This window comes from Microcaecilia unicolor, chromosome 3 (assembly GCF_901765095.1).
Source record: "Microcaecilia unicolor chromosome 3, aMicUni1.1, whole genome shotgun sequence".
Classification (NCBI taxonomy): domain Eukaryota; kingdom Metazoa; phylum Chordata; class Amphibia; order Gymnophiona; family Siphonopidae; genus Microcaecilia; species Microcaecilia unicolor.
This window is the reverse complement of record NC_044033.1, coordinates 247,809,634-247,868,446: the sequence shown is the minus strand read 5'-3', so window position 1 is coordinate 247,868,446 and position 58,813 is coordinate 247,809,634. Positions and strand designations below refer to the sequence as shown.

General features: G+C 41.6%; 2 protein-coding genes and 1 pseudogene across 2 annotated transcripts; 1 reads left to right on the top strand and 2 right to left on the bottom strand.

The window, feature by feature from the left end:
* Positions 1-12,836: 12,836 nt before the first annotated feature.
* Positions 12,837-13,781, top strand: LOC115465001 (olfactory receptor 13C8-like). Its single transcript, XM_030195398.1, has one exon. The coding sequence runs from the start codon at positions 12,837-12,839 to the stop codon at positions 13,779-13,781; it is 945 nt and encodes a 314-aa protein (XP_030051258.1).
* A 1,797-nt stretch (positions 13,782-15,578) lies between these two features.
* Positions 15,579-18,468, bottom strand: LOC115464565 (annotated as a pseudogene).
* Positions 18,469-49,017: 30,549 nt separating this feature from the next.
* On the bottom strand, positions 49,018-49,965 carry LOC115464564 (olfactory receptor 2D2-like). The gene has a single exon (XM_030194931.1). The coding sequence runs from the start codon at positions 49,963-49,965 to the stop codon at positions 49,018-49,020; it is 948 nt and encodes a 315-aa protein (XP_030050791.1).
* Positions 49,966-58,813: the final 8,848 nt, after the last annotated feature.

Genomic DNA, 58,813 nt, shown 5'->3' with positions numbered 1-58,813 from the left:
TTAAGCAGGTTGAGCTTTTTTAATGAGTACAACTTTTAGATGTCTAACACTGCAGCAAATAAGAGGAAGCCCATAGGAATTGAATGGGCGTCCTCTCATTTGCTGCACTGAGAATCGGTAGCGCGGCTTTGTAAAAGAGGCCCTCAATGTGGGCCTAACACAGCTTAAAATGGCAAGACATGCTAAGGCATCCTGCGTAACTGTCAAATTTGTGCACGCTAACCGCAAATTTAAAAGTTTTTTTGAAAGCGGGTGTGTTAGGGGGAGACTTTAATCAATAGTAGACAGTTTATTGGTGCAGACTCGACACAGTACAGTGTTTCGGCTGTTAGCCTACTTCAAGAGTCTTTGTATAAAATATGAAAAAACATCAATTGGTCAATGTATGTTGGTACAATGAGATGGAGAAATGTGGTCTTTAAAAAGACCTTTTTATAAGAAATCCGTAGGTCCTGAGTGAGGTGAGCTGATGCGGCTTTTGGAGCAGGCTACTATCAACTGAAGTCTCCTCGTTTGTTTCTGGTTTTCCTGGTCTATTTTCCACTCCCTTTGTTCTGCTAACATAAGTGTGTAGCCATTAATACAAAAAACAGGAAATTGGCCACTTAGGAGATTCTACATATGGCGCCTAAAAAATAAAATTGGCGCTGAAATCGGTGCCGACAAAGCGTATTCTATAATCGGCACCTACATTTAGGAGCTGATTATGGAATAAGCTTAGTTGATATTTCAGCACCTAAATCTGCATGCATTCATTTATACTCACTAAAACATGGCCTGCGCACTTTAGAAGTTCGGCATACATCATTACAGAATACGCTTAGCGAGTTGTGCGCCTAAATTCTAATCAGTGCCCATTACTGCTTGTTAAGTGCTGATATCAAAGTAAATGGGCTGAGTCGGCATTAGTGCACAGCAATTTTTTTTGTAAAAAGAAAACCCTTTTTAACAGGCGGTGCTAAAAGGGGGCCTCAGTGCACGGCAAACCCACGCCGATGGCACTGCAGGGTCCCTTTTATCGCCACTTAGTATAAGGGCAATAAAGTTTCAACCAAATATTCATCTCAGTTTTGGAACTTAAAAGTTATGTTTATAAATTTAGGCATAGCAAAAAACGAAAAGGATCGTGCCATAATTCAAGCAATATCTGCACAGTGGAGATGGATTTGGTAAAAAATAATTGGTTATTATTATTCCCCTCTACATACCATATTCATTTTGGATAAAATAGTGTGATTGCTGTGTTAGTCCACATTACAGGTAATACACAGAAAAGAAAACCAGAAGATAAGATGTTACCTTTTTATCGGTTTAACTTACTAGGGGTCCTTTTATCAAGCTGCAAGAAAAAGAGACCTGCTGTAGCATCAGGGGGTGTTTTTCCCACACGCCAGGGCCCTTTTTATCACAGTGGGTAAAAAGCCCCAAAAACAAAATGGCCATGCAGTAAGAAAACTCTTACTTTGTGGCCATGCGGCAGGGAGCCCTTACCGCCACCCACTGAGGTGGCAGTAAGGGCTCCCGTGGTAACTCAGCTGAAACCAGGCTGGGTTCCCGCCATGCTAACCATTTCCAGGGGGCTTTTTCCCCCAGAAATGGTGCGCTCGACCCGGAACTACACAGTCATCAAGAATTGGATCATGTGTATGAAATTAGCCATCAGTACATTGATAACTGGCTTCTTGCTCTCAAGTTGGGGCATAGCTTTGGTGTTGACATTGCGCTTCTGTGGACACAACAGAATTGACCACTGTCCTTCTGTGGAAACAGAATTGACCACTATATGTGTGAGATTACTGCAGGAGCAGAGGAGTGACCTAGTGGTTAGAGCACCAGTCTTGCAATCCAGATGTGGCCAGTTCAAATCCTGCTGCTGCTCCTTGTGATCTTGGGCAAGTCACTTAACCCTCCATTGCCTCAGGTACAACCTTAGATTGTGAGCCCTCCTGCAACAGAGAAATATCCAGTGTACCTGAATGTAACTCACCTTGAGCTACTACTGAAAAAGGTATGAGCAAAATCTAAATAATAATGTATAGATTGACATGCATCAATATCTACCCAATTGAGGTAGCAATTTTTGTCTCAAATGTGTTAGTCGTAATCTTCCCCTTTCTGTAATTGTCTTTTTATACATCCATATCATCAACAGCGTCTTGAAAATTCACTCAATGGACAGAAGATGCAAAGCCTTCTCTACTTGCACCTCACACACCTGACAATCATCCTTCTATTGTATGGCAATGGTTTGGGAGTATAAATGAAGCCTCGCTCCATAGTGTCTGAGAAAGACAAAATCATTTCCCTGGCCTATGTTGTCCTCACTCCTGTGTTGAACCCTCTGATCTACACATTATAAAACAAAGAAGTGAAAGGGGCCCTGAAAAAGGCAATAGGAAGGAACCAAATGTCAATGAGCATGTAATTTCAATTACATTTCTGTTTAAACAATATTCCTTTATGTAGCCTACATTTTTTTTTATCAAAAAGAAGCCATAAAAATAACAGTATAGAACCTACTATACAATAAGGGTATCTCTTGTTTGAACTTAATATTTTTCTAGACACCCATTTTTTTAATGTACTAAAATGTACATGTTTATATTTTCCATCACAAAACAAGGGAAAGTTTATATTTTCAGCAATGTTACAACCTGAGATTTTCAGCTGGGATTTAGGATCTATTATTTGAAAAACACATTTAAAAATACAACTTGGACATTTATGATACAGTGGAAAATCTTCAAACCAATTTATGAAAGGAAACAGCATTCCCCCTATGTAAATAGCTGCCTAAATATTGGCCATCCTGTGTGGTTAAAATCTGCACATTTTGTTCCAAAATGTATACACATTAAGGACTAAATTCTATAAACAGCACTGAAAACGTATCACCACAAAAATAATGAAGTTATTCGAGAAACGACACTGAAAGTTAGGCACCGTCTACATGCTATACGCTCAGGCATATTCTATAAAGTACGCCTAAATTTAGGTGCAATTTATAGAATACGTTGAGCGCCTGTCCATGCAACCAAATTTAGTCACGGGTGGTTACACTTGGCATAAATTCAGATACCTAAATTAGGTGCAGATCAGATGTATTCTATAACAACATGCATAGTTTTTTGAAAAGCCCACGAACCGCCCATTCCACACCCCCTTTTCAGCTATGCACATTAGAATTTACACACATCACTTTACAGAATACGCATAGACAGTTGTGCGCACAAATTCTGATTAATGCCAATTAGTCCAAGAAAGCACAAAGGCAGACGGTCTGCAAACTCCAAGGTGGAAGATAAAAAAAGCAGATCGTGTAAAAAGATAAATATAGTTTATTTCAAACAATATACTGGTATTTGTATATCAGTGTACATATATAAATCTAAAATGATACATACCAAAACATGCTCTATATAAAAACCATATAGAAAAAATCTTTTAAAATTATATTAAATATTAATAACAAATTTGGTATGTATCATTTTAGATTTATATATGTACACTGATATAGACATTATATTTGTTGTATGTGCATATACATGTATGTATATATATATATATATATATATATATATATTTATATTATATATGTTTTTTATGTGTGTAGTTTAATATTATAACTGATCATTCATATGTTTTTTATAGCCCCTGAAGCAGCCCAGTTGGGCGAAACACGGCCTGTGTCGGGCTGTCTATACTTATACAAATACCAGTATATTGTTTGAAATAAACTATATTTATCTTTTTACACGATCTGCTTTTTTTATCTAATGCCAATTAGTGTCAATAATTGCTTAATTGGCAATTATCAGCGCTGATTGGTTTGTTAGCTTAGTTGCTTGCGCAAATCGAGAATATGACCAGATCTGCATGTGTACGTTGCACTACATAGAATCTGGGGGCTAGTGCCTAACTTTAGATGTAAGGATTTACTCCAAGTAAACCCTGGTGTACATCTTTTGTGTCTAAATTTGGCGTAGATCCTCCTTATTCTATAAGAGTGCACATACATTTTAGGAAGTCCCCTGATCCTCCCAAAACCCTCCCTCGGCCATGCCCCCTTTTTGGAGTTGTACATTTCAATTAAGGCCAATTGGTGCTGATAATTGATTATTAGTACTAATTATTAGCAAGACTTTTTACAGTGTGTCATACATAATTGGAGGAATAGATTCTTATTCTTCCATGAAAGGATAGACAATTCCTTGCTGTTATCATTTAGAAGAACAATGTGAAACTGGAGTTTTAAAATCCAAATTATTTTCTGTATGGTCCCCCATTCCCCCCTGTGTAATGGAATTCAAACATGCATGGGATAAACATAAAGGAATCCTGTTCCGAGGGAATGGATCCTCAGAAGCTTAGCTGAGATTGGGTGGCAGAGCCGGTGGTGGGAGGCGGGGCTGGTGGTTGGGAGGCGGGGATAGTGCTGGGCAGACTTATACGGTCTGTGCCCTGAAAATGACAGCTACAAATCAAGGTAAGGTATACACAAAAAATAGCACATATGAGTTTATCTTGTTGGGCAGACTGGATGGACTGTGCAGGTCTTTTTCTGCCGTCATCTACTTTGTTACTATGTTACTATTAGTACTAATTACCAGCACTAATTGGCTTGTTATTCAATATGGGTGTGCACTTCAATTTGTGTGCGTAATTTTAAGCGCCATTTATAGAATTTGGGGGTAAATATATTAAGAGGTAATGTTCTTCCAGGGAGGGAGAAGGAAAGAAACATGCATACTTTACAAGGAAAATTTATGTCTTACCTGATAATTTTCTTTCCTTTAGTCTTACAAGATCAGTCCAGATAAGCAGGTGTTGTATTTATCAACCAGCGAATAAGGACAGAGAACAAAAGTAGTTCCAGGTGCTTTGCCCCTAAAAGGGATTTTGCAGCCATAAAATGCTCTGTATTATGAATAGCCAAGAAATGGTGCTCAAGTCCATAGTGTTGGCCAAAAATGAATAGTTGAGGCAAAACTCCACAGTGTTCCAATACAGATACAAACCAGGTACACATAGACTCTACTAACATGCAGTACTTCCATGACAGATAATACATAGAAACATAAAAACATATAAAAATAAAGGCAGATAAATACCACATGGCTTATCCAATTTGTTCATCCATGCCATCTACTTTTCCCATCACTCCCATAGAGATCCTATGTACTTTTCCCCAGCTCTCTTGAATTCAGGTACTGTTTTCATCACCACTTCCATCGGGAGGTCGTTCCATGAATTCACCACCCTTTCCGTGAAGAAGTACTTCCTCAGGTTACTTCTGAGTCTTTCACCTTCATCGTCTAACCCCTTCGTTCCAGAGCTTCCTTGCAATTGAAAGAGACTTGCCTTCTGTGCATTAATGCTGCATAGGTATTTAAACGTCTCTACCATATCTCCCCTCTCTCGTCTTTCTTCCAAAGCATACATAGAGGGGCATAATCGAACGTGAACGCCCATCTCCATGGGCACCTATCTCCGAGGACGGGTACATGAAGGGGCGGGACAGACCGTATTTTCGAAAAAGATGGCCGTCCATCTTTTGTTTCGATAATACAGTTGGTGCTGGGCAAATGCATCGGATTTGTGCGGTTTTGAGCGGGGCGGTATCGGTTTTCAGTGATAATGGAAACCGAAGGCGCCCAGTTCAAAAACGAACAATTCCAAGGCATTTGGTCGGGGGAGGGGCCAGGATTCATAGTGCACTGGTCCCCCTCACATGCCAGGACACCAACCGGGCACCCTAGGGGGCACTTGTAAAAAGTAACAAAAGAAATTAAAATACCTCCCAAGTCCATAGCTCCCTTACCTTGGGTGCTGAGCCTGGGACTGTCCTTACGTTCCAACCAATGGAGCTGCCATCAAAGCCCACTCCAGCCCATCCCAAACTGTCTTGCCATATACGGGACACAGACTGTACAAGTTTGCCTGGCACTGTCCTTAGTTCTTCACAGTTGGAGCTGCCATCAAAATCAACATCAACTAGTGGACATAGATTCCGCTAGTATGCCCTCCCCTCCTCCGTCTCCATCCTGTTTATATCTTTTTGAAGGTGTGGTCTCCAGAATTGTACACAATATTCTAAATGAGGTCTCACCAGAGTCTTATTACAGGGGTATCATCACCTCCTTTTTCCTACTGGTCATTCCTTTCCCTTTGCACCCAAGCATCCTTCTTTCGCCATCGCCTTTTCTACCTGTTTGGCCACCTTAAGATCAACACATAAGATCACATTCAAGTTACGCTCCTCTTTCATGCACAAAAGTTCCTCACCCCCTAAACTGTACCATTCCCTCAGGTTTTTGCAGCCCAAATGCATGACCCTGCATTTTTTACCATACTTTTTATTAATAGTTAAGGGCCCGCTACTCAATTAATTTGCACATGCATCTTCAGCGCACTCTCAAATCTAGGTGCCATATATGGAATCTGGAGGATGCTATGTAAATACCAATATTCTGCTCATTTACATGTGTTCTTGGCACCTAACTATTGCCATCTTCTTTACAGAATTACCAGGAGTCAATTCTACATAGGTCACTAAAGGTTAGGTATCAAAAAAATGAGCACTAAGCTGGTATTTTAAAATGAGAAATCTATACGCCAAATCCATTGCACAACAGTAGCATAAGTTGACTGAAACATACCACAGTTTAGGAGCAACCACTAATGCCATGTCTATGGCAGGTGTAAATGGGTAAACTTAAACTGCACGATACAATAGTCGAAAGGCCAAAGGAAAAGAATTTCTTTGGTTATGGTCTGAAGGTCTGTCCGTTGATAGGCAGTTCTTTCTAATATTTCCTGCTAAGTGTTGATCAAGTACGATGGTCATATGTATGTTTTCCGGGACCCAAAGCAATTGATAAGTTTTCTAGATATGAAAAAAATGATATATAGATGCTATGTTGCCTTGTTAATTCCATCAGTTTGTACGGTCTAAATTGAGTTAATAAACTATTTTGTCTTTTTTTCCTTTGAATATCTGAATTACCATCTCCTTTATTAGATTTATATTTATATTGAGGGCTTGATAGAAAAGACATGAGGGTTTATTTTCTATATATTTCATTTCCTTATATGTCGGTTTCTTCCATGATATTTTCTGTTATTTCTGGACAAAGAATCTCTTTGTTTGTATATAAAATGTATATCTATATATATAAAAGGCACCTCCAACATTCCAATGAAGCCTCAAGCTGGAAACTTGAGGCGCCAGAGATATCCGGTTTGGCCTGCAGTCAGTGTAGCTCCGCCCTCACGTCAAAACGCGATGACGTAGAGGGCGGGGCGGAGAAGGCACAATGCACGAGTTCCACAGATTCTGTGACAGCAGCGGGGAGAGCGCTGTGAACTTTAATCACAAACTCGCAACCAAGTGACTGAGGGACGGAGGGAGGGAGAGGGGTGTGTGGAAATCGGAAGGGAGGGACGGAGGGGGGGTCTGGAATTCTGGAGGGAGGGAGGATGGTGGGGGGGGGGGGTTACCTTGCTAGAGTCCGTTTCATTTTTATCCGAAACGGGCATTTCTCACTAGTAATAATAATAATAGTTGAATCGCCCATGCCCCTCTCATATTGTTTTATTTCTGCTTTTTCTACTGGATTACGATTATGGCTTGCACACTGCTTTGGGTGACTCTAGAGATTCTGGGAGATGGTTCAGATACATTTTCAATAAATAAATATGACAACCCCCCCAAAAGGTATTTAATTGCATTTCCTACCTAGCCCAGCTGTTATGAATTACCCTTTAGAACTGTAAGTTGCCTCTGTCCTATTGCACTCACTGTAAACCACCTTTGGTGAATTACTTCAAAGAAATTGGTAAACAAATCTTGATAAATAAATAAACTTCTATTGCTTCCTGCATGACATCTCTGGAGAAATCAACTTACTGCTTTCAAAGTCTTAAACGTTCAAAGAGGTTTATAAAACTAACAATTTTTCTATGAAATGTTCCTAATGTTCATTGAGTGATGTGAAACTTCTCCAGAGTCCTTCAAACCCTAATTTTTCTACTGCTCTGGAACCTGGGACACAACAAATAAGTAACTAATAAAAAAATAACAGGAGCGCAAACTTCTTTCCTTGTGGGAGAGGGTGTGTGGAGAGATGCTGGATGCACACAGCCCCTCTCCAGAGATTTCATCAACCACCTGCTGCAGCCCTGTTTTCCCTCATGCAGGTCAAAGTAGTCTCTACAAAACTAACTTAATGAACCAGCTGATCTATGGGGGATAGAAATGTCCCCAGAAGATTTTTTAAACAAGCACTGTCCTGTGAATCTACTTCTAAGACAGTTTTGGTATTTGTTGGGCTGAAATCTATTCTGTTCTGTTCTTCCAATATTTACTTTAATTCTGTTAAAGTTGTTGACGGCTTCAAGTATAATTTTCCTGATTATTCTGATGAAAGACTCTGGAAATGTACTTGTATTATCTGACCTTCTTCAACGTGCAAGATACTGTTGGCTTTCTCATATCTGTTTCAACAAAACCATCATTTGCTCACCAAAGTTTGAGGGAGGCAGGGCATAAATTGCTGAGGTGGTTTGACCAGTTTTGTGGCACAGAAATAAAATATAAAAAGCAATGTGAAATTGGTTCAAACGTGTAGTTTAAAGATTGTTGCAAATTCAGAGATAAAGCTGGACAGGGATCTAATAACAGACATGTAAATGTGCAACAGAAGGGGTGGTGTTACCAGTGGGAAATTTTAATCTACAATATATTTTATTTTAGTTACATTTGTACCCTGCGCTTTCCCACTCATGGCAGGCTCAATGCGGCTTACATGGGGCAATGGAGGGTTAAGTGACTTGCCCAGAGTCACAAGGAGCTGCCTGTGCCTGCAGTGGGAATCGAACCCAGTTCCCCAGGACCAAAGTCCACCACTCTAACCACTAGGCCGCTCCTCCACTCCTGGGTTGGATCATCCCACCTATGAAATCATTAAGAACTAAAGGTGTGGTTTACTATGCTGCGGTAACCGCTATCACGCACTTAACACAGGATGTGCTTAGGCGTCCTGCAGTAAGTTCACAATTGGCTCATGCTAAAATATTTGCGTGGAGGGGTCATGCCTGGGCCAGAAAGTGGGCATTCCAGCACTAATCAGTTAGCACGTCCACATTATTTATTTATTTATAACATTTGTATCCCACATTTTCCCACCTATTTGCAGGCTCAATGTGGCTTACATAGTTCCATAAGTGGTGATTACCAGTTCCGGATAGGAGAAATACATAGTTGAGGTAGAGGGACAGAGTGAGTTAGGTTACAGGAGGAAAGTTAGTATGTGGTAACTGATTAGCACAGGATTACCGCATGAGCCCTTACTGCTTACAAAAACCGGTGTCGGTAAGTGCTCCCATGATGATTTTTTAATTTCGTGTGCTAACAGCAACCTTGGTATATACCCATTAAAGCAAAAAAGGGAAAATCTGCCATTATACTGCTGCAGTAAAAACAGCCTTATTGTATGGTAAAAACCCGCCTACAGGTGCGCTAAGACCACTTTCTACCGCAGCTCGGTAAAAGGACCGCAAAGAGACGCTGGACTCACTTCAAAGGGTGCCGGTCAGAACAATGGTAATGGAACCACACAGAGATGGGGCAAGGGCAGTGGACGCCCTACATGAACGTTTAGCCTTACATCCCCCAACCCTCAATTAACGTTCAGGCCCCACTCCCCCCACCAACACTTTGATCATTAAATTCAACAATCATGACCATCATACAAATATTCTATAAAAATTCTGATTAAAGTATGTGTGCATGCACATACCCAATTTGCATGAGCAATTTGAGTAACGAGACATATAGCGTCAATAATTTGAATTTATTCATATCTTGCTAGGCGCTATTTTATAAAGATGTGTGCATAAATCTTTTAGCATGTAACTGAAGAGGGCATGGCCACGGGAGGAGCATGGGTGAGTCAGAGGTATTCACTCAAGATGTGTGCAATATTATAGAATACGAGAGACCTGTGTTTAATTTAGGTGTGAAGACTTACACCAGATTTCAGTTGGTGTAAATCCTTGCATCCACAATTGGGCGCAAATCCTGGTGCTAAACGTTATTTTATAAATGGCATCCAATTTGGAGCGCTATTTAAAGAATAGCACTCTTTTTTTTTTGGTGTCCAAATTTGGGCGGATCATCACAGGAAAATAGAGATTGAATAGCTAAACTACCATGCAAAAACAAGGTCTCTATCAAACACCAATCAACTCATGAGAAGTGGTATATTGAAAGGAGGGAAAAGGATCTCAGAAGCCACGCACAGAAATTTGAATTCAAGACTCATTGAATCTGTGCAAAATCGATTCCAGATATCATTCACTGATCCTTAAAAAAAACCTCCATGTGAAATGCACCTTCAATAAATACTCAAAGTGACCATAATAACTTATTGTGACAAATTTACAGGTGTCTCTGTATCGATATTTGCAATTTACACACAATACTCAATAAACATCATTGAGCAAATCAAAAGCAGCTAGTAACTAAGTTTTAGACAGCAAGTACCTTTCAAAAGTCCGAACCCGATGGGACCCGTTTCACAGGAAAACAAAACAGCTTCTTCAGGGTCATTTATTCTGGACTAATCGCATGCATATTAAATTTAGTGTTCACTGAGTGCTATTCTATAAAAAAGAGTGTACAAATCTTTTAGCGTGCAATTGAAAAGGGGACATGGCCACGGGGGAGGGGGGGGTTATTCACTAAAGATGTGCACAGAACTATAGAATTTGGGGTGTAAATCCTAGCATCCAAAATTGGATGTAGAATTTGATGACATTGCAATACACGAAGCCACTGACATAGCTACAGCTGGGCCTGGGCGGAAACAGGCTCATCCATTCTTGGCTCAAGCCCACCCAGCAGAGACACCTCATTCCTTCTCCTTCGCCAGCAGCACAGTAACTGCCCTTCTCTCTGAACTCCCTTCCTGGTGTACTCCATCCCCAGCGGACTCTGTGATTCATTTTTGCTGCCTGTGACGGCCCCTCTGCCTTGTTCCGCCAGTGAGGAAACATGAAGTGACAACAGTGAGGGCAGGATGCGGCAGAAGGAACATGCGGGGCTGGCGCAGGCATATTAGCCCTCTCCTCAAGTCACTTCACTGGCTCCCTATCCGTTTCCGCATACAGTTCAAACTCCTCTTATTGACCTATAAGTGCATTCACTCTGCAGCTCCTCAGTACCTCTCCACTCTCATCTCTCCCTACATTCCTCCCCGGGAACTCTGTTCACTGGGTAAATTTATTTATTTATTTATTTATTGCATTTGTATCCCACATTTTCCCACCTTTTTGCGGGTTCAGTGTGGCTTACAATATGAGCTCAAAGTTGGAAATACAATTTGTTACAGATTGGTTAAGGATTACATTGTGCAGAGTTATGCGAGACAATTGAGGAGTCGTTAGGGAATGGGACAATGGGATGCAAACATTGAAACATTGGAAGGGAACAATGGGAGGTTAGAGGGCGATAAAAAGGCATGAAGACATATGGTATATGTTTTTCTGTGAATAGAGGTACAAAAATCTCTCTCATCTGCACCCTTCTCCTCCACCGCTAACTCCAGACTCCATTCCTTTTATCTTGCTGCACCATATGCCTGGAATAAACTTCCTGAGCCGGTCCGTCAAGTTCCATCTCTGGCCGTCTTCAAATCTAAGCTAAAAGCCCACTTTTTTGATGCTGCTTTTAACTCCTAACCCTTACTCACTTGTTCAGTACCCTTATTTTATCATCCCCACCTTAGTAATTCCCTTATCTCTTATTTGTCCTGTTTGTCTGTCCTAATTAAATTATAAGCTCCATCGAGCACGGACTGTCTCTTCATGTTCAAGTGTACAGCACTGCGTACATCTAGTAGCGCTATAGAAATGATAAGTAGTAGTAGAAAATGAATTATTACAGTCACCAGGGACACTTCATAGGTACTCTGGGAAGGAGGTTCAGATAGAGGGGCAGGGACCAGACCAAAGGTGGGGGAGGGGGGTGGAGGGAGCGATGTTGAATGTAGGGGTGCTAAGGGGCAGCTTTAAAAAACCTGTATTTTTTATATCTACTGTGAGGAGAGGGAAGGGAAGGGCCAACCCAAGTTAACTCTGGGCTCATCTAAAACATCAGGTCTGGCTATGCACTACCTGAAGGTTCAACTGTCTTACTGATGTTGAACGGGACCTTTAAATGTTTACCTCTCCCTTCAGTTACTATTTTCATTCTGCAAACGTGATAACTACATGGATTCACAGACTGAATGATCTTTGACATTATTATGTTATTTATCTCCATCAAAGTAAAGCAAGCTCCTGAGAAATAACTAGCCAGGATGCAGAAGTTGAGTTATTCGCCATTACTGGAGCTGGAGAGAGCTCATCTATGTCACCGTATCAAGCACTGAACTTGACTGGCAGAAACGTGGCAATGTATACTATGGGCCTTAAATATCCTTACGCATTTACAAATGACTTAGTAGGTTTGATGCATTCACAGCATTCCTGCTATGCATGTACTTTTAAAAATTAAGATGTATATATGCAGTTTTCGAACATGCTTCTGAAATACTGCCTTCCCTCTGGAAAACCTCTTATCTACATGGCCACAAGTATGCATTCAGGCAGCTAGAAGTCCACTCACTGGGGAATATGGCTTTCTTAGGTGATTCATGGTGTCAATCATCTAGAAAGCACCTGTATCCTTGGAAGCAAATACCAAAATCTCCTAGTTGTATTATTGTTTTTTGTTTTATTGGAGAAGAATAATGCATTCTTTATTTTAACTTTCTCCCCCTCTCAGATATCACATGGATAGTGAAAACCAAACAAAAGTGACTGAATTCATTCTACTAGGAATCTCAAATAGGACAGAAATGGAGTTAACCCTCTTTGCAGTGTTCCTACCAGTCTACCTGATCACACTGTCTGCCAATACACTCATCATCATGGCTGTCCTGGTGGACCAGCATCTCCATAACCCCATGTACTTCTTCCTTTGCAACTTATCCTTCCTGGATATCTGCTATTCCTCCACCAGCCTCCCCATTCCATTGAAGAACTTCCTTAAAGAGAGGAAAACAATTTCCTTTAGTGGATGTGTGGCCCAAATGTACATCTCTCTTTCTTTGGGGGTGGTGGAATGCTTCCTTCTTGTAATCATGGCATGTGATCGTTACATAGCAATATGTCATCCCTTGAACTACACAATCATCATGACCTGGCCAGTGTGTATGAAGACTGCCATCAGTGCATGGATAACTGGTTTCCTACTGTCTGTGGTATCTGTGGTTTTCACAATAAAGTTGCCTTTCTGCGGACACAACAGAATCAACCACCTAGTATGTGAAGTCGGGGCTGTGGTGAGATTAGCATGCACTGATATTCACCTCAATGAACTTCTAGGTTTTGTATCATCTATAATTGTCCTTGTTGTTCCCCTCTCTGTTATCATATTCACTTATGTCCAAATTATTGTTGCCATTTTGAAAATCAGTTCTACTGATGGGAGATTCAAAGCCTTCTCTACCTGCACCTCCCATCTGACAGTTGTTGCACTCTTCTACGGGACTGCCATGGTAGGGTACCTCAGGCCTCGGTCAATGGTATCAGCACAGAAAGACAAAATTATTTCCCTTGTCTATGGAGTTTTCACTCCCATGCTGAACCCCCTCATTTATACGTTACGGAACAATGACATGAAGGGAGCCCTGAAAAAGTCCGTAAGAGGGAGAGTGTTGTCTCTGCATAAGTAGGTTCTCTTCATTCTGTTTAGTATTTGAACAACATGCCTTAATATAGACAATTCTTATTAATGAGGGAGTAAATATTCATCCGGCAGTGATAAGCATTTTGCTGACTGCTGCTGGCGTTATTCCTAGATATTCAATGCCAGGCCATGTCCAGGCTTTGGCACTGAATATCCTTAGTAACATAGTAGATGACAGCAGAAAATGACCTGTATGGTCCATCCAGTCTGCCCAACAAGATAAACTCAATATAAGGTACTAGTAAAAAAGGCCCGTTTCTGTAACAAATGAAACGGGAGCTAGCATATGGTTTAGGTTATTATTTTTTTGTTTTTCCTGTTTGATATTAAGGGATATAAGTGTTTTCAAAAAAGACAACGTTTTTTTAAAGTTGTATTGTAATTGTTTCTAACATATTGAACATTTCATTGTAAACAATATGTTTTGTATAATGTTTGTTACAATCAGATAAATAGTTTATTTGTTGAGGTGCATAAATCTGTTTAACAAATGCATTAGAAGAGATTTTTACTCTTGAAAAGATAACATACAGATGTCCATGTGTAAATATCAGTTTTGTAAGGAGCATGCCAAGTTTGTAAAATGTTTTTGTAATTATTTCTTACATTTGTAACATTTCCTTGTAAACAATATTTTTGTATAAATTTTGTTACAATCAGGCAAAAGGTGTCCTTGTTGAGGTCCCTCAATCACTTTTACAATTGCATCACAAGAGCTCTTTACGCTTGAAAAGGCAACATACAGTTGTCCATGTGTAAATACTGGTTCTGGAAGGAAAATCCCAACTTTGTCAAAAGTTTGTCCTTGTGACTTGTTAATAGTCATTGCAAAGGCCAATTTGACAGGGAATTGTCTTCTACATAGTGTAAACGGTAGGTCTGTGTTTGATGGTGCAAGGTCAATACGTGGTATGAAAACAGTACTCCCAGCACTTGATCCAGTGAGTACTTGACTAATGATAAGGTTGTTTTTCAAGTCTTTGACTATTAGGCGAGTTCCATTACACAATCCTTTTTTGGTGTTTAAATTTTTGAGTAGTATAATTATTGCACCAATTTTCAAATGTAGTTTATGTGGTGGCATCCCAGTAGGAGTTTGTTGATGAAGAAATTCCACAGGATATAAGTGTTGTTCTTCTTCTGTTGAGTCATTTATGGAATCCGTACTTAAGTAAGTTTTTGTGTTTCCTTTTAAAATATTTAAAACGTCGTCATTTATTTTGTCTGCATATGTATTTTTTGGGCAAAGAATAGTCTTTTGAGCAAAGTTTACAACTGTGTCTGCAGTAATTTTGTTTCCAAAAACAGCTTCAACTATATCTGTGTAACAAATGTGCTGATCAGATATTTCAATCATATCTTGGAAACCATGTGGACATGGCAGATTCCCATTAGCTAAATCCATTAGCCAGTTGTTGTACTGTGGATCTGTACAGCGTACATTGTTGTGTAATTTAAGTATGTTAAATTGTTTCCATAGTTTATTACATTTAATGCTTGATTCAATTATGTGTACTTGAGTAGCATGTGGTATGACTGGTAGAGTTTGTCTGAAATCTCCACCTAGCAGAAGAACTTTTCCCCCAAATGGTTTGTCATTTTTCATGATGTCTTTGAGTAGTGTATCTACAGCAGAAAGTGCCATAGTGGGAGCCATAGTTGATTCATCCCAAATTATGATGTGTGCATCTCTAAGGATTGAAGCATTATTGGAGTTTAATCTGATAGTTGATGTTGAGTTTTCAAGTAGAGGAACTGGTAATTTAAATTGTGAATGATAAGTTCATCCTCCAGGTAGTAGGTTTGCTGCAATTCCTGTTGATGCAACAGGAAGTGCAATTTTACCTTCTCCTCGGATGGTACTGAGGATAGTTTTATATGTATAAGTTTTGCCACTTCCTGCTGGGCCATCTAAGAAAAAGCAGTTGTTGGTTTGTTGTTTGTCATTGCATGCAGAAAGTATAGTTTTTAAAACTTCTTGTTGGTCATGGTTTAAGTTTTGTTGCATTATTTCTGCGTTATGCTTTTCTTCTGCAGCTTTGAATGCAAGGGTAGGATCTTCTATCTTGTGTGTTGTTTTTGGTAAGCCGAAGTGTTGTAGGGGTTTTGCCATGTGTTTGAAAAATAGTTTGAATTTTGAGAAGGCATAATTGTTCACAAACACTGCATTCTTGTGTGCATCCATGCATATGTGTAAAATCTTCTTGCATAACAGTTTTATATTTTTGATAAATTTGTAAAGCATTACATGGTGCTGCAAAAACACAAATGTATGCAAAAACTTCACGTATTTGCTGGGGCATGCTGCATGTGACTGCGTCGTCTAATGTGTTTTCCCACAATGCTTCATCATGAATGAGTCCCATTTTTTTTTGCTGCATCTTGGAATGTATTGTAAACAGTATTTTGAACTGTTTTTAAGTCTTGAAAACACTTTGCACCAGGTTGGTGTAGTAGAATAAGTTTTAGGCAATAACGTTCGGGATCTGTTGCTAAATTAACTGCATACATCCTGCCAATTGTTTTATTATTTTCATTTTTTCTCTGTTTCCACTTTCGTTCTGCTTGTTGAAGGTATAGTACATAGGAATACCAATGTATAAAATGCTGTTTGCAGGAGGATGTTCAGCATTAAGTTTAAACCATGCTGTTAAAGTAGTGTCCTTTGTTTTAGCTGTTTCCACTGCAATGTCAATGTTTTTTGGATGGAAAACAATGCTTTGTTCATCTGGCAAGTGTACTTCTAATCTCTGGATAGTGTGTGATTGGTGATGCATTTCAAATGCGTTAAGTCGCCATGCAGCTTCAGGAGCAGTAACATATCTTGAGTCTGTGAAGGTTTTAATTTCATCGTGTTGTAAAGTTTTGTGCTCTGTGATGACGACATTAGCACAATCATGTCCTTAATACACATATTTGAAAAGGTATTTCACACTTTTAATAGATGCGCAGACTTCAACATTTATATGTGAGTTGTATTTCAGTAGTAAGAAAGGGTTGTAGGGGACTGCCCAAGTGCTATTAATGAATTTTCCATGTAAAACTGTACGAACACCATTATCTCTTTGACGGTATTTTGGGTATTGTGAAAATGATGAGGCTATTGTGAACAGGGTTGCCAGGTGGAAAATTTTTTTCCCACCCAATCCAGCCTAAAAACAGCCCAAAACCCGCCCAAACTCAAACCCCGCCCCTGACACCCCCACACCCCACGTCATCAACCCCACCCCCGCCATCACCGGCCCCACCTCCCCCATCACCAGCCCCGCCCAGAACATCAGTAACCCCACCCAAAATGTCACTAACCCCGCCCCCCGCAGCCGAAAAAACCACCAGAAAACCGCCCAAAAAAAAAAAAGCCCAAAAATTTCCCGCGGTGGGTCGCGGTAAAACCGCCCACCTGGCAACACTGATTGTGAAGATGAAGCGCCCACCTCAGGATCCCAGGTCCCTCTTTCACTCAGGGTGAGCTGGTTCTCAGTATGCAGATTTTATGCAAATTAGTCTACTACCCCTTTCTACTCGGGGTGACCTGGTTCTCAAAAAGGCAAACATAGTCAGGTCTCATCAATAGGATTTTTTTATACAAATCTTTATTCCAGCCCTCTGGGGCACACTTCTTCCAGCTTAAAACACTTTTACAAGCTTCAACAGTTCTTCCAGCTTAAACATTTCTTCCTACTCAGTTCAATCTTCCAGCTTAAGCACCTGGACACACAGTCCTTCCTTGTAACCTGGACACCCAGTCCTTCCTTGTAACACACAGTTCTTATACCTGACACTCTAGGGCCTTCTTACCCCAGCCAGCTTCCTTGCTTTGCACACAGTTCACCACCAGTCCAAAGGGCTCAGCCAGTACTTCTCATGGGGATCCTCCTGCTTCAGCTACCAGCTCTCTTCTTCAGATGCTAGCTCTCCTTTCTCCCTCACAACTCAGGTGGGGTATTAAGTGGTTAATGGCCAAACAGGACCCAGCCCATAACCTGCTGCACCTGTTTCTATCCCCAGGACTCTCCTCGGTCCTAGCGACCTCCTGCTATACACCCCTTACTGGCTCCCTTTAGTGACTCACCCAGCCCTTCTCCCTGGACATTTTAGGGGAACAGCGCCCTCTAGGGGCCTAACCAGGGTAGGACAGCCTCTTCCTTCTCACAGTATCCATCACAGTTTTGAATAGTTTCATTTTGAAAGGATTTGGGGAATTCTTTTGAACACTTCCCAGAAACCATGCATGGTAAATGTAAGGTGGTGTCATTGCAAGGGCCATGTATCATATGTTTAGCAACAATAGCATGGAGACGTGGGAATTTTTGTATGTCAGGTATTTCTGCACATACGATTTTATCAATTAACTCTGTATTTTTTGGCTTGTGCTCTTCTTTTAAGATGAGTAAAATATGTGCATGAGGTAATCCAAGTTTTTGAAATTCTATTACATCTATTTTTGCAAGAGGGATACCAAGTATGTGTTCTTTGCATATGTCTTGTAGTAATTGTTTTAGTTTTAAATGAAAGACCCTTGCCAATAAGTCAGGTCAAAATTCTGATGTCTGTCCTTTTTGTAGGTTTTCAGTAATTTTTTCCCATCTAGGGTTGCAGGTCATAGTAATAAATAGATCCGGTTTTCCATATTTCCGAACTATGGCCATTGCATCTTGATAATTTTGGTGCATATTTCTTGGGCTTCCTGAAAATGTTGATGGTAAAATGAATGGCTGTCCAGGTGTAAATTGTGGATCTGTAATTTCACTGGCAAGGTGGTCCATTAATCCTTTGTATTTTTCTACTCGTAAAAGTTTTTGGTTTTGTCTAATATAATTTAGTCTGTTTGCTTCAGTTTTAATATAGGCATTCACAAAGTACTGTTGGGTTAGTTTTCCAGCTGAAAGGAAAGGATTAAAATCATCTCTTACAGCAAAACGGTATCCATAGTACTGCATTTGTGTAACTCTAATTCTGCTTTTTTTTTGTTGGTTGCACATGTTCCTGAGACATTCAGGTTGTTCAGACAAAGGAATATTTATCCCCCAGCTCTGATCTCCATATGGGAATAGTAATGGATATACCATAGGTTCAAGGTTTGGATCCAACACACTTATTATTTCAGTTCTATTTGTTTCATTTTCTGTGTTTCGGCAGTGTATTATGAGATCTCGATGTAAAGGAGGTTCACCTTCACTATTTTGAAAAATGAAAGCAACCTCATTGGCTCTTGGTGCATTGTATCGCCTGGGATCATGTTTCCGATCTTGGACAATGGCCATAGAAATTTTTGGTGGTTCTATTGTTAGTCTTTGTGCTTCTGCTATAATTTCATTCTCTACTTCACACAGCATTTTACAGGCATCTACAAAAAGGTTTTCAGATGCCATAAAGTTGCTTAATTGTGTCATCAATGTCTCATGGATGTGTTTATTTGGTAAGATTTGTAGTCTCTGAACAGCTGCTTCATCTGGATCTAGAATATACAATTGAGCAAACTGTCTTTGTTTGTCTTTGTCCGGATGGAGTGATGCTGTTCTATGGTAAATAGTGCCATTGATTCTAAAGCAGTAAGGCCCATATCCAGGTGGAGGTGAAATATTAGCTCCCATAGATGCAAATGCTAAAGAACTATTAATGGAGCGAATGTTTTCAAAGAAATTTTTTGAATATTGATGTTCTCCGGACAGAAGCTGTTGTATAAATTCATTAGATCTAATAGGTGGAAGATGTACTTTTCCCTTACTACAGCACTTTGTAAATAAGTTGTCAGAAGGTGTTTCATTCTTAAATTGTTTAGCTTTGCAAAATATACATGTAGCATTCATTGGGCCACAACTGTAGTATAGAGTGTTGTTCTCATTTACACAGTCTGTTATTGCAATTCCTGTGTTTGAAGTTGTAGAATATGTTGTGACTGTTTTCTCTGGTAATGTTCTAGTGTGTTTGTCATGTAGAGCAGGGATTTTCCATGTTTTTAAAGCTGCGCGTATTTTTTGTTGTGCTTCTGTTTTTTTTTTTGGTCTACGTTTAGCTTGTTCATCAGTTTGTGTTGTAGTATTTGTTGTCATTGACCTTTTGCTTGTAGTGGGTTGTTCAGTTGGAGATGCATTTTTGTCCTTGTCATGTACAGCTGCGTTTTTTCTGGTTTTTAAAGCTGCGCATCTTTTTCGTTGTGTTTCTGTTTTTTTTTTTTCTATAATTAGCCTGTTTCTCCTCATTTTGTGTTGTAGTATTTCTTGTCGTGGACCTTTTGCTTGTAGTGGGTTGTTCAGTTGGACATGCATTTTTTTCCTCAGTGATAGTAGCACGTTTTTTTCTTTGTTGTTTTCTTCTTTGATGTTTACATTGTGCAACGTGTTCAGTAAGTAGTGTTTTATTTTTTGTTGTTGAGTTTTTTGTTGTAGTTGGTTGTTTTCTTGTTTTTTGTTTTTCTTGCTGCCTCATAATGGCATGCCTTTTCCTTTGAGCTTCTGCTATCTTAGCTCTATGTTGTGCCAGCTGTTCAGTAGTTAGTGGTGTTAGATTTTGTAATCTTAACCTTTTCCTTGCAGTTGCTTGTTCACTTAGATGTACCTTTTGCTCCTTGCTCATAGAGGCACGTCTTTTTCTTTGAGATTCTGCTTTTTTTCTTTACGTTGTGCCTGCTTTTCAGTAGTTAGTGGTGCTTGATTTTGTAATCTTGATCTTTTCCTTGCACTTGCTTGTTCACTTAGTTGTGCCTTTTTTTACTGGCTCATAGAAGCACGTCTTTTTTTTTTCATTTGCTGCTGTTTTTTGTTTACGTTCTGCCAGTTGTTCAGCAGTCAGTGTTTTTATATTTTTTATTCTGTAACATTTCCTTGCAGTGGCTTTAAGTATTTTCTCATCCTGAGTTAGAGCTGCACGCCTTTTTTTTTGTGCTTCAATTTTTTTGCCTTTACGTGCTGCCACTTCCTCTGGTTTTTGCTCTTTATTCTTTAGTTTTCTGCACCTTTTCCTTGTAGTGTCTTGTTTGTTTTGTTGTATGTGTTCATCCTCATTCCGTGCTGCATGGGTTTTGCATTGTAGTTCAGCTGTGTCTTGATCTTGTGGCTGCTGTTCATCAGTTGCTATGGTTATATTTTGTTGATGTTGAGGTGTATTTTCGTTGTCATTTTTTTTCTTCTTTTTCTATTCTTTGTGCTTGCTTTGATTTATGTTCTGCATCCTGTTGAGTAGGTAGTGTTTTGTTTTGATAGTTGTGATCTGTTGGTAGAGTACAACTGGTAGTGTCTGTGTTTTTTGTATCCATATCTTGTGACTGTGTTGTATGGTAGCATGTGAGTCACAGAGTGTGTGTGAGAGAGAACTGTAAGAGTGATAGGCACACTTTTTGTATGAGAGATAGAAACTGTCTGTGTGTCAGAGACTGAGTGACTGAGACAGTGAGTGAGAAAGAGACAGTGATCAATCCGTCCGGCAGGTTACGGCTTTTCTGGTACTCTGTTTTGTAAACGCTGTCTGTTATCTGTGAGCTATATTTCTGCTTGACATAACAACTGAAAGTATAGATCAATGGCTCAGTGTTATTCTGTTTTTTTCAGTATCCTGTTAGCTATCTGTGTGTCCAGTGTTCTGAAAGGAATGAAAGGGGAAACATGTAAGTTATCATATGAAGGCAATGATATTTTAAAGTGAATTTGTAGGACACAGTATATATATGAGTGATAGGAAATATGTGTGAGAGTGAGTGATTGTGTAACAGTGAGTGAATATGTGTGATACAGTGAGTATGTGTGAGAGAGACTGATAATATGTAATACAGAGAGGATGTGTCAAAGATACTGAGTATGTGTGAGATAGACTGTGAGTGTTTGAGATAGACAGAAAGACATTGTGTTTGAGAGAGAGTGTAAAGATTAGCAATTAGCAGGTCACAGTTTCTGTAATTGTTTTAATTTTCCAAAGGCATCAATATGTGTGTTCCGTTTTGTGTCTTGCAGCTGCCACCATCAAGTTCCATACCTGCTACTGTATTGTGTAAGGCCAGTTGATCTCCGTATTCCGGTTCAGCACGTTAGTGTAGTAAGGTGTTGGACGTCTTTCCTGTGAACTTGCACATTTGGTGGATCCCTGGTTTGTTCTCTATCTGCTGTTCTGCAAGAAAAGAAGCATGGATTTTTGTAATTATCATGCAATCACAGTTATATATGAAATGTAAAGGTTATTAAACAAAAGTATGACAGTGACAGAATGTGAGTTTGTGTGTCACAGATAGTGAGTGTGTGTGTGTGTGTGTGTGTGTGTGTGAGATGGGGAAGAGGTGGTTTTGGTCTTAGAGAGTGCTCTGTGTTTGGGGGGGGGGGGTCGGGTGTTTGTAAGAGTAGTATTATTAGTTTATTTCTTTGGTGTAGTTTGTGGGGTAAGGTGAGTTGTAATGAGTGTATCAAAAGTAGCGGGGGCACAGCATTGGTGGTGGGGTTATGGAGTCACTACTTAAGTTTGTGATACAGAGAGAGAGAGAGAGAGTCCATTTATATAGGTCCTGCATTAGTGTGTTTGTGTGAGATTTACAGAGGATTTAGAATCGGAATAAGTGTGTGTGTGACACAGAGAGTGTGATAGTGTTGATAGTTACTTAGGGGAAAGTTTTTTTTTTTCAAAAATTTGTAGGTTATCATATCATGGCAATTATGTATTGTAGTAAAATGTTATTACAAAGTATGTGTGTGAGTGATAGAAAGTAAGTGTGAGACAGTTAGTTTATCTCATAGAGAGAGTATGTGACAGACATAGTATCTGAGAGAGACAGTTTGTGTCAGAGAGAGTGTAAAGATTGTGAATTTGCACGTTACATTTGTATTGATAAGTTTTATTTCCCCCCACACATCTGTTTGCATCAATCTTTCTATCCCCTTTTGTCCCCTCCAGCTCCCACTACCAAGCTCCATACCTGGTGGTAGAATTTTTAAGGCCAGTTGATGTCCGTACTGTGCTTCACAGTGTCAGTGTAGTGAGGTGTGTTTTGTGTTTCTTGTGGCCTTCCACATTTGTTGGATCCGTGGTTGTCTTCTCTATCTTGTGTTCTGAAAGAAATGAAGCAGTTAGTTCTGAAATTATCATATAAAGATATAGTTAGATATGAAAGCGAAAGTTTATAAATCAGAAGTATGAGAGTAACAGAATGTAAGTATGTGTGACACAGAAAGTGAGTGTGTGTATGTAGTCTCATGCGCAACAGTCGTGGCTTGACCGTGAGGTAGCAGGAGATGACTCAGTCTTTCAGTCACATGCCGTTTCCTTGTTGAAGTTTGGTTGTGCTGGTTGTTTTGCCTTGTGCTGCGTTTCGATTTTTGCTGTAAAGTTACAAATTGAAGAATTAAACAAAGCATTAATTGTGTTAGGTGCCATATAAAAAAAATCAATGAATTGTCATACGGAATAGTCCTTGCATGACCCACAGCCAGCAGAAGTTACATCATACTATTTCATTCACATGCCATTTGCTTGGTGAAGTTTCCTGGTGCTATTTGTTTTCCCCTCTGCTGCGGTGGCATAGCTGTAGTGAAGAAACTAAAGTTCAAGAATTAAATAAAGCATTCATGTGCATAGTTGTAGTACAAAAGATCCCCATCCATTTTTTTTGTTGTTTGTAATATTCAATGTATATAAATGATATATGCCTGACTCAACAGCAAATGCGCAGTACAACTCAGACATTGAGATGGTGAAATTGCATCCCATGAAAGAAGGAGTAGCCAGAGGCGCGGAACGGAGACTGCACAAAAGTGTCCAACGTATGTGCAGAGAAGGACAGTGTGTTCGAAAGAGATGGGGCATCTAAAACAGAAGTAGAAAGATGAATGATTAAAGGGCCCCCCCTTGCCAACGATGCTGTTGCCAGCCCCTGTCAGAGAGTACGACATATACAACTGACATAGCCAAGACCACAATCTTGTGAATTGTGAGGGGTTTATGAATTAGTACGCTGTGAGTCATAGCTTTGCAAAATCAATTGACTCTTACAGTCATACTTCCATAGGCAGCTGGCACTCTGGCTTCCTTGTTGTGATTTGCGGAGGGCTGAAAGGAGGAGCTGTGGGGACGGTAACGTGTCACCCTGAGATGTGCGTTCCTTGACTTGTAAAATGAGTGCCTGTGTTTTTGGAGGAGATGGGATGAGTGCAGGGTTTGTGCATAGGTAGCAGGGAAGGGGAAAGAAGAGGGTTGTTGGACATGGAGTGCAGGGTAGAGAGGAGGGGAGGAGGGCTGGAGAGAGATGCAGGGAGTAGGGTAGACAGGAAGGGAATAGGGCAGGGGTGATAGGACAGTTGGTGGACATGAGGGCAAGGGCAGAGTACATAGCAGGGTTATTGGAGATGAGGCAGGGGCAAGGGCAAGAGTAGGGTTGTTGGATATGGGGGCAGGGTACAGGAGAGAACAGCTTTGCTGGAGATGGGCAGGAGAGCAGGGGATTGGTTAGGGTTGCTTGATATGTAGGTAGGTCACTGAAGACAGAAGGCTTGGTGGATGGGAGAGAGAGTAATACAGCAAGGGACATGTATTTTTTTATGTAAATAGTTTTTTTTCTAGGTTTGTGAATGGGTGGTAGGGTAGGGGAAAGAAGAGGTTTATTGGACATAGGGGGGAGGGCAGGGGTGAGAGGAGCGGAGGAGGGCTTGTGAAAGAGGCAGGGAGGAGCGGAGAGAGGAGAGAGGAAGGGAGTAGGGCAGGGGAGAGAGGACAGTTGGTGGACATGGGGGCAAGGGCAGGGTAGACAGCAGGGTTGTTGGACATGAGGGTAGGGGCTAGAGAAAGAGCAGGGTTGTATTTCTTTATGTACATAGTTTTTTTTCTAGGTTTGTGAATGGGTGGTAGGGTAGGGGAAAGAAGAGGTTTATTGGACATAGGGGGGGGAGGGCAGGGGTGAGAGGAGCGGAGGAGGGCTTGTGAAAGAGGCAGGGAGGAGCGGAGAGAGGAGAGAGGAAGGGAGTAGGGCAGGGGAGAGAGGACAGTTGGTGGACATGGGGGCAAGGGCAGGGTAGACAGCAGGGTTGTTGGACATGAGGGCAGGGGGAAGAGAAAGAGCAGGGTTGGTGGTCATGGGGTCAGGGCAGTGGAGAGAGCAGTTTTGGTGGACATGGGCAGTGACCAGAGGATTGAGTATGTTTTCTTGATTTGGGGGGATAGCAGTGGAGACAGGTGGGTTGGTGGACGGGTGAGAGAGTAATACAGCAAGTGGCATTGATAGACATTTATTGTCACGTACATAGTCTTCCAAAAATAGTCTAACAATACATGTCAGAGCTCTAGAAACAAATTGTGTTCCTCAGGTGTAGCTAAAATTCTTACCAGTCATGAATTGAGAAACAGCCCCGGAGAGTGTGTTTGAGAGTCTGTGTGGTGAATGCACGTGAGTGCTTCTGTGTGTGTGAGATAGAGAATATGTGTGAGGGTCCCCCCTCTCAGTTCCCAGCTCTCCCAGTTGCACGGTTCCCCCCCTCTCCTCCCCCCCCCCCCACCCCAGTTGCAGGAGTTCCCCCCTCCCTGTCATTGTAAAGTAGGATGGACCATTGTGTGGCTTAGAGGTTGTTTTTTGCTTCTGGGATGATAGAATGTGAGACAGTTTGTTCAGATTTTTTTTTTGGGTGGGGGTTCGAGGGACGTGGTGTGCTTTTGTGTATCAGGGGGGGGGGGGGTTGTGGAGGTTTTTTTTTTTCCAGAAATGTAAATGTGTGTCTTGGGGTTATCCTTTCCTGATTGTTGGATAAGTTTTTTTTTCTTTGTTTTGCTGAAGAGCATTGTTGTTTTATATGTTTGGAAGGAAGTGGAGCATGTTATTTTGTGTCGGGTAACGCAGGAAGAGAGAAGTGCTTTGCTTCTGGAAGGTTTTTTGGCATCCTGGATTAGTGAAATGATTTTCCTGAGGTGGAAGGGAGAGGAGCACGTTGTTGGGGCTTTTGGGGGTGGGGGTGAACCGGATCGTCTTCTGGAAGGTTTGTGGGCATCCTGCAAAGGAGGCGCAGTGGTAATTATGGACATACAAAAATACATTGAAGAGGGGCACAGACAACTCTCAGACAATAAATACTACAGGAAACTAACTGAGGACCCCACACAGGATTACACAAAACAGCTGAAAGACCTTATCAAAACATTTCCTACACAAGCGCAATCTCACCTGAAGAAACTCATACCAAACCAACCTGCTGTGGGCTCATTCTACATGCTACCCAAGATCCACAAACCGGGAAACCCTGGCAGACCAATTATATCAGGTATTGGCACACTCACGGAAGAAATATCTGGATTCATAGAGGGAATTCTGAAACCTCTCGTACACAAAACTAATAGCTTCATACAAGACACCACAGACTTTCTGAATAAATTGAAAAATATCAAGCAACTACCACCTAACACCCTTCTGGTCACGATGGATGTAGAATCACTATACAGCAACATTCCACATGCGGATGACATAGCTGCATGTGGAAGACTCCTAAAAAAATCCACACTGGACCATCAATACTCACCAGAAACTATTACAAAATTAATCAAATTCATTTTAACTACTTCCGCTTTAACAATAATATCTATCTGCAAATAATGGGCACTGCGATGGGCACCAGGACAGCACCCCAATATGCCAACCTTTTTATGGCTGAGCTGGAAGAGGCATTTCTGAATACACACCAGACCAAACCTCTAAAATACTACCGGTACATCGATGACATTTTTATGATTTGGACGGAGGGTGAAGAAACTCTGAAACAATTTTATTCTGCCTTCAATACATACCATCCTACAATCAGATTCAAAATTGACTACTCCCCAGAAAAAGTCAATTTTTTGGACACCACGGTCTCAATCAGTGATGGCTGTATACAAACATCTATATACAAGAAACCCATAGACAGATGCAGCTACCTCCACAACTCTAGCTTCCATCCTTCACATACAAAAAGATCCATCATTTACAGCCAAGCCACAAGATACCACTGTATCTGCTCTGACCCAGGGGACAGAGACAGACACCTTAAAAGCCTGAGTGCATCCTTCAAACAGAAAGGCTACAACCCCAAAATAATCTCCAAGAATATTCCTCCTCCCTCAAAACACCCAGGGAGAATCTGCTACAGTACAAGGAGAAAAAATCTACAGACAGAATTCCCCTTGTAGTGACATACAATCCAGAGCTGGAAAAACTGAGGAAAATCATAAGAGATCTACAACCTATACTCCAGGAGGATGAATTACTGAAAGAGATATTCCCATCCCCACCAGTACTGGCCTTCCGACAACCACCCAACTTAAAACACAAGCTAATCAGAAGTAAACTTCCATCACAGACTGAAAAGGAACAGAAGGGCGCACGTCCCTGTAATTTATCCAGTTGCAAACTATGCCAAAATATTTCACAGGACCCCACAGTTACCCACAAAGGAAAGATATTCAACATAAAGGGATCTTTCACTTGCTCATCTTCCAATGTGGTATATATCATTCAGTGTAAAAAATGTAACGAAGGATGCTATATTGGAGAAACAGGCCAGATGCTTAAGACAAGATTCAATTTACATAGACATCATATGAACAATGCAGCCAGTAGGGCCCCCACCCCGGTGGGACAGCACTTCACAGAACCAGGACACTGTACCAGTGATTTCACAGTGAGAATACTGAAAGGTAACTTTAAAACCATACAAGAACGTAAGACCTTTGAAGTCAGAATGATTGAATATTTTAACACCCAACAGAAAGGACTTAACAAGGACCTGGGGTTCCTAGCCCATTATAAACCATAAAGCTGTATGTCTCTGTTGATCACCCCACCCCTCACCTATCCACACCCATCCTGTTAGAATATCAATGATATGCTTTGATGTCCCCATGCATACCTCCGACCCACCCCCATCCTCCCACCCTGTCAGACTGTCATAGTAATGCTTGAAGGTTTTCACTTATATACACTGTCAGCTAGCACATTTGCTTATTTCCGATCTGACGAAGAAGGGCAACCTTCGAAAGCTAATCAAGAAATGTATTAAGTTATGTCCAATAAAAAAGGTATCATCTTATTTTCTTTTCCATGTTTTATTTTGTTTGATTTCTATTGATAATAATTAGGAAAGGAAAATAGGATACTCACTTAAGCCCTCCTGTAAAGAGCTGGCCATATTAAGCACTTTTGAAAAATGTGTCTCTGCAAAGGAGCAACTTGTAAATGTAGATATTGAAATATTTGGGACATACACTTATCAGTGGCGTAGCCAGACCTGAGATTTTGGGTGGGCCCAGAGCTAATATGGGTGGGCACGCACTGTCTATATAAGTATGAGCAGTGTCTCTTGGGATCCTACAAAATAATGCCTTAGAATTCACTTGATGATGGATTTCTAAGTAGTCTGCCCAAAAGCTGCCCTGCATCAGTATAACCACATACATACTTAATGGAAAAATTGATATTTTTAAATATAATTACATTATCCCACAATCGCTCCACTGCAAAATGCTATGCACAAACTTGTGCAAAAACACACTCATATCCTTATTAAACCATAACAGCACTAATTCCAAGGACAGGACGAGCTACAACCTTATGCTTGAAAAGGCAGAACTGTAATTACACTAGGCTCTAAAACACCAATACACTACCTTGTGAAAAAAAAAAAAAAAAAAAAGCAAAACAAAAAGGGCTGCAAATACTACACGCTATCAGAATACTGCACCTTGATCACACATGAACAACACATGACACAACGGACATGACACAAGGAACTAGACATAAAAAAATATGAAGGCAAAATACTGAACTGGAAAGTTAACTCAAGAAGTCAGACTCAGCATGCAGCAATACCAGAAAAATTGAAACTTACATGCAAAATATCACAGATGTACATTTCCAAAAGCTGACATATTCCAATTAATAAATTCTGAATAAAATACTTTTTTCTACCTTTGTAGTCTGATCTATTCGCTTTGGTCCCAGTGTCTTCTGTTTCATGCAGTGTCTTCTTTCCATCTGATATTTTTTCTCTCACCATGTCCACCATCCTCTTGTGTCCTTATGTGTCCTGTCTACCATCTGTAGCCCTGTCCCTATCCTTCCTCAACTCAGCAGTTTTCTTCCATCCATATCCAGCATTTCTCCTCACTCACCTCCATCCATGTGCATCTACTTCCTGTCTTACCTCCCCTCCATCCATGAGCATCTCCTTCCTTTGTCTTTCCTTCCCTCCATCCTTGTACAACATTTTTCCTCTCTTCCCTGCCCTCCACTCCATCCACGTCCAGCATTTCTCCTCTCTTCCCTCCCCTCCATCCATGCGCATCTCCTCCCTGACTTCTCTCCCCTCCCTCCATCCAGCAACTCTCCATTCTCCCCTGCCCTCTCCTCCATCCACCCATATCCAGCAAATGTCCTCTGTCCCCTGCCCCCTCCATTCATCCATCCATGTTCAGCAAGTCTCCATTCTCTCCTGCCCTCTCCTCCATCCACCCATATCCAGCAAATTTCCTCTCTCCCCTTTCCCCTCCATCCATGCACGCCCAGCAATTCTCCTCCTTCCCCTGCCCTCCGCTCCATGTCCAGCAACTCTCCATTCCCCTGCCTTCTCCTCCATCCAACTCCAGCAAATTTCCTCTCCCCTTTCCCCTCCATCCATGCCCAGCAATTCTCCTCCTTCCCCTGCCCTCCGCCATGTCCAGCAACTCTCCATTCCCCTGCATTGTCCTCCATCCAACTCCAGCAAATTTCCTCTCTCCCCTTTCCCCTCCATCCATGCCCAGCAATTCTCCTCCTTCCCCTGCCCTCCGCCATGTCCCCTCTAGCAATCCATGTTGTCCAGCAATTCTCCTCGCTCCCCTGCCCATCCTGTTTCTATCCATCCCCTTCCCCATTCTATCCAGCATCTCCCTCCCCCTCTCTCCCCCTTCACAGCATCTCCCATCTGTCTGTCTCAAACAACGACAACGTGGATGCAGCTTGAGGCAGCTCACAGGTTTGCCTGCTTTAACTTGCCTGAACGGCGATGGCTGCGCAGGGGAGTGGAATAGATAGGCTGCTGGCTCACTTCCACTCCACTCCCCAAGTCGCAGCGGCAAACGGACGGCCCTAAAAGCAGCAAGCAACCAGGCTCGTCGAATCCGTCTTTCCTTCGCTTCCTGCCCTCTCTGCATTCGTCCCGCCTTCCTCTGATGTAATTTCCTTTCGAGCGGGCGGGACGCTGAGAGGGCAGGAAGCGAAGGAAAGACGGAGTCGACGAGCCTGGTTGCTTGCTGCTTTTAGGGCCGTCCATTCGCCGCTGTGGGTAAGGAAAAAATAACAGCAGGTCTGCGATTGGCTCGCAGACTAGGACTGGGTGGGCCTGAGCCAAGAATGGGTGGGCCTGGGCCCACCCAGGCCCACCCGTAGCTACGCCCCTGACACTTATTTATGGTACAGTAAGGTTCTGAGTGTGTTTTTGCACAAAGTTGTGCATAGTGTTTTGCAGTTGAGCGATTGTGTAGTATATGCTTTGAGCAACCACTTTATTCTTTGACATATGATACATATCTAATATCTAAATTTAATAAAAGGTATTAATTGCGACTTTTATTTTTATTTTTTTTCTGTGTGTTATCAGACAATTATGGATTTAAGCTCCACCCCTGGCCCCACCCCTGGCCCCACCCCTGGCCCTGCCCTACCCCTAACCCCGCCCCCTTTAGCCTCCCTAAACAGTTGGGCCACCGACCGCCTATGCTTATTGGGGGTTCAGTTTAACTTTTGTCTACATATTTCTGTTTTTAGTTTGTGGTTACTTAGTCTATACTTGGTGAGGATGTATCTGGACATAGTTTTGTGTTGGCAGGATCATTTTTACTAATGTCTTGTGTAGTTTTACAATTGGTGTATTGATGTTCTAGTGCTCACTGCAACGTTTAAGATGCTGCCTTTTCCTAGGTGTTCTTCTGTATTTTGGTTGTTTTCCTAGGTACACCCTTGTTGTGTGAGTTGTGGATTATTATTAAAAATATTTTTTTCATACAGAGGAGGGGGGTGGTTTTTTTTGCCTTTCGCCGGCAGCGCTCTGACTGCTGTCATTCACACAGGCAGCTCCGCTCCCCCCGCCGTGTCCATCTGGCCCTATGTAAACTGGAAGTGCATCAGAAAGGGCCAGATAGATGCAGCAAAGGGGAGTGTGCTGCCGAGGAACGAAAAAAGCAAACCTTTCTACAAGTAAAAGTTGGTTTGTTTTAGTTTTGCTGGTGGTGGGGGTTTGTGTTTTACTTGTTTTATACTTTCTGCATCCAGGATGGCAACTCTGACGCAGTATGGTTACCTTTATGTTTTTGCTTTTGGAATTTATGTACAACACTCTAAATCATGAAAACAGCTGCAAAGGAAAAGTGACTTGTTACTGGAGAATAATGAGGCAGCATTGTATTTTAGTATGGTGACTTATTTTGGCTTATCATGTGTTGTGTTGTGTTGTGTGGGTGGGGGGGGGGGGGTTCTCTCCTGGGGCTTTAGCTACTTTAAGAGAGCCTGAAAACTGTGCCTATTTGAATTAGTTATTCGCTCACAGATTTGTAAGTTATTGGGAGTGGGATAGGTGTGCGGTAGTAGTAGGAGCGTGGGCAGGCGCCCATCCATCCAACCTGTTGGCCCACCCAAAAATTGCCTTCTGGCTACGCCACTGGGGTGCAGTGGACTTCAGCCAGGCAGACCCAGGCCCATCCCCCCCCCCCACCTGTTCCACTTGTGGTGGAAAATGGGAGCTACTACTACTATTTAGCATTTTTATAGCGCTACAAAGCGTACGCAGCGCTGCACAAACATAGAAGAAAGACAGTCCCTGCTCAAAGAGCTCTCCAAAACCCACCCAAAACCCACTGTACCCACATGTAGGTGCCCCCCTTCACCCCTTAGGGCTATGATAGTGGTGTATAGTTGTGGGGAGTGGGTTTTGGGGGGGTTTCGGGGGCCTCAGCACCCAAGGTAAGGGAGCTATGTACCTGGGAGCAATTTGCGAAGTCCACTGTATTGCCCCCTAGGGTGCCCGGTTGGTGTCCTGGCATGTGAGGGGGACCAATGCACTACGAATCCTGGCCCCTCCCACGACCAAATGCCTTGGAGTTATTCGTTTTTGAGATGGGCGCCCTCGGTTTCCATTATGGCTGAAAACCGAGGGCGCCCAGCTCTACAGCCGGCGATCTCAGCATTTGACCCAAATGTTGAGATTTGGCAGCCCCCAACCGTATTTTTGAAATGAAAGATGGACGCCCATCTCGTTTCGAAAATATGGTGGGCTCCGCCCCTTCATGGCACCATCCTCGGAGATGGGCGCCCTTAGAGATGGGCGTCCCAGATCGAAAATGCCCCTCTATGGCACCTGCCCCCAGAATACCACTGAAGCAATCTGGCGAGGATAACCAGGATAAAACGGGACTTTCTTGCTAATGTTATGATATCTTCACCTAGACCATGCTCCTATGTATAATATATCTGCTCCTATGTTTAGATATCATGGTCACAGGCATAGTTTTTTTTCTTCCCCTTCCTCATTTATTATACTAGATAACTTTTCTGCATTCGCTAAAGCGCCACAGCCCCAGCCTTATTAATGTGCTTGTGTTTGAGGCTGCCCCTGTCCTCTGTTGTCACGGTCTGTCTCGGTCACTCGGTCAGTTGGTCACTTGGGTTCCATGATAACATCTAAAAAGAATCAGTCTACAGAGAATGCCTAAAACCCCTATGACTTCTTGTATCATAGAATTTGGAATTGTTGCACGGATTCCTACTTCCTGGCAAACATGTTTATTTTTTATTTATGTTTGAAAAATTGTAGTTGAAAATTGATCAACAATTAATCACAAGAGAAATAGCTCTCCACTTTCCCCAGACACCTGCTTAGAAAAAGCACAGTTTTCCTGAAAAGGATATGGGAAAATCAGCAATACCTTGCAGGAAAAGTGGGTTAAATGGCACCAGCAGCCTTCCAAGGCAGAAATCAAGAAAGCAATGAGCAAGTGATTAAAGAGATTAAAGCTGTGATTGAGTCAGTAAGAAATTAATAGCTTTTTCTTTTTGACCTAACACACAATGAACCTACAGGGACTAAATTAACAACCCAATAACAATCTCCATTTAAAAGTCCTAAAGGGACATCCTCATCTCCGAAGAATGTCAAAGGTCATTAAACCAACAAACCTTTACCTGTGTGAGGAGGACACAGGGTGGCAGCTGCCTAATTAAATCACCAAAGAAGGGCAGTTGTGTGCATTCAGCACGCTCCTAATCCCTCTCCCACAGGGAAAAAAAACTTTATTCTCCCAATGCAGTCTTAGTTTGAAAGTGATATCAGAATTAGAGAGGGAAGTGCTCCAAGAAATTGAGGAGCTTAGGGGCTGGTGAGATACAATTGGTTAGATAAAGACTATCAAAGCATTCAAACAAAGCGTCAACATGTGAAATGTAAGATGCCAAATCTTGGGAACTGCAATGTGGATTAGTTTTAATAGGGTGGATCATCACCCATTTCTCTCTGAAATGCCAGAAGCATTTTGCAAAATGCAATGGTGTCTATCAGCTGACACTCAAGGTACCTCAATCTAGGAATATCAGCCCTACAGTTTATAAAGTCTGAAATGTGGTAACTTTAGCACTTTCCAGAACTTTGCCAAAATTAATGCGTGGTCAGTAACTGTTGGGAGCATATCCAGCATGTCCTTTGTGGTTACTGCATGGAAAGATTAGGACTATGCATTACTAAACTATGGTAAAATTTGCACAGAACGAGGGCTGCATGGGTCCGCCTGGTGTTGGCCGTACACTGGCCCGACCTCCCGCCCGCCAGATCATAGAGTAACCGCCCAAGGCGGCGGTGCCATCGGGATCAACGGCAGTGGAGCGGCGAAGGCGGCCCAGAGCTGGGCCAATGGAACACGGCACACAGGAGTGATGGTGATCTGACACTGCAAACTGCCCACCAATTCTACCTCCCGTCACTGGTTTAGTGCTAGCATCTGTGGAATCCACGCGTCCTGCACCCTCGGATGTGATATTGCACTCTCTAGCCACACAACCACGAGCTACCTCAACCCACAGGAACACTGCCCGCCTACACCACAATATCTCCCCAGATACATACCTCCAACCATGACACAGCACTCAGAACCACGGAACCTCTGCACCCTGTGTCAACTCTTTGATCATCTAACTGTGAGTATACTATAGGTGTCTACCCACTAAAATAAACCATAGCTAAGAAAGAAACTCCGGAATGCTCTGATGTGCCAATGTTCACCCAACGATACTGACTCCCTACAGTGGTAGCAATTAGCTGATGGAGACAACTCAAAGAATGAATCTCACCCAGAACTATCCCCCTCCCATTCGAACATGGCTTACTAATGGCCAAACCCAATTGAGTCAAAATGAACATCGCCAAAATACTTCCAGCTATCTACTCCTTATCACTGATCCATCTAACACTATCCATCCCACTCGCAGAGAATAACATCATACCCATACTACACAATTACCAAAGACTGACCAGATACTCCTCACCCCAACAAACTGACAATAACCATAACAACAGAAGAATACCAACATGCGGACAACATCAACAGAATGGAAAGAAAGGTCAAACCAAACACACACAAACAAAGAAACGACAGCTAACAAAAATCCACACAACCCCAAACATAGAAACCCAATACCAAAAAATCCAAGTGGGTTACATCAATGCCAGATCCATCGTAAACAAAACAACAACAGTAACTGACTGGATCACGTCAGAAAACCTTGATCTAATCATCATCAATGAAACCTGGATCCATGATCAAAAGAACCCCATAATCCTTGACCTATGCCCCCCAGGATACAAAATCACTCATTGGACCAGAAAGGAAAAGAGAAGCGGAGGCATAGCACTAATCTACCGATCCCACTTTACAACCGAAACCACTGCCAAGTCCATAACACCCCAACTTGAAATTGCCTCAATCAGAATCCATAAAAATCCCTGCTTGATCACCTGAATTGTACCTTGTTTTACAGACCACCAGGCAACTGGAACGAAAGCCAGTCAAATTTCATGGACTTCATGTCAAACACTTGTGCAACCAACTCTAACATACTGCTACTAGGAGACATCAACCTCCACCTAGAAGACCCAGACTCCGCCAACACACAAGAATGCAAGGAATTCCTCCACTTATGGGATCTCAAATGGCCACACATGCAAGCAACCCACATCAAAGGGCACACACTAGACTTCATCTCATATAAACTGTCCACAGACCAAAACTTAATAATAACATACTAAATGGACAGAAATACCATGGACCGACCAGTACAAACTAAACCTTTCACTACATTGGCAGAAGAAGGGCTCACACTGTACACAAGAACACAAAACCTACAGCACAAGAGGCCAAATAGATTCGGAAACATTCTGACAACAAACATATAATAGCGAATAGACAACACAAACAGACTCCATATACTACCTCTCTAACTGGGACAAAAGATGCAGAAACATACTAGACGAAATAGCACCCTTACAAACAAGAACAGCACGAAGACACATTTTGATACCATGGTTGAACGATGAACTGAAAAAACTAAAAACACTATCCAGGAAACTTGAAAGAGCATGGTAAAAAATAAAAGACGAACACACGCTCAACGCTTGGAAACAAACACAAAGAAAATACAAATATGCAATAAGACAGGCCAAAAGGTCATATTACAGAACTAAAATAGGACCAGACTACAAAGACGCGAAGAAACTATACCAACTCGTAAACAAACTACTAGACACCACCAAGATCACCTCAACCAACACAGACATCCCATCTGCAGACAAACTTGCTAAATATTTCAACGAAAAAATTGTAAATCTACGCAAAACACTTCCTCCTGCCAACATTGATATCGAAAACTTCATCAACGGCCTGGACCCAACCCCTGGAGAATACCCAGCAGACCAAATCTGGTCACACTTCGCCCTTCTCACCACCGAAACAGTAACCCATGCGATCTATAATTTCTCCAACACCCACTGCATATTGGATACGTGCCCCAGCTACCTAATAAAATCCACCCCGACCGCTTCATAACAGACCTCACATCCCACCTAAACTACTTGCTACAACAAGGTCTCTTCCCTAAGGAAAAGGGTAACATCCTGCTCACCCAGATCCCCAAAAAACACCAAGAAAACGACAAGTAAACTCACCAATTACCACCCAGTAGCATCTATCCCACTAGCTGTCAAACTGATGGAAAGCATGGTAACCAAACAACTCGATGATTACATAAACAAATTCTCAATCTTACATGAATCACAATCAGGATTTCACCCCCTCCATAACACTGAAACAGTACTCATAACTCTTCTGGCCAAATTCAAGCAGGAAATAGCAACAGGCAAAAGCATTCTTCTCCTTCAATTCGACATGTCTAGTGCATTTGACATGGTAAACCATAATATATTACTAAGATTCCTAGATGACTTCGGTATTGGTGGAAACATACTTAGTTGGATCAAGGGTTTCCTAACCACTAGAACACACCAAGTGAAATCAAATTCAAACATATCACCACCATGGAAAGCCGAATGCGGAGTACCTCAAGGATCACCACTATCACTGACCCTCTTCAATCTAATGATGGCACCACTAGCCAAGTCCTTAGCCAACCAAGGCCTTAACCCATTCATCTATGCAGACGATGTCACAATATACATTCCTTACAAACATGACCTGACAGAAATCTCCAATGAAATCAAGCTCAGCCTAAACATCGTGGACTCATGGGCAAATGCATTTCAACTAAAACTCAATAAAACACATTGTATCATCCTCTCATTCCAACACAATACGATCAAGACTACAAACATAAACACTCCAGATCACACTGTCCCTATCTCAGACAGTCTGAAAATCCTCGGCATTACTATCGACCGTAACCTTACACTTGAGAGCCAAGTTAACTCTACAACAAAGAAAATGTTCCACTCAATGTGGAAACTTAAACGTGTGAAACCATTCTTTCTGAGGGAAACATTTCGCAATTTGATACAATCAATGGTACTAAGCCATGCAGACTACTGCAATGGAATATATACGGGATGCAAAGAACACATCATAAAGAAACTTCAAACCGCTCAAAACACAGCAGCCAGGCTCATATTTGGGAAAACGCGATTCGAAAGCGCCAAACCCCTCCGAGAAAAACTACACTGGCTACCAATCAAAGAATGTATTGCTTTCAAAATCTACACCCTGGTCCATAAAATTATCTACAGAGAAGCGCCGGGCTACATGAGTGACCTCATAGATCTACCAACAAGAAACACAATCAAATCAGCACGAACATACCTAAATCTACACTACCCAAGCTGCAAAGGACTCAAATACAAATTAACTTATGCATCCAGCTTCTCCTACATCAGCACACAACTGTGGAACACACTACCAAAAGTCGTGAAAGCAACGTACGACCACCTAAACTTCCGGAAATCACTAAAAACTAACCTGTTCAAAAAGGCATACCCCATCGACCCAACCTAAATGCCCAAACCAAGCAACACAACAAAACTACAGCCTGAAACAGACATTACATAACTCTTCCTCTTTATGAATCCCCAATGTGTCTATAACACGTGAACCTTCTTCGACCACAATAACTCTTTGTATTTGTTTCTCTGCCGGAGATGGCGAACGCCTCTACGGTACTATGTAAGCCACATTGAGCCTGCAAAACGGTGGGAAAATGTGGGATACAAATGTAACAAATAAATAAATAAATTTACTGGGGGCATCCACAGCATTTGCTGCTACATGTCTCACATTAAAATCTCACATAGTGTGCAGTAGTTTGCTTGGACTTAGTGCGGAAGCACTTAGCATCTTCTGTTTTGGAGGCAATAAGTGGTCTCACGCTAATGGCAAAAGTGTTGATCAGCATGCAGCACACTAGCTACAAAATGCAGTTCATACCCATTCTCTGCCCATGACATGGCCCCTAACAGAAAAAGTTCTTAACGAGTGGTATCTGTAGAAATACCACAGAGCCTCTTAACGAGATTAACTTTAGAAGATATTGGACCAACACATCAGTTCATTTTTTTTCACTAGTTCATAGTGTATTTGGCATCACTGAAAGTAAAAATTTTTTATTTTTTATTTATGAATTTTTCAACTTTACATTTATGCAATAAACATAAATCAGGAATATAGGGGGGGGGGGGAAATACAAATCAGTAAATTATATCATATTTAGGCAATTATCTAAATTAAATTTAGTCCACAATTAGTGATCCAAGAACAAGGAAAATTACAAAATATTGTAATGAATTATAAGGAATAATTATACAGTTATTCTAAACATGGAAGGAATTAAAGCTAGCACAGCCGAGTAAGCGTCTCAAAAAGATATTCACACTACCTCTTTAATTGAAATAAATTCCAAAAGCTTCCCTGGGTCAAAGAAAATATAATTAGTGGATTGTAAGGAAATATAACATTTACATGGGAATTTAAGTAGAAAAGTCCCTCCTAATTGGAGAACTTTTGCTTTTAACAGCATAAACTCTTTCCTTCTCTTTTGTGTATCTCTTGAGAGATCAGGAAAAATTTGTATTTTTGATCCCAGGAACGGAGTTTGAATGTAGAGTCTAAATATATTGTTACGGTCCGGTTCCAGAGCAAAAGTAACCAATAGTGTTGTCCTTTCTGAGATGACTTCCAGAGAACTTCAAGAAACTGCGTTAAGTTCAAATCAGATTGAGTAGTTTGAGGTAATCTTCGTATTCCAGCTCTAGAGACTTATTGTAATCTTGTTATTGGAGGAAAACTTTCAGAGGGAAGAGCCAACACTTCCACAAAATATTTTTTTAACATATCTTTAGCTGGGATAAGAGGACATTTAGGAAAATTCAAAAAACGTAAATTGTTTCTTCTTATCTGATTCTCCAAATAATCAATTTTTCGTCTCTGTAAGTCTTTATCCTTTATAATTACCACTACAGATGATTTAACAGAATTTACCTCATCTTCAAGGGTTTCCACTTTAGTTTTCTGCTCCTCCACCTTACCAGTCAGCAAGTTTTGAGCTTGGGATAATTCTGCCACTTCTCCACGTTTCGAACCAGCAATCTGTTGTAGGGTGGTGTTTAATCCTTGAATGGCTTCCCATAACAGGTCCATTGTGACAACTTGTGGTTTTACTATCGCTCCTAGCTTCACGGAGGGCTCAGTCAGCTTTGTTTCAGGCAGAGGAGTTTGTACCGCCAATCCTGCCTGGTTCGTTATTCCCACTGGTGAGGACGTGGCCACGGGGTCTCCACATACAACCGCTGGGGCACCTCTTCCGGGTTTCACAGCTTGTTGCTCCGACGTAGCCATCAACTCTCCCCCGGGCCTCGGAGGCATTGTCAACGAGGGAGAACTCAATGTTACTCCCTCTGCGCTTAGATCCGATGACACCGGTGGATCGCTCGAAGCGCCAGCTTGCAGTCCTGGCAGTAGTAGTCCCAACTCTTCTAAAGTTTTTTGCAGCAAAGAAGGGGGTTTAACCCAGCCTGTGGAGGTAGGCACACTGGGTTTCCATTTTCTCTTCACCATTTCGGATTAGAGAAAACTTCCACGTAGCAGTTGACTATAGCGGGGTCGGAGCTGCTACCACACGTCCATGCTAATCGCCATCTTGGATCCACTGAAAGTAAATTTAACCTCATAAAGATTCCTTTAAATGCGTTCTTAAGTTGGTTGCTGTCATTAGCAGATTAAAAAGATTGACAATACTATTCTAAAGAGATTCGGATATGCAACATACCTGGTAACTTGTTTTCATTACGATCTTTCTTTTTCATTACACATTGACATCACATTTGTGTGTTTTTCAAGGTTATAGGTGTAAAGGCATATATGTTTGCATTTCAAGTGGTGCTTAGATGGTAACTCTGGCTGTTTCAATTAAGGCTGGTGCTGGGCTGGCTTGTATAGTCTGAGTCCCGCATATGGTGATCTGGTTTACGGTGGGCTGGAGAGAGCTTCAATGGAAACTTCAGTAATTTGGAATGCGAAAACAGTGCCAGGCAGACTTTTACGGTCTGTGTCCTGCAAATGACAAGACAGATTCGGATAGGCTTTGATGGCAGCTCCAGTAGTTGAAATATAAGGGTAGAGCCGAGCGGACTTCTATGGTCTATGTTCCAGAAACACCAAAGAAATACCATGATCAAGTATATAATATCACGTTCATTGTTGACTTATTCTAGAACTGAGAATGAATGTGACTGTTAAGCAGACTGGAAACCCCTAGCCTACTCATACATACATTAACACTTGATACGCTTTAATATAATTACCACACCCGTATAATTACGGGTTGCAGAGCATATCAGTAGCATCAAGCATCAAAGGGAGGAGGCCTCTCTAGTGGCCCATTGGGTGTCCAAGGGCTATTCGATGAATGATTTGTGGGTTGTTGCGCTGTCACAGGTGGTGTTAAAGAGAGGAGGTAATGTCAATGATGTTTTATTGACCATCAAACAGAGATTTATCTTTTATTGGAACATTGTCATACCAGGGGGGGTAAATTTGGAAGTGGAATGGTAATTATATTAAAGCGTATCCGGTGTTAATGTATGTATGAGTAGGCTGGGGGGGTTTTAACCCCAGAAGAAGATTGTAAGGGCATTTCCGCCTGGAGCGTAGGATGTTGTCAGCTTGCTTTGGATGTTATCCCTCCAGTAGACAGCCATACATTAAGTTGATGATCATTTAAGCTTCATATTTATGATTGAATTGTAGTAAATATTTAGTTAGATGGTAGGTTTGTTTATTTTTTGGTATTTGTTTACAGGGATTTTATTTGCTTCTCCTGAAGAAGATACACGAAATGCGGTCTCGCATTGGGGAGCAAAGGAGCAATTACGCTGTGTGCCTAACAGCTTACCCAACGGCAGCCTGAATGTGGAAAACTTGAGACCATTTGGAGGATTTGTTGTATATCTAGAGGGTTGACGATTGACAATATCGGCATTCACAAGTGGAGTGTTAATTCATCATTTGACTGGTGATACTTTATAAGTGAACCCTGGCTTTATCACTGTGTTGCACTCTTCCATTTTGGTGGGCAAGAGTGGGTTGAGCAGCACATTTTTTCCTCATGAAGGTTCTTTTTTGGGACAATAGTTCTATTTGATTGCATATTCATCTGAAGGATTGTTATACTTAGTGCTTCTATTGGATCAAGCTGTTCATAGTATGTTGGTGAGGTAAGAATGAGGTGGAGTGATTGTGAGTGTATCAATAAATATTTTGAATTTGTTTAAAATCATCTGGAGTATCTGTTTTTGAATATTTCTGAAATATATGTATTCCAGTTTTTTCTTTTGTTATCCCCAGTTCTATGTCCTAATAGTTTTAGACCAAAATGTAGGCCGGTTAAATTCAGATGAACAAAAACCTAATTCTTTCTCCCAGAATGACACATGAAAAGTGGCATCAAAGCTCTGTTTCATTGGTCTTCACTAAATTTTAAGTTGGGGCCACTTTGGATCCAAATGAGCTGAAGGAGACCTGCCAAATATCTTCCCATGCAGCTCATGACACTACTTACCAGCAAGAATCAATGATATCCATCACTTTCAGACCATTTTCAAATTTTGCATTGACAATATACTTAAGGAGATGGACATTTCCAAGTGCATTCTCTTCTTCTATTGAGAAATTCCTTGTGCTTCAAGCATGCAGCTCTTCTCCCTCTCCCTATCCACCCCCATTTGTCAGAATGTTGGGTAGAGAGGGAGATAGTAGGGAAAAAAAAAGTCCAGAATGACAATGGGGTTGTTACGGAGTTCTCCAGGGGGGTCATCTCCAGGGGTGTCAGACTTAAAGATCTCAATATGTATACTTTGGAAGAAAGGCAGGAGAGGGGAGATATGATAGAGACATTTAAATACCTATGCAGCATAAATGCACAGGAAGTGATTCTATTTTAATTGAAAGGAAGCTCTGGAATGAGGGGGAAGAGAATGAAGGTGTAAAGGGATAAACTCAGAAGTAACCTGAGGAAATACTTCTTCATGGAAAAGGCACTGAATTTGTGGAACAGCCTCCCAGTGGAAGTGATGGAGACAAAAACAGTTTCTGATTTCAAAAGAGCTTGGGACAAGTACATAGGATCTCTGGGGGAGTAATGGGGAGAGTAGATGGCATGGATGGACTGTGGTTTTATCAGCTTTTTCTACTATTGGTTCCCGGGCTTTGCATTGAAGAAGATTTTGTAAGGGTGTGTAAGTGGTATAGCATGTAAATTCAAGGGGCCGTTCAAGTGGGTGTAGCATGGGAGAGGAATGGGTTGGTGCTGCCATTTACATACACCATTTACAGCAGGGCTGAACAAACACCAGGTGCTAGGTCACCATGGTGACTGAAAAATCGGGCCTGGCACCTGGGTTTTGCCAGTCCACCACAAGGCAGCAAAGGAAGAACCAACAGCAGCAGCTCTCTGTTCTGTTCACACTACTTGCCCCCCTCACACTAGTTACTTCTGACATGTGCACATGCATATAAAGGCATATGTCTCCCCCTCTCCCGTGTCCTAGGCACGTCATAGAAGCAAGCATAAAGAAAGGCAGCAGCTTCCTCATGGTTCTAATTTTGCGCTCAGTAAAGGAGGCTACTGCCTGACACTCAGCGGCTCTCCTTTCCTTCTGCTTGTACCTTTGGTGGGCCAGGGGAGAGTGCTGGATTTCTGTGGGAAAATGGAGCAGCTTGCCAGCTTGCTTGTTTGCCTGCCTGTCCAGGGGGAGGAGTTTGGTGCCTTTGTTGCCACAGGGGTGTGTGGGGAAGTGAGAGTTGAATGCCTGTATTGCCAAGGGGGAGACTGAGAGTTGGGTACTTATGTTGCTGCGGAGGGAGTGAGTGAGAGTTGGGTGCCAGTATTATCACAGGGGGGAGGGAATGAAAGCTGGGTGCCTGTTTTGCCATAAGGGGAGTGAGATATGGGTGCTAGTGTTGCCACGTGGGGAGGGAGAGCTGGGTGCTTATGTTGCCACGGGGGGGGGGGGGGAGGAGAGTATGTTGCCATGGGAGGGAAGTGAGAGAGTTTGGTGTTTATTTTGCTATGGGGGGTAGAGGGAGTGACAGTTGGATGCCTGTGTTGCTGCAGGGGGGGGGGGGAGGGAGTGAAAGTTGGGTGCCAGTGTTCTGAAGGAGGGGGAGTGAAATCTGGATGCCTGTGTGCTGCAGGAAGTGGAGGTGAAAGCTGGTTGTGTGTGTTCTGAGGGGAAGTGGGGAGGGAGTGTGAGTTGGTAGTAGGGCTGCTGAGAGACAAATTTGGGCCCGGAGCAAACAATTTTGAGGGCCCCCACCCCACCAACCATTCACTCTTGTGGGCTGACAGAAAAGGAAGGCTGCCAGCCACCAGCTAGATACAGACACTGATGTACTATTAGGAACAGGAACGGGAAAAATACATACAGCTGTATACTGTATATTTTCCCTTACTGTTACAGAAGTCAAAGCTGGATTCCATGCAAAGCAGACCAGAAACCAGATGTGCCAAGTTACCTAATTCCAGGAAGGAGACTTTTTAACCAATCCTAGTTCTGAACTTACACCTCAAATCCGTGTGAGATTTATAGCCCCTAATTCTATCCATTTAAATCCATGTTGCATGTCCCATAATACGTCAGTACAGGGTTGTCAGATGCGAGAAATGGTCTAAAATCTCCCTGTTGGAACTGGGTAACTTGGCAGCTCTGAGAATCTTAGTATAAACCCTGAACCTCCAGATTTGTCTGACCGTTGATTAGAGTAAGGGCAATCTGATTTCTGTTGGATTTATTCTCCGGAAGCAGGTACTTTGCAGTGCCAAAATGCCAGCATGGCTTTGTTGCTTTGAGTATTGTGTTGGTGGGCATCAAGAAATGTCCGAGTGACACCGGCCACCAAAGCATAGTTTGAGCTAAGTATTCTTTCTTCATTTTTGGATCACTTACGTGTTAGATTGAATGTTTTGAGTATAGCACCATTTTTGAAATAGTTGTGAAGATAAAAGGAAGTTATAGATGTGTGCAAGCTGTGGAGAGTAAATGATTGAGATAGAGTGATCTTAAGGTTGGAAGATTTGGAATGGGATGCCTCATAAGAAGCTCAATAACCTAATTTTGGTCCGTTCGTACTACTATAGTACTCTGATACTCTCTCTTCTTTGCATACTTTTAAGTTGTTTTGAGTTTTGATTGGCCATTGTACCATTTCCCATTCTGATAATTTTATATGATGCACTGTTGGATTCCGGTGGTTGTTCCCTCATTTTTTTGATTTCAAATCTGTTCCGGGTGTGAATTTTTTTTATTGCTGTTACTCCTGAAAATTGAAGGCAGCCTAGATGGGAAAAGAAGAAGACAAATTTAATAAACTGGCTATGGGCTCTGTTCTGAAGGGACACAATATGGTCAAACCTTAGAAAAATTTTGAGAAGTCCAAAAATACTTTTTTCTTTCTGTTACAGAGATCAGAGTGCCACAGTGCAAAACCCCCATTCCTTTCCCCTTCAGAAAGGCCAACAAATATATTCCATACCTCATTAACAAACACGTACCTGGAGGCCATCTTGGCAGGGCAGACCTGGATAGAGTTGAAATCATCAGGTCTCCATGTAGTGAAGACCAGGACTGAGATGTGACACCACAGTGTAATCTTTTCAAAAGAGGCAGAGTAGTAAAACTTAGGAAAATAGAATGTGGATTTATTAGCATGCATTCAGACCATCAGCACACTTTTAAAAGAGTGCATAACATTGATTAAACATGATGCAACCTATGAACTATTATCCAGAAAGTCAATTAACGCATACTAGAAATTTATTATTAGCATCAATGTGTGAACCAAACCAACAAAGAATGAAATATTTAAGCAAAAGTAAAAAACGAAAAGCCAGGAATCTAAAAACAAACCAAAATGCTTTTTCCCCGTACAGTTGTGATAGAACAGCTCTTTATAGTAAGATACAAGAATACCCTCTGGGTTAAAGGAGCTTACACAGGGCCATTTTTATCAAGCCACTCTAGCGGCTCCCGGTGAGGTAATGCCGACAAAACCCATTCACCCAAAAGTAGTGAAAAAGAGCTACACTATATAGCAATGATCATTTTTATGTTCTACTCAATGTGGAAACTTAAACGATTAAAGCCTTTCTTCCCGAGAGAAATTTTTCGAAACCTAACACAATCAATGGTCCTAAGCCATGCAGACTACTGCAACAGAATCTATGCGGGATGCAAAGAACAACTCACAAAAAAACTCCAGGCTGCCCAAAACACAGCAGCCAGGCTAATATTTGGTAAAACACGATTCAAAAGTGCTAAACCCCTCCAAGAAAAGCTGCACTGGCTCCCGATCAAAGAAAGGATCATCTTCAAAATCTGCACTCTAGTCCGGAATAGTCCCAGGATACATGATAGACCTCATAGATCTACCTACCAGAAACAGAATCGGATCATCACGATCATACCTAAACTTACATTACCCAAACTGCAAAGGACTTAAATAGAAAACAATCTACGCATCCTGCTTCTCCTACGTAAGCGCACAACTATGGAATGGACTCCCAAAAGCTGTGAAAACAATTCATGACCACCTAAACTTCAGGAAATCACTAAAAACCAACCTCTTCAAAAAGGCTTACCCCACCGATCCACTGTAAATTCCTACATTCTGCAACACAGCATAACCAATGATCGTACTGGACATTACACAATCCTCATCCCCTTCGACCCCCATGGTGCCTGATACACACCTACCTCATTAGACCGCAATATAACCTTGTATTTGTTATCAACCGACTTGACGTACGCCATTACGGTACTATGTAAGCCACATTGAGCCTGCAACTAGGTGGGAAAATGTGGGGTACAAATGTAACAAATAAATAAATTAGTGTAAGATAAGCACATAGGATTTCTAAGGGAGAGGAAGGGATAGTAGACAGTATGGATGGGCAGTCTTGATATTATCTGCCATCATTTTCTATGTTTTGGAATATTGTCGACAGAATGTCACTCCACTGGCTCCCTGTCTGCTTCCGTATACAGTTCAAACTTCTATTACTTACCTTTAAATGCATCCATTCTGCTGCCCCCCATTACCTCTCCACTCTCATCTCTCCCTACATTCCTCCCCGTGACCTCCGCTCGCTGGACAAATCTTTCTTGTCATCCCCCTTCTCCTCCACTGCTAACTCCAGGCTTCGTTCCTTTTCTCTTGCAGCTCCTTATGCCTGGAATAAGCTTCCTGAGCCTGTACATCTAGCTCCATCTCTACCTGTTTTCAAATCTATGCTGAAAGCCCACCTTTTCACTGCTGCTTTTGGCTCCTAGCCATTACTCACTTGCCTCCCCCTTATTCCTTCTCACCCAGTACTTCCCACCCCTTATTGTCTTGTCTGTCTGAATTATTTTTAGATTGTAAGCTCTATTGAGCAGGGACTGTCTCTCTATGTCAGGTGTTCAGCGCTGCATGCATCTGGTAGCGCTATACAAATGCTAATAATAATAATGATAAAATTTTAGGAGACACTCACTTAAGCATAAATTTCTAAAGACATGTAGAGGTGTATTTTCAAAGCACTTAGACTTACAAAGTTACATGGAGGCATATTTGAGGTTTGTAAGCCTAAGTACTTTGAAAATGTGCCCCATAAGCATCTAGGAACCCCATTTACACAGAAAGTAGAAACTGGAATTGAGACAACCAGGTTGGGATATGCTCAGTTCCAGTGGTATTTTACAAAAGATATGCCTTTGTAAAGCCTTTTCTATAATACCTGCACATAAGAATTTCCCTCATACACATGTATTCCCTTTGTAACATTAAAACACTTGGTGTGCACATTTACACCATCTCCAGGACTGGTATAAATGTCCACATTTATAATATAGATGTTGTCAATGCCACTTATCCTGATATTTTATAAGACACATATGTCCATATTTTAGAAATATATCCATGTGTGACAAGCAGCATTTATACGTTGTATATTGCAAACATGTGTAAATACTGATTTCAGAAACCTGAGAAGACAGAGCGATACACTCTTCTCTTAATCCTTCCAAGTTTTAGGACAGTAGCTCAAGTAATATTATTACCTCAACTTGACTGCTGTAATTTTTTATATTGCTCTATTAATCTGCATTTAAGGAAGCAGCTTCAATTATTGTTAAATACATCAGCTAGGCTAATTTTTAATTTGGGAAAATTTAATGTGGCAACTCCCCTTTTAAATAAGTTACACTGATTAAAAGTTGATTCTAGGATTCATTTTAAGATTATATGTTTAGTGTTTAAATGTTTTCATGGACAGAAAAGTTTACTAGCAATAGAAATAATCTTAGGAGTAGGACCAATCTATCTTTCAATTTTCCTTCGGTAAGGGGAATGGTTTCCAAGGTGCTTTCAAGCAAGTAGGATCTGGAATAGTATCCCAACTGAAATATGTAGTTTGACTTCTTATACCCTATTTCGTAAGGTAATTAAGACTTGTTTTTTTACTAAACAGGAATATTGATTAGTAATGATGTATTTTTAGTATTTCTAAAGTTATTGTTTTATTTATATGGTGATATGTAACTTCCTTCCATTTGGTAAGCTTCTTGTTCTGTACTCTGCTTTGTACTATTTGATTTAAAGGCGGATTGTAAATCCTCAAATAGAATACAATAGAAAGGGACTATTTATACATCAATATTCACACCATGTAGAAGTTTCAAAAGGATATGGTGTGGATGTGGCTTGAGTGGGACTAAAATCTACACATTGGCTTCCCTTGCAAAGTGAGTCGGGTGGGGACGCGTCAGCAGCATTTGGGGGCGTGTCGCACAGAGCGCACACTGGGCTTGCTATGTTCCTGCTGCTGACCACACTTTTAACTGCTCTTTTCAACTTGTCCTTCAAGATGGGAGACTACAAAGGACTGGAGGAGAGCAGATATAGATCAGATACACAGACTTAACTGATGAACGGAGTTCCTAGGGAGAGGTGTTAAGGGTTGTCCACACTTCTTCTTTTCCTTCCACTACCTAACCACTCCCTCATTTCTCCCCCTTCTCTCCTTGGATGCGCTGGACTGGGCTTCCCTACCATATACGGGAGTTTATCCCTTATATGGTAAGAAAGCTCTGCCCAGCGCATCCCAGGATGCACTATGCAGGATGCCACCATTTTGGAAGCGGCACTGGAAGGAGGACGGAGTGCTACTTCCTCCTCCATCATCTTGAGGTGCAGGGGGGTTTGGAGCCACTAGACCACTAGGGCGGGTGGGGGGTGGGGATAGGGTTGCCCACTGGGCCACCAGGGAGCTTTCTTTGTGTCAGGGGTTGGGAGGGCTAGAGGTCCACCGGACCTCCAGCTCCCTTGTCAGTGTTTGGGGGGGCTCTAGGCCCCAGGGCCTTAGACATTGGGAGATCCGGGGATCCACTGGACCTCCAGGACTGACGGTAGCAGTCCAGGCTGCCTGGCTTGGCTGGGGGGCGGTGGCATAGCCATGGGTGGGCCAGGGTCCACCCTATCTGGACTCTGGCCCACCCAAAATTGTGCACTCTTGCTATGGCTTGCAGAGGTCCTCAAACACCATGAGCTGAAGATTTCCTCCTTCTCAGGCAGCCAGTGCTCTTTCAAATGGCAGCTGGCAGCACTTGCCTCGAGCTGAAACCAACACCAGCCCCTCTTCACATGTTGAGTTTTCATGTATGCACAGCCTGCTGGCCGTGGCATCTGCTCAAGGAAAGTGGTGCTGGCTTGTTTAGAAGAGTGCTGACTGTCTGAGCAGGAGGAAATCTTCATCTGGCGGGGTTTGTAGATCCCCTCCTGCTCAGGTATTTAATATTGTGGGCTTGCAGGTGGAGGGAGGGATGAAGAGCAGAGGGCAGCTAGGGATGGGGGAGGGCATGAATTCCATGCCCACCCACCTTGGACTCAGGCCCACCCAAAATTGGCTGTCTGGCTACGCCCCTGCTGGGGAGGGAAGGAACAGAGAGGGAAGCCTTAACCCTAATTCCAACTTCAAGATGGCATAGGGTTAATGCGCTATTCCGCCCATATGATCATACAGGTGGAATACCATAGAGTTCTTTTAAATCTAATTTAAATTAGCTCTGTAATATTCCCTGGCGCACTCGTTTATCGCGACAGGGCCCTCTCATCATGCCGCGCTGGTAAATGTGAGCACTTGTCCAGCACTAGTGGTCTCTAGCGTATACATTTACCTTTGATCATCGGCCTATCAGGGAAAACAGTTTTGTTCCTGTTGTCTTCCTCAAAGCTCCCTTCACATCATTGTTCCGTAATGTATAGATGAGGGGGTTCAACATGGGAATGAAGGCCCCATAGAACATGGAAACTATTTTGTCCTTCTCTTCTGACACCATTGACCGAGGCCTTAGGTATGTCACTATGGCAGTCCCATAAAACAGAATAACCACAGTCAGATGGGAGGTGCAGGTGGAGAAGGCTTTGAATCTTCCATCAACAGAGCTGATTTTCAAAATGGCAACAATAATTTGGGCATAAGAGAAGATGATTATACAGAAGGGAACAATGAGGACAAATACAGATGTTACGAAACCTATGAGTTCCATGAGGCGAATGTCTGCACATGCTAATATCACAACTGCCCTGATCTCACAGGTTGAGTGGTTGATTCTATTATGTCCACAGAAAGGCAAAAACACTGTGAAAATCAAAGATATCACAGACAGCAGGAATCCAGCTACCCAAGCACTGATGGCAATCTTTATACATACTGCCCAGTTCATGATGATTGTGTAGTTCAAGGGATGACATATTGCTACATAGCGATCACATGCCATGACCGCAAGAAGGAAGCATTCCACCATTCCTAAGGAAAGAGAGATGTACATTTGAGCCATGCATCCACCAAAGGAAATTGTTTTTCTCTCTAAGAAGAAGTCTTTGAGGGACTTGGGAAGGCTGGTGGAGGAGTAACAGATATCCAGGAAGGATAAGTTACAAAGGAAGAAGTACATGGGGGTTTGGAGGTGTCGGTTCACCAGAACAACCATGATGATGAGCATATTGGCAGACAGGGTGATCAGGTATACAGGCAGAAGCACCCCAAAGAGGATGAACTCTAGCTCCTGTTTATCTGTAATTCCCAACAGGATGAATTCTGTCACCTGAGTTTGGTTCTCACTGTCCATGTGATTTTGCATGGAGAAGATAAGGAACTGAACTGTAAATAAATAGAGAAAATCAGCAGGTTTTGTTTCCATTTTTAAATAGATTGGAAGTCTGTATCTTTGCATAGTGGCTGATATTCAGACCACAGTCCAGCTAATTCCTGTAGTCAGTGCTAAACTTGCTGGGCATTGATTATTCGGTTTATTTTGGCCAGTTTGAACATAACTGACTATTAGGCATATTTTCAAAGCACTTAGCCTTCCAAAGTTCCAAGACTTATCTGGCTATGTTCCAGCTGGCCAAAGATATCCCATGTATTCACGTGGTCAAATATAGCCACTACAGTGGGACTGAAAATCAGCAGAAAGCCAGTTATATTGCCTAATATAACTGGCTATCTATTAGCCACTAACCAGAGATATTCAGCAAGTGATAGCAACTATCCCCCGCTGACTATTGCCAGATAGCCGATTATGAGGCATTTAGCCAGCCATGCGCAAATCCTGGCTGGTTAACTGCTTTTGAATATTGGGGGGATAAAATCTTGAATCTCATGTATTTCCCATCCTCACCTTCTGTTTCTCATGCCTAGTAATATAATGAATGATGGCAGATTACTACCAAAATGGTCCATCTGGTCTTTTCAGTTGAAATTTGGGCTATTTTTAGTAGATGTGCATCTAAGTTACCATCCAACAGCCACTTCCTCTTTCCCAACTTCTCAACCCTTTCCTATCAATTTATATCCTCCAAAGACATACAAAAACTGCTAGTGATTGCTTCCACTACTAGTAGCTATTTTATCTTCTTTCATACTTTGCCATCTGCATTTTTGCTTCATTGAAAATCTTCAATTAAGCTAATACCTCAGTCTTCTTCCATACTAAAATCTGTCTGTTCCATGCTCATTGAAGTTTGGGTTTAACCATGGTCACTAAATCAGGGATGCACAGCCAAAAAATTGTGATGTCATGCCGTTTCTCATGTTGTTCACAGAATGTTTGTTTTGTTGATTTTTTTCTGGGATTAGATTGGATTTATTAACTTGATATACCACTTAGTACCCAAGTTTTAAAGCGATGAACAATAAAATATCAAAATAATCACAAATTTACAATAAAAATATATATAAAACACACATACACATAGACACTGGAAACAAAGTTGATCATAATGGAAAAATGATGCTATTAATAGTTAAATCTCTCTGCTCAGTGCTTTTGTGTCACTCTGTGGTACAACCGCATCTTGAACACTGTATGCATTTCTGATCATCACATCTCATATTAGAAAAGATACAGAGAAGGGTGATGAAAATGATAAAGGGAATGGGATGAATTCCTTGTGAGGAAAGGCTAAAGAATCTAGGTCTCTTCAGCATGGAGAAGAGACAGCTGAGGAGAGATATGATAGAGGTCTTTAAAATACTGAGTAGAGTGGAATAGGTAGACATGAATCAGTTGTTTACTCTTTTCAAAAATACAAAGACTAAGGGGTACGCAATGAAGCTACTAAGTAGTAAATTTTGAACAAATCGGAGAAAATATTTCTTCACTCAATGTGTAATTAAACTCTGAAATGTGTTGCTAGTTTAAAAAAGGTTTGGATAATTTCCTAAAAGACAAGTCCATAAGCCATTACTAAGACTGACTTGGTAAAATCCACTGGTTATTTCTAGAATAAGCAGCATAAAATCTCTTTTACTGTTTTAGGATCTTGCCAGGTACTTGTGACCTGGATTGGCCACTGTAGGAAACAGAATACTGGGCTTGATTGGACCTTCGGTCTGTCCTACTATGGCAACGCTTATGTTCTTAAGTACCATAAGAAGATAAGAATATAGTCAGAGTTTCAAACTCTTACCATAATATTTTAAATCTATACTGGATATTTTGCACTGGGCTGTACTTAGATACTAAAATGCAGAAGAGTAGGGGTGTATGATGACTCTTCCAACACACCACTACGAAATCATAGAATTCCACAAAGAGAAATGTTTACTGTTGGAATTCTATGATTTCTTGGTGTTGTGTTAGAAGAGTCTTCTGCATTTTGTGAAACTGCCTCCACTCTGGTTGCTTTTCTTTTGCTGTACTTGGATACTAGCCATCTGAAGTTATCCAGGTATCACTGATATTCAATGCTGGTCCCTATCTAACTATCCAGATAAATTAGGACTGAAACTTATCTGGATAGCTGTATAGGGACTGGCATGAATTATTGGTGGGTCTCAGATAACTTCTGGCTTTGCTTTGACTTCATCCCCGGACTGCCCTGACACTATCCAGAGCTACTCTTACCTCCTTAGGTGCTGCTGAATGTCAACCTCTCTGTTTCCATTTTAGTTTCTCAAAGCCATTCAAATCATCTGTTGTCCAAGTTGTCTTCAGACAGTGCACATTGAACAAAATTGCTAGCTTGTGGCATTAGAAATCTTTTATGGCTCATGGATATTGTGGATAAAACAATTCCACAGTTATGTTCACATCTGGTAGGATTCAAATGGAGAAGAGGATAAAATTTCCCCTGCAGCCTTCCAAATGTTTGTTAAGACATAGATGCCTGACCACTTGTAGGACTTTGGGCTTTACCTTAGGGGCTCTTTTACTAAAATGTGTCTTCTACTATAATGCTGAATGTTAAGGTGTACATAAGTACATAAGCCCCACCATAGTGTAAAAAGACCAAGGGTCCATCAAGCCCAGCATACTGTCTCCGACAGTGGCAAATCCAGGCTTTAAGAACCCGGCAACCCCCCCCTCAAAAAAAAAATTAATAATGTTCAATGGACTTTTCCCTCAGGAATCTGTCCAAACCCCCTTTAAATTCCGTAAGGCCAGCTGCTGTCACTACATTCTCTGGCAACGAGTTCCAGAGTCTAACTACACGCTGAGTAAAGAAAAACTTTCTCCTATTTGGTTTAAATCTACCATATTCTAGTTTCGTCTTGTGTCCCCTGGTTTTGTTGTTGTTTGAAAGTGTAAACAAACGCTTCACATCTGTCCACTCTACTCCACTCATTATCTTGTAGACTTCTATCATATCACCCCTCCGCCGCCTTTTCTCCAAGCTGAAGAGCCCTAACCTTCTCAGCCTTTCCTCATAGGTGGTAAACCCAAAACTAATTCTGCATCAAGAAGGGGCGCTCCCTCAATTTTTTATTGCAGGTTATGTGTTAACATTTGGGTTAATGTGCAGTACCTTCTCCAGGTTAACTTGGGAATACTTACTGCCTCCTATTTAGGAAACATTAAACACTCTCGCCTTAACAGTGCATTAGCCAGTTAGGGGGAATTCTATATATGGCACCTAAAAAAATCAGCACTGAAAAAGATGCACTTAACACTATTCGATAAACCTTGCCTAAAGTTAGGTGGGGTTTATAGAATATTCATAGCGCCTGTTCCTGTGACTAAATTTAGTTGCGGCCATTTATGCTAACTAAAACCTGGTGTAAAAAGCTTGCAACTACTTTAGGCGTGGATTGGGTATATTCTATAATGCATGCATTTTAAGAATGCCCCTCCAATGACCATGCCCCCTTTTGAGATCCATGCAGTCCGATTTAAGCATATTGATTTATCGAATATACTTAGCGAGCTATGCGTTCAAATCCTAATTAGTACCAATAATTGCTTGTTAGCATCCAGTTATTGGCTTGTTACCCAATTAAGTTCCACACACAAATTGGCTACGGATTCCTAAAGGAAAAGTCCATAGACCACTATTAAATTGGACTTGGGGAAAATCCACTATTTCTGGGATAAGCAGTATAAAATGTTAAGTACCTTTTTGGGATCTTGCCAGGTATTTGTGACCTGGAGTGGCCAGTGTTGGAAACAGGATGCTCGGCTTGATGGACCTTTGGTCTGTCCCAGTATGGCAATACTTATATACTTATGATTTATGTGTGGAACTTTAGCCACCGTATATAGAATCTGGTGGTTGGTGTATGATAAGTATAACGCGCTAGTTGGCTATCTCTTACATGCCCACCCTCCGTTCATGCTAGACTCCCTGAACAGAAAATGTTGAAAAGTTCAGCAACACATGCATACACACACACAGGAGTTAGAAAGAATACCATAAACCATGCTCTGCATACTTTCACCACTTGTCTCAAGCTATTCTTATATGCCTGTACACATGAATAATGTGTAGCTTTGTAACAAGAGAAATAGCTCTCCATTTTTCCCAGAATCCTGATTAGAAAATCACAGTTTTCATGAAAAAGATATGAGAAAAGCAGCAGTACCTTGCAGGAGGATGGTGATTAATGAGGTTAAAGCAGTGGCTGAGGCAATAAGATGTTAACAGATCTTTTCTTTGACCTGCTACACAAAGCACCTATCCTAGGGATTAAATTAACAACCCAGTAGCAATCCCCATTTCAAAAGTCCTAAAGGGACATCCTCATCTCTGAAGAATGTCAGAGGTCATTAAACCAAGAAACTTTTACCTGTGTGAGGAGGACACAGGGCGGCAGCTGCCTAATTAATTCACTAAGGGCGGGCAGTTTGTGCATTCAGCACTGCTCCTCATCTCTTTCCCACAGGGAAATAACTTTATTCTCTTAACATGGCCTTAGTTTGAGAGTGATATCAGAATTGGAGAGGGAAGGACTCCAAGAAAATAAGGGGTTTAACATCTAATCACTGTTGTAATATGTGATTGGTTAGGTAATGACTGTCAAAGCATCGCAATGTGAAATGTAAAATGCCAAATGAAACACAGGATCATTCTTATTTCTCTCTTAAAATGCCAGACAGCATTTTGCAAACTGCAGAATTCAAGCTGTGAAAATGGAGTCTATGAGTTGACACTCTAGCCCACTAATTCTATAGAGAGAGGACATTCAATAAATGGCATTCAAGTTTACATGTGCAAAATTGCATGATATTCTGAGAAGCGCACACAACTAAATTGGCTAATGAGCCAATTAGTGCCCATAACTGCAAGCTAGCAATTAATTATTGGCACTAATTGACAACAATTTAGATGGACACTAAGCAAGTATTCCATAACAGCAAATCTGCATGCAAAATCCATTATGGAACACTAACGTAAGTTATCTGAAATGCATCTAAATTGAGACGCAATCACTTATGTTATGTCGATGGCAGGTGTAAACATCGCCCCTAAATGTAGAACCTTGCGTGCATGCCTGATGTATCCATAAAGTATGCGCTAGAATAATCAGAACACCCATGACCTACCCATGCCCCTCCCATATGAATGCCCCCTTTGCATTTATGCACGGTAGTGTAGGCACGGGTTTTGGGCGTGCGCTGATCCATTTTATAGCGCCTGTAAAAAAGGCCTTTTTTTTTAATTTTTGAGGAAAATGGAAATGTGAGAAAATGAAAATTGCCGCATGTCCATTTTGGGTCTGAGACCTTACTGCCAGCCATTGACCTAGTGGTAAAGACTCACACGGTAACCAGGCGGTAATGACCACACACAAAATGCCACTTGGTGCGCATCCATTACGCGCGCCCGAAAATAAAAAATATTTTTCAGGTGCGCGTATCGGACACGTGCCAAAAATGAAATTACCGCAAGAGCCACATGGTAGTTGGGCTGTAACTCCATTTTGGCGCTCATTGGGCGCGCATAGACACTTACGTGGCTTAGTAAAAGGGCCCCTAAGTGTATTAACATGTGTAACTGCCATTTACCTCATTTTGATGCTTTACTGCTGTTTTAACACACTATGGGCTAGATTCAGTAAATGGTGCTCAAAATTCACGCCCTCCCCCCATAGGAGAGGCATGAGCGAGTCAGGCGCATTCACTAAAGATGCGCACAGTAACTTATGTGCCAGGATTTACACCTAGTTTCAGTTGGTGTAAGTCCTCATGCTCAAAAGTTAAGCATGGATCCCAGGATGCCCAGAGCACCCTTTTTGATAGCCTAAATTACTTGACTAGTGGTACAGTCTGTATGATTCAATAAGTAAAATGGTTTTCCTGTTTTGGGGTTGGTTACTACTTGAGTTTCTAACAAGTAGCAGCAATATATACATTTTGCGCATTGATAATGTCCCTTATCCCAGGAGGCTCAATAGAGAAATAGAATGGACTTTGCTTTGACGTTTTAATAATTTGAAATAGACTAATGGTTCAGTAACGTGTCATTTGATACTGTGCAAGCGTTTTTTGTCAGTTGACAAAGGGTGGGAAATGTATTACCTATTTCCCCGATATCCAGCCTTTTTTGTGGAAGGTTTATGATTACTTATGATCAATAATGGCATGTGATTTAAGTTAAATAGATAAGTGTTAGGAATTATTGAGAAAACTTGAGAATTTGAAATATATTTCTGCAGTTTGAAGATCCAGTAATAGATCTTGACTCCTGACAATGCTTTGGCAAAGCAAGCATAGGACTATGTCGAGCAAGGCACACAAGGAGAATTAGTTGGAATCAATCTTGTAAGAAGAATTTTATGTAGACTGAAGAGCTGTCCAGTTCAGTGGCACGCTGAATCTATTGAGAACTATGTTTTAAAAGACACATCAGAGGAGAAATCACATCATCATGTGACTTACAGGTTTTGGAGCTGCATATGGACCGCATTGGAAAGTTGTCGCACCACGAATGTTGTAAACCTCATACATATAAGTGATCATACTTTGGAAATATTTTTACATTGAATTGCATGTGTGATGATGGAATATATTTAACCAGCCCGATACAGGAAAGGTTTCACAATTCTAACATAATTATATATATATATATATATATATATATATATATATATATATATATATATATATATATAAGTTAATTTTTGTTTTGGGGCCCTTTTAATATGCTGCTAAAAAGTGGCCTGCGCTGTTTTTCAGCATATGGGTTTCCCACAGGCTGGTGCCACTTTTAGAGCAGCAGTAAAATGGCCACAATTTGTATTTTCCTATGAATGGTTCACTGCCTGAGCCCCCCCCTTCCCGCCCTGCTGCCTGAGCAGTGAGGAAGTTGGTAGCTTGTTTCCAATCATCGATGCCAGCACTCCCCACATATACTCATTTCATGTGCATGAACTGAGCATGCATGGACAGTGCTGGCATTGGTATCTGGAAGTATGCCACTGATTTCCTTACTGCTCAGGCAGCACAGGAAGAGGCTTTGGCAGTGGACTTGTTTGGCTGGTGGGGCTTGGACATCCCACCAGCCATTCAACGGGTGCCGTAATTTAAGGGGGGGGGCTGAGCCCAAATGTTGGGAGACCCAAGTCCTCAAAACCCCTTTGTGGCTACACTACTGGTTAGGATTGCCTTTTATGTGGTCCAGCTTGCTCAGTTAGCTTTGTGGGCGCTGACACTGAATATTGCCAGCACCCACATAATTGCCTCTGCCTCCTCCTCCTCCTCCCTGACTCCACCCACAGAGCACCGGAGAACTAACCTTACAAAGACATGGCAGTCAGAAGGGATAGTCCGCAGCCCTTTGTGGTTATCCTGCTAAATAACTAGGGGTGGCTTACTGATCTGATCTGAGTTTAAGCAGGCAGGAGTGTCTCCTGACTGCTTAAACCCCTTTGGAAATCTACCCCTTTGCTCATGGCTTTCCCCCACACTTTTTTGATCTCAGAGTAGCATAAGGAAAACTGCCATCTGCCATCTCAGTCAAGAAATATCATAGAAAAAACAACTGTCATCCACCATCTTATTCCCCTATACCTCAAAATCCCAGAGTGCTCTCCTTGTTGGAAGGAACTGATCACCAGGGGTTACAATCCTGATCTGCCCATAGTTCAATAGCTTATAGCCCTCCCTGAACACAGCTCTCTTTGATTACAGCTAATGTAATTCATGACTCTCATAGTTTTGCATCTTTCCACTTTGAAAGAACCTCTTCTTTGTTCAACTATAAAATCAAGATCTGCCTAGAAAGATTTTTACCCTTTAAAAAAAAAAAAAAACCTTTTGAGTCAACATTCAGACTGCGGTGATCAGTGTTTCTTTAATCGCTGACTGCCACTGGCTAAATTAGACCCGGATATTCAATTCTGAGTCATATCTAGGCACCAGCATTGAATATTCAGGTCATTGGCAGAACCAGAAGTTATGCAGATGCCAGCCGAAATTCAGTGCTGATACTCATATAGCTCACCAGATAAAGATAGAACTGCTTTATATGTGGTCCTATCTGCCTGGTTAGCTAGCTATGCAGGTCCTGTCACTGAATACTGTCAGAGCCTGCATATCTTCCAGCTCCACCCTCAGACTGCCCTGGCACTGTCTGGATTTCATCTGGGTGCTCAGAGCCGATATTCAGTGCTACAATCCTGTTCATAGACACTGAATATCAGCATATAGCCACTCAGCTTCATTTCAACAGCAGCATCACTTATATTTCAACATTTTATTGATGACTGATCAGTATACACGAGACCTTCACATCAGGCGACAACAACATTCCAAAACATTGCAAACCGTAATCAGTTACAGCAGCATCACTTAAACCATAACTGAACATTGACTCCATTTATTCAACAGGCAAAAAAAAAAAAAAACGGATTTGAACAATGAGTTGTTAAGCTATGGAACTCGTTGATGGAAGATGTGTAGCAATTTATTCTATTTCTAGTGCCACAATAGCAACAGTTAGCGCATCTGGGTTTTTAAAAGGTTTGGAAAAGTTCCTGGAGAAAAAGTCCATAATCTGCTATTAAAATAGACATGGGAAAAGCCACTACATATCCCTGGGATCAGTAGCATGGAATCTTGCTACTTCATGGGATTCTGTATTGAATCTTGCTACTCCTTGGGATTCTGGAATCTTGCTACTCTTTGGGATTCTGGAATCTTGCTACTCTTTGGGATTCCAGAATCTTGCTACTCTTTGAGATTGCGGAATCTTGCC

Bases quoted from the DNA above. Each gene is read 5' to 3' on its own strand.
- LOC115465001 (XM_030195398.1), top strand. From the start codon at position 12,837: ATGGATAGTGAAAACCAAACAAAAGTGACTGAATTCATTCTACTAGGA.
- LOC115464564 (XM_030194931.1), bottom strand. From the start codon at position 49,965: ATGGACAGTGAGAACCAAACTCAGGTGACAGAATTCATCCTGTTGGGA.